This window comes from Aethalodelphis obliquidens, unplaced genomic scaffold, assembly GCF_003676395.1.
Source record: "Aethalodelphis obliquidens isolate GAN/ISIS:26980383/991018 unplaced genomic scaffold, ASM367639v1 scaffold3, whole genome shotgun sequence".
In the NCBI taxonomy this organism is placed as follows: domain Eukaryota; kingdom Metazoa; phylum Chordata; class Mammalia; order Artiodactyla; family Delphinidae; genus Aethalodelphis; species Aethalodelphis obliquidens.
Window position 1 is genome coordinate 38,194,423 of NW_020837947.1, and position 72,089 is coordinate 38,266,511.

Sequence of the window (72,089 nt, forward strand, 5' to 3'; positions counted from 1 at the left end):
TGCCTTGAAAACAAAGGAGTTGATAAATGACTCAGCCAAGGGCAGGAAGTTGAAACAGTTTGGTTAGAATCAGGACCTAAATCCCAGTTCTTTTGATTCCACATATTATGATCTCTAATCGAACAAAAACTTTTCCCCACACTTACTTCATTTAAAGATCTCTAAAATGAAGATAAAATACTTTATTTATTGAAAAAAATCCATGTGTCAGAGGACCTGTGTTGTTCAAAAGTCAACTGTATAACTCCAGGGAAAGGGTGAAAAGAAACTGATATTTATTGAGCTCCTAACACATTATCTTCAAAATAAACCTATGAAATTGTTATTATTACTCCCATTTTACAAATTAAAAAATCAGAAGGTCAGAAAGATTAGGAAATTTGTCCAATATCCCAGAATGAGAAGAAATAGAATCATTATTGAAAGTATTTAACACCATAATAATCCCCATATTATACTGGAGGAACAAAAGAAGTAGTCAATTCATCCTAACATAGGGGGAAATAGACAATTAACATATTGTGACAAAAAGGTTTGTGTATTTAAGAGATGGATAAATCACATCTGGTAAGGGAAACTGGAAAGGTTTCAGAAAGGAATTGTATTTAATAAAGGTCTTGGAGAGGGGAAAAGGGCGAGATGGGGTAGGAGATTAATAGGCACAAACTACTATGTATAAAATAAATAATGTACAAGGATATATTGTACAGCACAGGGAATATAACCAATATTTTATGATAACTTTAAATGGAGTATACTCTATAAAAATATTGAACCACTATGTTGTACACCTGAAACTAGTATAATACTGTAAATCAACCACAATAGAATATTTTGTACAAGAAAAAGAAGACAGGCCTTGGAGAAAGGTTAAGATTTCCAACAGGCTCATCTGGGGAAAAATGAAACAGGTCTGCAAACACATTTGTAAAACTAACAAGTGGCTTTAACATGAACACAGGATACACAGTAAACACACAGATACCAATGACATTTCTATATACTATCAAAGTATGTTTGAAATTGAATTTAGAAACAATGTCATTTACAGTACCTCTCCACAAAATGAAATAGGTATAAATCTAACAAATCTTCCAAAGCTATATACTGAAAAGTACAATATGCTAATGAAATAAATCAAATATCTAAATAAATGGAAGGACATGCCATGCTCAAGGATCTGAAGATTCAACATGGCAAACATGGCAATTCTCCCCAAATTTTTCTGCAGATTTAATGCATTCCAATAAAAATTCCAGCAGGATTTTTGTGTATATAGACGAGATAATTCTAAAACTTATATGGACAGACAAAGGAACTAGAACTGATAAAATAACTTTGAAAAAGAAGAGTGAATTTGGAGGAATCACTCTACCAGATTTTAAGATATACTATAAAAGTACAGTAATCAAAATAGTGCAAAATAGCAGAGAGACAGTGGACCAGAACAGAGAAGCCAGAAATTGACCCATATGGCCAATACATTTTTGAAAAACGTTCAAAAGCAATTCCATGATAGAAGGATATTCTTTTCAACAAATAAGGATCGTTGTTATTGGATATCCATATGCAAGAAAAAATTTTTACCTAAACTTCACGTCTTACACAAAAATTAATTCAAAACGTATCATATCTAAATGTAAATACATAAAAATACAATATTCTTAGAGGAAAACAGAAAATCTCCATAACCTAGGGCTAGGCAAAGAATTCTTAGACATGACACCAAAAAAAGATCCATGAAAGAAAGACCTTGATAGGGGCTTCCCTGGTGGTGCAGTGGTTGAGAGTCTGCCTGCCAATGCAGGGGACACGGGTTCGAGCCCTGGTCTGGGAAGATCCCACATGCTGCGGAGCAACTAGGCCTGTGAGCCACAACTACTGAGCCTGTGCGTCTGGAGCTTGTGCTCCGCAACAAGAGAGGCCGCAACAGTGAGAGGCCCGCGCACCGCGATGAAGAGTGGCCCCCGCTCGCTGCCAACTAGAGAAAGCCCACGCACAGAAAAGAAGACCCAGCACAGCCAAAAATAAATAAATAAATAAAAGAAATTTTAAAAAAGAAAAACCTTGATAAGTTGGAGTTCATTTAAAAAAAAAAAACAACTTTATTCTGTTAAAGACACTGTCAAGAAAATGAAAAAGACAAACTTCAGATAATATTTGCAAATCAAATATTTAGCAAAGGTCTTATATCCAGAAAATATAAAAACTCTCTAAACTCAACAATAGACTAGAAACAATTCAATTAGAAAATGGACAAAAGAATTGAACACTTTACCCAATAGAATATACAGATAGCAAATAAGCATATAAAAAGATGTTCAACATTATTAGCCATTAGGGAAAGCAAATTGAAGCCACATTGAGATACCACTAAACACTTCTCAGAATGGCTAAACTTAAAAACACTGACAATGCCAACTGCTGGTGAGGATGCAGAGCAAGAGGAACACTGATACATTGTTGGTGGGAATGCAAAATTATACAGCCACTCTGGAAAATAGTTTGTCAGTTTCTTATGACACGCTTACCATATGACCCAGCAATTCATTTTATGGGTTGTTATGGATTGGATGTGTTCCCCCCAAATTTTTATGTTGAAATCCTAACCCCCCAGTGTGATGGTATTAGAAAGTGGTGTCTTTGGGATATAATTAGGTCATGAAGGTAGAGCCCTCATGAATGGAATTAGTGTCCTTATGAAAAAGACCCCTGACAACTCCCTAGCTCTCTTTCTGCCATGGGAGGATACAGTGAGAAGTCAGCAGTCTGCAGTCTGCAGAGGGTCATCACCAGAGCCCAGCCATGCTGCAACACTGATCTCGGACTTCTAGCCTTTAGACTGTGAGACATAAATTTCTATTGCTGCTAAGCCACCCAGTCTACAGTGTTTTGTTATAGCAGCCTGAACTGACTAAAGACATTAGTATTTACCTTAGAGAAATGAAAATTTATGTTCTTACACAAACTTGTATAGGAATGTTTATAGCAGTTCTATTAATAATCTCCCAAAACTAAAAATAGGCTAAATGTCTTTCAGTAGGTGAATAGATAAACAAAACATGGTACATCATACCATAGAACACTACTCAGCAATAAAAAGAATAAAAATTGAACAACTTAGATGAATCTCAAAGGCATTTTGCTGAGTGAAAAAAGTCAGACACAAAGGTAGCATGCATATGATTCCTTTTATGTGCTATTCTTGAAATGATAAAACTATAATGATGAAGAATATATCAGATTGCTAGAGGCTATGGATGAGATAAGGATGTGACTTTATAGGAACAGCATGAGGGCATTTTAGGGGTGATGGAGCTTCTTTGTGTTCTGATTGTAGTGTGATTATATGCATCTATACATGTATTAAATTCATAGAACTGTATATCCACAAAGTTCATTTTTATATGATAATTTCAAAATAAAATTAAATAAGAAGGAGCAAGAGGAGAGAAAACTATGAGTTGTCGTCTTTTAGATGGAAAGTAGGTTAGATACGAGGGACTCGTGGAATATAGGGTAAGATGAAGCATTGGTGTCAGGTTCAAACTCTCAAAATTGGACACTGTTGTGGCCTTCATTGTGTCAGGGCTGCCTGATTTTCTTCTCTGCAGTAAGATTTCTTCCTGTCTCTCACTTCACCCTGGAAAGAGATATTCAGCCATCCCTGGGTCCCTTCCTCTCCCTAAAATCGCTGTATTGACAGGACTTTACACCTGACCTGCTGTGGTCAGGGAAAGACGAGAAGCATGTCCAGCAAAGAGATATTAACTGGTAGACCAGGCCTGAATGGAAGAACACAGGACATGTTTGGCAACAGAAAGTACTTCAGCAAGTTTGACAAATGCATGAGAACAGTGGGGAATTAAAACTAGGTAGACTGGGGTGGGGGGGACCTTCAAGATGGTGGAGGAGTAAGATGTGGAGATCACCTTCCTCTCCACAAATACATCAAAAATACATCTACATGTGGACAACTCCTACAGAACACCTACTGAACACTGGCAGAAGACCTCAGACCTCCCAAAAGGCAAGAAACTCCCCACGTACCTGGGTAGGGCAAAAGAAAAAAAGAAAAAACAGAGACAAAAGAATAGGGATGAGACCTGCACCTCTGGGAAGGAGCTGTGAAAGAGGAAAAGTTTCTACACAATAGGAAGCCCCTTCTCTGGCAGAGATGGAGGTTGGCGGGGGCGGGGGAACTTCGGAGCCACAAAGGAGAGCGCAGCAACAGGGGTGCGGAGGGCAAAGTGGAGAGATTCCCGCACAGAGGATCGGTGCGACCAGCACTCACCAGCCCGAGAGGCTTGTCTGCTCGCCCGCCGGGGCGGGCGTGGCTGGGAGCTGAGGCTCGGGCTTCAGAGGTCAGACCCGAGGGACAGAACAGGGGTTGGCTGCATGAACAAAGCCTGAAGGGTGCTAGTGCACCACAGCTCTCTAGGAAGGAGTCCGGGAAAAACTCTGGACCTGCCTAAGAGGCAAGAGACCATTGTTTTGGGGTGTGCGAGGAGAGGGGAGTCAGAGCACTGCCTAAACGAGCTCCAGAGACGGGCGCGAGCCGTGTCTATCAGCGCAGACACAAGAGACTGGCATGAAACGCTAAGGCTGCTGCCGCAGCCAGCAAGAAGCCTATGTGCAAGCACAGGACACTATCCACACCTTCCCTCCCGGGAGCCTGTGCAGCCCGCCATTGCCAGGGTCCCGTGATCCAGGGACAACTTCTCTGGGAGAACACACGGCACGCCTCAGGCTCACACGGTGCGTCTCAGTCTGGTGGAAAGTCACACTGCTCTCTGCTGCCACAGTCTCACCCCACAACTATACCCCTCCCTCCCCCCAGCCTGAGTGAGCCAGAGCCCCCTAATCAGCCGCTCCTTTAACCCCCTCCTGTCTGGGTGAAGAACAGAAGCCAAATATCAAACGGCAAGAGGTCTCCCAGAGATCTCCATCTCAATGCTAGACCCAGCTCCACTCAATGATCAGCAAGCTCCAGTGCTGGACACCCTATGCCAAACAACTAGCAAGACAGGAACACAACCCCACCCATTAGCAGAGAGGTTGCCTAAAGTCATAATAAGGTCACAGACACCCTAAAACACACCACCAGATGTGGACCTGCCCACCAGAAAGACGAGATCCAGCCTCATCTACCAGAACACAGGCACCAGTCCCCTCCACCAGGAAGCCTGCACAACACACTGAACCAACCTTACCCACTAGGGGCAGACACCAAAAACAATGGGAACTATGAACACGCAGCATGCAAAAAGGAGACCCCAAACATGGTAAGTTAAGTAAAATGAGAAAACAGAGAAATACACAGCAGATGAAGGAGCATCTACCCATTTACCCATTACTGGTGGGTAAAAACCCACTGGACAAAATGAATGAAGAGGAAAAGGGCCGTCTACCTGAAAAAGAATTCAGGTAATAACAGAAAAGATGATCGAAAATCTTGGAAATAGAATGGAGAAAATACAAGAAATGTTTAACAAGGACCTAGAAGAACTAAAGAGCAAACATACAATGATGAACAATACAATAAACAAAACCAAAAATTCTCTAGAAGGAATCAATAGCAGAAAAACTGAGGCAGAAGAACGGATAAGTGACCTAGAAGATAAAATAGTGGAAATAATTACCGTAGAGCACAATAAAGAAAAAAGAATGAAAAGAACTGAGGACAGCCTCAGAGACCTCTGGGACAACATTAAACACACCAATATTTGAATTATAGGGGTCCCAGAAGAAGAAGAGATAAAGAAAGGGACTGAGAAAATATTTGAAGAGATTATAGTTGAAAACTTCCCTAATATGGGAAAGGAAATAATCAGTCAAGTCCAGGAAGCACAGAGAGTCCCATACAGGATAAATTCAAGGAGAAACATGCCAAGACACATATTAATCAAACTATCAAAAATTAAATACAAAGAAAAAATATTAAAAACAGCAAGGGAAAAACAACAAATAACACACAAGGGGATCCCCATAAGGTTAACAGCTGATCTTTCAGCAGAAACTCTGCAAGCCAGAAGGGAGTGTCAGGACATATTTAAAGTGATGAAAAGAAAAAACTACAACCAAGATTACTCTACCCAGCAAGGAACTCATTCAGATTCGATGGAGAAATTAAAACCTTTACAGAGAAGCAAAAGTTAAGAGAATTTAGCACCACCAAACCAGCTTTACAACAAATGCTAAAGGATCTTCTCTATGCAGGAAACAGAAGAGAAGGAAAAGACCTACAATAACAAACCCAAAACAATTAAGAAAATGGTCATGGGAACATATATATCGACAATTACCTTAAATGCAAATGGATTAAATGCTCCAACCAAAAGACATAGACTGGCTGAATGGATACATAAACAAGACCTGTGTATATGCTGTCTACAAAGACCCACTTCAGACCTAGGGACACATACAGACTGAAAGTGAGGGGGTGGAAAAGATATTCCATGCAAATGGAAAACAAAAGAAAGCTGGAGTAGCAATTCTCATATCAGACAAAATAGACTTTAAAACAAAGACTACTACAAGAGACAAAGAAGGACAATATATAATGATCAAGGGATCAATCCAAGAAGAAGAAATAACTATTGTAAATATTTATGCACCCAACATAGGAGCACATCAATACATAAGGCAAATGCGAACAGCCATAAAAGGGGAAATCGACAGTAACACAATCATAGTAGGGAATTTTAACATCCCACTTTCACCAATGGACAGATCATCCAAAAAGAAAATAAATAAGGAAACACAAGCTTTAAATGATACATTAAACAAGATGGAGTTAATTGATATTTATAGGACAATCCATCCAAAAACAACAGAATACACTTTCTTCTCAAGTGCTCATGGAACATTCTCCAGGATAGATCATATCTTGGGTCACAAATCAAGCCTTGGTAAATTTAAGACAATTGAAATCGTATCAAGTATCTTTTCTGACCACAACACTATTAGAATAGATATCAATTACAGGAAAAAATCTGTAAAAAATACAAACACATGGAGGCTAAACAATACAATACTAAACCAAGAGATCACTGAAGAAATCAAAGAGGAAATCAAAAGATACCTAGAAACAAATGACAATGAAAATACAATGACCCAAAACTTATGGGATGAAGCAAAAGTAGTTAAGAAGGAAGTTTATAGCAATACAATCCTACCTCAAGAAACAAGAAAAATCTCAAATAAACAACCTAACCTGACACCTAAAACAATTAGAGAAAGAAGAACAAAAAAACCCAAAGTTAGCAGAAGGAAAGAAATCATAAAGATCAGAACAGAAATAAATGAAAAAGAAATGAAGGAAACGATAGCAAAGGTCAATAAAACTAAAAGCTCGTTCTTTGAGAAGATAAACAAAATTGATGAACCATTAGCCAGACTCATCAATTAAAAAAGGAAGAAGACTCAAATCAACAGAATTAGAAATGAAAAAGGAGAAATAACAACTGACCCTGCAGAAATACAAAGGATCATGAGATTACTACAAGCAACTATATGCCAATAAAATGGACAACCTGGAAGAAATGCATACATTCTTAGAAAACCACAACCTTCAGAGACTGAACCAGGAAGAAATAGAAAAATATAAACAGACCAATCACAAGCACTGAAATTGAAACTGTGATTAAAAATCTTCCAACAAACAAAAGCCCACCACCAGATGACTTCACAGGCGAATTCTATCAAACATTTAGAGAAGAGCTAACCCCTATCCTTCTCAGATTCTTCCAAAATATAGCAGAGGGAAGAACACTCCCAAATTCATTCTACAAGGCCACCATCACCCTGATACCAAAACCAGACAAAGGTGTCACAAAGAAAGAAAACTACAGGCCAATATCACTGATGAACATAGATGCAAAAATCCTCAACAAAATACTAGCAAACAGGGCTTCCCTGGTGGTGCAGTTGTAGGCAGTCCACCTGCTGATGCAGGGGACATGGGTTCGTGCCCCGGTCCAGGAGGATCCCACACGCCGCGGATCGGCTGGGTCCGTGAGCCATGGCCACTGGGCCTGCGCGTCCAGAGCCTGTGCTCCGCAACGGGAGAGGCCACAACAGTGAGAGGCCCGCGTACCGCAAAAAAAAAAAAAAAAAAAAAAAAAAGAAGTCCCACTCCTAACCCACCACCACCCACAATCAAGTTCTTTTTCTGTTTTTCCTCCCTGATAAGAGATTTGGTTTCCTCATTTGTGCCCCAAGTGACCAACGCAAATAACATGTAGTCATACTTTTCCCTCCTCATGGGGCACTGAGCGGCAGACATCCTCTGCTTTCTAATCAAGACAAATTAGCAAACAAGATGCAGAGCCAGATGTTAGGGCTGAAGAATGCCTCATTCCCTCCCCTTGTTGAAACTTCTGAAATAAGCCCAGCCTTGCTGTACATGCCTCTGTAAAAACAGTTTATCGAGTCCATCCATTCTCAAATGAAGGAAGCTGAGTCATACAGCAAATTGCTCAAACACCCAGCGTGAGTCCTAGGGTTGTCCAAGGGCACAAAGCGTAGTAGGTGCTTGGTATTTCTGTATCCATCACAATCATAGCTTCTAAAATTTTTTTTTTAAACTGCACTTACACGGCTCATGTCAGCAGAGCAGCTTTATGGTAATTTTAAAGATGGAAAAACTAGTGCTCAGATTGGTTATGAGCTTAGTCATAGAACTAGAAAATGGCAGGGTCTGGATTCAGATATTCTGATTCCTAATATTTTTTTCTTTTTCCTGATATAACCAAAGCATTCTTCTTTTTATCTATAGAAACTCCTGGTCTTTGAAAAGAGGTTAAAAACCAAGACTTTTAACCAGTTCCAAGGAACTGGTCCAGCTTCACCATCACATCATTCTCCCCTTAGCCCAGCAGATGGGCTATTCTTTGCTTCCACAGGTTAAATTAGGATACTCTGGGCTTTATTTTTCGTTTGCAAAGTTCATCAGTGAATTATAAACAAGAAGCACTCTTCACGAAGAGATAACCAGTGCAATCTCTGTTCAATTCAGCAACAGACTGAAAGATTTATTGAACCCCTGGGTTTTAAAAAAATTATTTTTAGCTTCTAGAAATTAAAAAATGTTATCTATGGGTTTATATCAGAGACACTATTCTCTGCGAGATTATTCAGAAATAAATTACTTTCTGAGGAAAGCTAATAAAAATCTTCTGCAGGTGTTTGTTTCACTCAAGAATTTTTAGAATGGAGATAATGGAGGAAGTAGAAGGACCTGATGTGAACTGTAGTTATGACGCTTAGAAATTTCAGTCTTGCCAAATAAAGAAACATTATGCTAATATAATGCTTTCATATGTATGCCTTGGCTACTTGATTTTTATATTGAAAATTGTGGAAATGTTTATTTTAGCATTATAAGCGTAATGTCGTGAATGCAAGCGTAAGTGCCTTCAAAGCAAACAGATACACTCATTTGTAGAAATCCAATCTAGAGCAGTAGATGTAATTTATTATCGGATGGTTTTATTAACTTTATGGGCTGAATCATTTCATCATTTGTCTGTCCAGCAGGGCAGGGCATCTGGAATGGCCAATTGTGCATGTTGGAAAGGAGCAGTTGATGTTACTCATACATCAGTGCTGACAAAGCACCTTCGAGAGCCAACCCCAGAGCCCAACCTCACCCCTCCACCCATCTCCCTTCCCCACATCTGCAGGATCTCCCTCCTGAAGGGATTGCCAAAGTGTGCTCACAGACAACCAGTATCAAGTTTTGTGGTGTTCAGTTAAAATATGACGCAGGCTCCTTACCAAAATACTCAGTGACCCTTCCCATATTGGACTTTCCCATCTCCAGCCCAAACAACCAATTATGTAACTCCTGCAGTGAGCTGTGATCAGCTGGCTATCCGATCATAGGACAGGATCTGATAAACGCTTACACAGAAATGCTAATAGATAATACTCTTATCCTTCCCAGGCTTATATGCTTTATTATGGAATATATATTATGGAATGAAGATATATAATAGATACATGTGTATGTAGTGTTCTGTTCCTAATGTGTTATTTCAAGTAACAGAAGTAAGCTGGAGGGATAGACACCATCAGCATCTTTCTTTCCAGTGTTATCCCTGAGAAACTTCAAATTATAATAAATTTAATAAAGAGGAAAAAAATCCCTTCCTGTGTTTTCATGGGCAGCTGCCCTAACTGGGCATGTCTCAATAAAGTCATGTCAGCAGCAAGAGGGAATATTCTAATCTCAGAGGCAATGGATAGAAGAAGGGGATGCCCAGGCACAAAAAGTCATGTTGGTTGAGCAACACACACAAAAAATTTTAAGCATATTTTCTGAATTAAAAGCTAACTAGGCGGGCTTCCCTGGTGGCACAGTGGTTGGGAATCTGCCTGCCAATGCAGGGGACACGGATTCGAGCCCTGGTCTGGGAAGATCCCACATGCCGTGGAGCAACTAAGCCCGTGAGCCACAACAACTGAGCCTGCGCGTCTGGAGCCTGTGCTCCGCAACGGGAGAGGCCCGCCCACTGCGATGTAGAGTGGCGCCCGCTCACCGCAACTGGAGAAAGCCCTCGCACAGAAACGAAGACCCAACACAGCCAAAAATAAATAAATAATAAATTAATTTTTTTAAAAAAGCTAACTAAGCTGTACATAGGATTTTTACACATGAAAATTTCATCTATAATAAAAAGCAGAATTGATTTTCTGTCACCCTTGTCTATTGTCTTTTTTCCTATTTAATAAATATTTTTGTTAAAGTTTAACATACATCGAGGACCCAGTTCATAAGCCTATAGTTTGATGAATTTTCACGAAATAAACACATTCATGAAACAAGCACTGAGATTGAGAAACAGAATATTCCCAGCACCTCAAGAGACTCCTCATGCCCTTTTCAAGTGACTAACTTCCTCTCAGATGTAATTGGTGTAACTGTTCTACCTTCTAATGCCATAGAACAGCTTTGCTAATGCACTTTTAAATGGAAATAACTCTGTCATTTTATTTTAGTCATGTTATTACCCATTTGGCGTTAAATCAAAGATAGTGATTAGAGACATTTGGTTTTTCTAAGGTATTCTTCAGGGTATCTGTTTTTCTGAAAGTACATCATCTTGAATTATCAGGATCTGAAAGAGCCAAGTTTGAAAAGATGACTTTTTAGCACAAGGTCCCAAGACAGAAGAATGATGCAGCTGAAAGAAGTCACTATGTCAGGTGAGTAAGAGAATCATTATTGTAACTTGAAATACAGGGTAGTTTCAGCCATAAATTCAGAGTAAACTTCCTTTATGTGTAACACTTTAATATTGCATTATTATCAAGGAGAAATATAACTTTGCCTTTAGCCATGTTCAAATCTTCTGAGGGAGAAATATTAAATATATAAACATGTGAGGAATGAACTTCAGCAATGTAATCCATTATGAATATATTTGAGGCATAAAATCTATAATAAATGGATAGAACCTGTACTAGTCCATTTCATATTTACAATGTGTCTAGTAACACTTCATTCCAGCTGAGCAATTTATAGATTGGGTAGTTGTTTTCCTTACTGTTTATTCAAATAGTAAATCAATTTTTGCGTTTTTTAGAAGTTGAATGATGAATTAATCAGAGCCTGAGTTTCATACTTTTTAAAAGTTAGGTGACGAGTTATTCAGATTTCCCTACTACCAATTCCACTTGTTTCGAAGCAGAGGGTGGGAAAAATAAACTGACTTATAAACCCTCCTTATCCGTTGTTAGTTTCCTCCATGAACCATCGACCCTGATAAGCATAATATGAGAAAAGGGGGAAAAGAAATAAAATTGCATATATTTATTAAGCAACTGTGTGGATATAGTACTTTATTCGTACTAATAAAATATAGCCCCACTTCTTATGAACTTAAAGTTCAAAACTAGAGCTTCCCTGGTGGCGCAGTGGTTAAGAGTCCGCCTGCTGATGCAGGGGACGCAGGTTCGTGCCCCGGTCTGAGAAGATCGCACATGCGGCGGAGTGGCTAGGCCCGTGAGCCATGGCCGCTGAGCCTGCGTGTCCGGAGCCTGTGCTCCGCAGCAGGAGAGGCCACAACAGTGAGAGGCCCACGTACTGCAAAAACAAAAAACAAAAAAACAAAAATGAAATACTGTTTCATGCCAAAAAAAAAAAAAAAAAAGTGGAGGAGATTAATCACCAACAGATGTGTATGAAAAGAAATATTAGAGGAAGTTCTCTGATAGAAGGAAAATTATACCAGACAAATGTTCATTTCACTGCACATAAGGGAATGAAGTACACCGCAAGTGGTAAATATGTAGGTAAATATAAAAATTGAGATACCCAAACTGAACTCTTGAATTTTTCCTCAACATCTGCTTCTTGCTTAGTCTTTCCTTATCTCGTTTAATGACAGCTCCATCCTTCCATCCTAAGGTCAAAATTTTGTGGTCAACATCGACTTGTCTTTTTTGCGCACATCCTACATCAAAGCATCAGCACGTGCTCGTAGCTTTAACTTCAGAACATGTTCAGAATCTCACCTCCGTGGCTATCTCTTAGGTGCTTAGCTCCATCATTTTGCTTCAGCCTTCTAATTGGCTTCTCTGCTACCACAGCAGTGTATTCACAACGCAGCAGTCATAGTAATCCTGCAAAAACATATGACACTTCCCGGCACACCTCTACTCACCAAGCTCCAGTAGCTCCCATCTCCCCAGAGAAAAGCCAAGCTCTTGTTACAGCCGACAGGCCCCATCGGGCCTTCCTGTCTCCATCTTTGCGCCTCTCTGGCCCTCCACCATATACTGACGTGGTTTATTCTCTCTCACTTCCTTCAAGTCTTTTCTAAAATGTCATCTATTCCCTGCGGCCTTCCCTGAACACACTATTTAAAATTGCAACTTCCTGCCCACACAGAGCTACCCCCTTCCCTGATATCTTGATCTCTATAGTCTTCCTGTTTTATATAATGTGTTCACTGTCGTGTCTCCACTAGAACATAAGTTCCACGAAGGCGGGAATATTGTCGTTCATTTTTACTGCTGGAAGTCCAGTGTCTAGAGAAATGGCAGGCATTTAGTAGACCTCCATAAATATTTGTTGAATTAATGAGTAAAGAGGGGTGTGCTTGACCAAGCCCGGCAGCTGTAGTACATATCCCTTGTCACCAGAGGGCAGCACAAGAGCATTAAGGTTTTAATGATGGACGCTAAAGAGACGCTAAAACCTAGGTTCACACATGGGAGATGAGGAGAGGTTTTTCCAAACCCGATCCTGTGGTGGAGGTTGCATAGAAGAGGAAATCAGGGGTAGTTGAATAAACCTCTGTTTTTTTTATGTGTGACTTTGAGAATCACTTCACTCTCTGGGCCTCAGTTTCCTCATACTTTAATTCAATTCACTAGATTTGTTTAACTCTGATTCACTTCTGGCCCTAGCGGTCCACCATTCGAAATCAAACAAGCCCCCATGTGTCCACCTCACCTTTTTAAATTTCACATTCAGGCTAGAATATAGTGCAATGCATTTTGCGTCAAGTTGTATTCAAGCTACTGGGATTCAGTAATTACCCACAAGTTCAATAGAAAAACTATATCAAAGAGTAAGCTTGACTCGATTTCTTTATTCCCACCTCTAGTTTTTGAATGAGAGGGAGTAATACTGAAATGAAAGAAGTTAGCACCACTCTGGAGATCCCAGGGCTTTGAGATAGTGTCAATTAAAAGCTATGGTTTCTTTTCTGGTTATTACTTTTGGGAATATGCTAATGTAGAGAAATTTGAGACTGGAAGATATTGTCTCCTGGAAAAGAGGCCATTTAAACTTATCCATTGGAGGAAATGACTAAATTTATTTTCTTAATGGTGGAAGAGTTTAATTTTCTTTGAAAGAATCAACATTTCTAAAACTGATCAGGGGAGGGCAGTAAAGAGTTACATACGGCTGCTAGTCAATAAAGTATTTATACAAGAGAAGAATTATATTTTAAACTAATTTATTTTTAAGTTTTACTGGCCCCTAATAAAATTCACTCACCATTTTCTTGGTTTGAAGAACTTAAAGTGTCATCAAAGGATTTGTGGAGATGAGTTCAGTCACTGAGTTAGCATAGCATCTCAGAACAAAAAACTCCCTGAATTGCATGTTACCATTGAATATGGAGCCCACTACCACAGGCAGGAGAAATCATCTTTTCATGATCTGGTATTTAAGTGGCTTTAATGAAAGCCATCCCTTTTATGGGATTAAATGCATTAAATTCTATTTTAGCGTAATTGTTCTCTTAGTCCTGGCATTTGACTTATTTCAGAATGTCTAATCTACATTTATGCTTCACAGAAGTTTATTTTCTCATCCAAAAAATAAGAGGACATAAAGAGACACACAGGTTGGACTTCTTAGCGCCGGTTATTATGTTAAAGCAAAATCAACATAGAGCTTGATTTCTTTGGCCTAACTCCATTGACTTACGTGGGTGGCTTTGGTTGGAAATATACTGGGCTGCTAAAGAAATGAGGAGAAAAAAAAAATCCATGCCACAAGAGTGCTAAATAAACACATCTGATTTTCTGTCTAATTTTCTGACAGAATGGTTAATAAGGTTATCTGGAAAGAATCAAACAATCCACGCTAAATCCTGGCTATGTTCTCTACTTTCCTATGTAGCATTTATCAAAAATGTAATTATCTAATGGCTTGTAATTATCTAGTGGTTTTTATTTTCTATCTTCACCACCTAGACCGGTACCACTCCCCAACCTCACCCCAGCAAATCTCTCTTCATTCAGGGCTGTGTTCCTGGCAATGTGCATAGGCCTGTTCATATGGCAGGGGTTCCATAAATTCTTCTAGATTATAAGCCCCAAGGACAAGGATGGTCTCATAGTCAGCTTCAGATTCCTAGTATTTAGCCCATAGCATGGTAGAGCATGTAAATTTAGTAAATATTTCTTAGATAAACTGTTGTCTAATGTATTTATTCTCTTTACCAGGTACCATAGTGAACAAAACAAGTTTCATGCCCTCATGGAAACATTCTAGTAGGAGGTGGGACAACAGAGGTAACAGATACATATGCATGAATAATTCAAATATCAGACAGTGATCAGTGTAGGTAGACTCCTGTAGCACCACAGGAAAGTCACTGACAGCCAAATGCAGAGCCAAAATTGCTGGCCGTCCTCTGAAAAGCACAGAAGAGTCTCCTAGGCAAGGGAATCGCTTGTGCAAAGACCCTGCACAGGAATTTGGTAGGTTCAAAAGGTCAGTGAGGCCAGGAGTTGCAGAAGGAAGGCATAGCCATCCACCTATACCATTCTCTGTGCTGGAGACTGAAGAAAAGCAGCTTGAAAAGAGTGACACAAGGAACGCAGTAATGATGCTGAAAACTCGGCCTCCATGCACCAGTGCCGAATCGAATCTCAGAGACAGAGTTTTTGGTGAAATAGAAAAGAATAGCTTTATTGCTTTGCCAGGCAAAGGCAGACACAGCAGGGTCATGCCTCAAAAACTGTGTGCCTCAACCCGGGGAGATTTGATGAGGAGTTTTATAGGATGGTTCAAGGGCAGGGTTCTGATAAGGATCAGGGTGTATGTAGGGCCTGCACTCCTTTAATCTGGCCTCAGGTGGTTTCCTGATGAGCTTCGAGGTTTTCAAACTGTTACCTTCTCTCTGGAACATCTTCCATTTGGCGGGGCTTTTAATTCTGCAGAAGACCTTAAAGATATCATTATGTGTATCCCTTGAGGTGGACCCAGGACCCTGCCCCAAGGCTGCACTATTGTTTCTTGGCGGCTTCTCCCTTGTCTCTGCATCCCCTCCCTTCCCTGTTTAGCAACTGGTTGAAAGTCTTCTGTGCTTGGTTTCAGTAACAGAACAACCATCTAAGAATGAATGCAAAGAAATCCTGTCCTACTCACTCAAAGTCTTGATGTTCAACACTCAGCATCCAATTTTGCAGCATTACGAGAAGATTCCCTCATAAAAGCTTGGGGAGAGACTATGTATATAACGTTAATTTAAATATCAAGATTCCAAATTGCTTAGACAGGATAAATTCAACTAAGCAAGGACTATTCAAGGGAATAAGACAATATTCGTGTTCATTCATGAAGGCATTATTTAACAAATAATAAGTGAGTGCCTCGAATGTCAGGCATCATTCTTGGTGGTGGGGATACAACCGTGAACAAAACAGAAAAAGCACCTGTCTTCATGGAGTTCATCTATATTATTGAGGGGGAGATAGCCAAACACTAAAAATTACACAAAGGACAAGATCATTTCAGCTGTGACAAGTGCAACAAAGGAAAAGTGCCAAGATCAACTTGGGTGGTCAGATGTCTTCCCAGGTCCCCTTCACAAATCATGTCAGCCAAGGAGTATAGCAAACATTAGGAGAGGTTTCCTTTAAGTCATGGAATGATGAAATGGTTTTCTCCTTTATGTTTTCTACATTTTCTAATTTTTTGCAATGAGGATGTTATTTGATTTACGTAATCAAATTGACAAAATTTATTAAATAATACATAAAAACATTCTCATTAAAGTTTCAGCTGCTAAAGATAAAATTAGGAGTTTCCTTTGCCAAGGGAAAGGAGACAGGCCTAAAGTAATATTATAAATGAACTTTATTAAAAGTGACAGAAATGAACTTTATTAAAAGTGACCTTTATTAAAAGGTCCGTGTTTGGTGCCTCTGCTGCATAACTGGAACAAGTTTTCTCGGAAAGAGTAATCTCTATTCCCAGAAGTATAAGACAGCATACTTCACTATTTTTAACACAAATGCTTCCTCCTTTAATTTATGAAGAGTGTTATCAGCAGGGATACCATTGTTAGTTCCATGTGATCGTAGAGAGAATTCTGTGATTTTTATCGTAGATAAGGAACAAGAAGCACTTTTCGGGAGTTTGGTTCACATATTATGGGGACGTTAGTAAACCTCAGCAGAACCAAGCTCTTTTTTTAAAAAAAACCTTCTTGGTCAAATGTTCAAACTCAGGTTGAAAACGTTGTTGATTGCCACAAAACCAACTGTGGACATGAGTCATCAACATTGACTACAATTCAGCAGGACATAAGGCATATTCTTGCTGCACGTATCTGGGAAGGAGGAACTACCATGAATGTTACAGTCCTCGGATGACAGGATCGGTAACCAGTGCGTCACAGGACTTTCATGTGCCGTGCCTCCCCTGACCAGTACTTGACATTGATGAGAAATGACACAGGTGAGGGAATGGGGACTAGCTCACTTTTTATTTAAAGCATACAGTCCGCTGTAAGCAATGTAATACAATCCAGAACAGTACGAAACAGGAAGAAACAATCTACTTAATTTGATCAAAACCAAAACAAACAGAAGTGTTATTTTCTTTGTCTCTGCTCTGCTAATGCACATACAAGTTTCTAGATAAACATTAATATAACCACTAGAAAAATGGGGAGGGAGTTATAGGGGAAGGTTCAATAAAGTGCCCAAACAGATAAAGCTGATATACTGGACCCAAGTCTCGTTAAACTGTAATTTTTTTCCCTCCGTCTTCTGTGTCCCTTTGCTTCCCCCCTCCTGTTATAGAACATCAATTAAAATTTTTTTTCCTTGGTGTTACAGTGAAGAGCATTCAGTGATTCTCAAGGAAAAACAGGCATCTATTTCTCTTTTCCCAGGCTTTCTTCTCTTTCCTTGAAAGAAAAAAAAAAAAAAAAAGAGGCAACAAGGAGACTGCTTGGCGCTGCCCAGTTCCCCATCATACGATGCTGATGTAACGAGCTGGGGGCGCCCTGACGGGCTGACTGAGAACTGGTCATGCTTTCTTCACACATGGAGCGGCAATCAGCTTACAAGTAAATCACCTCTGAGCACAAGCTGTCTCCACAAAGGCAGCCAAAGAGGCAGCATTCAAAGGCTGACAAAACATGCCTAAAGCGTGAAAGAAAAGGAGACACTGAGGCTGCTGGAGGGAGAGGCTTCCAACATTAATCCCCACCCTGTCAGGCATTGTGCGCACTCCAGAGGGAGCTTGACCGATGGAATACCATCTGAAGTTCACACTTGGAAAAAGCCACAAGTTCAACATCAGGAATGAGGGGAAAGTGTCAAGATATAGGATAAACAAATAAATAAGAAGGGGGGGAGAAAAGAATAAGAAGGGAATGCAGTGTTGTGTGGTGACACCCAGAGCTGATGATGTCTGTTGCATCTTAAGCTTCCAGTGAACTCCATTAATTATTCATAAGCGGACATTTTGTGAATTGCATACACTTTGCATGTCATTTACTTTCTAATGTAAACATTGAGAAGAGAGTCATTTCTTGAAAGTGCAAATGTTTTTTGCAAGAAACACTTTGAAAAATCGTAACACTGACCAAAGATCAACAAATGACATCTAAAACAGTCTAAATATAGTAAGTCTGTTCTTCCTGAGCAGAGACTGTTAGTTAATACTCTATAAATTATTTACAATCATGGTACTGGTGAGCTTAGAAATGAGTTGGACCAGAAGAAATGCACCAGCTCTCACTTACTCTGGTCCTGAGATCTGCACTACTTCTGCTTACGGGATACGTCATCTACTTATCTATCTACGTTACCTACACATTTGTCTGCCTATCCCTACCTATGCATACTTTCATGCATCCAGCACTCACCAAGCAGCTCACATATTGCTTGTGGCTGTATTTACATCTTTGTCATATCATCACTCTCCTCTTCTAAAGAGACTTCCACAGTAACAAGTTACATTTTTTTTTTTTTTTGGCCGCATCACACTGCCAGGGAAGTCCCCCGTAAGTCCCCTACATAAGAACAAGTTCCATTCTGAGAGCACGTTTGTAAGCCTAGTTTGTTTGTAAGTCCAACAAAGTTAGCCTAGGTACCCAACTAGCACAACTGGCTATATAGTACTGTACTATAATAGATTTATAATACTTTTCACACAAAGAATACATAGAAAAAAAACACAAAAAATAAAGAAAACATTTTAAATCTTACAGTACAGTACCTTGAAAAGTACAGTAGTACCAGCTACATCACCACTGCTTTTACTCTTGCTTCTGGACATCTTGGGCTTGAAATAAAGATACTGTACTACTGTACTCTATACAGTGCTATACAGTAAAGTGCACAAAAGCACAACCACTTGTAGAGGATGCACGCACGTGACAATGTATGCCAGACACGTGAACTAACTTACGTGATTGGACATGTGAATGCACATTCACATCTTTGAAAATTCGCAATTTGAAGGTTCGTATGTACATCCTTTTTTTTTTTTTTTTTTTTTTTTTTGCGGTACACGGGTCTCTCACTGTTGTGGCCTCTCCCGTTGCAGAGCACAGGCTCCGGACGCGCAGGCTCAGCGGCCATGGCTCACGGGCCCAGTCACTCCGCGGCATGTGGGATCTTCCCGGACCGGGGCACGAACCCGTGTCCCCTGCATCGGCAGGCGGACTCTCAACCACTGCGTCACCAGGGGAGCTCCATAGATAAAATTTTAATGTAAGAATGGAGGTAAGATGAACCCAAATACTACTGCATGTGGGAAAATATGGGTTTTGCCGTGATTCTGATGGTTTAGCATCTCAGAGTACCAAACAGTAGAGACAAAATAAGATATCAGCTCAAGTCAAGCAGATCCCCTCATTTATTGTGTCTGGCATTTACTTACATTAGCCTATGAGGTAAACAGCAATACACATCCAACTTGAGGTCTAAGAACATAATGACTAAAACTCAGTGTTTCACTGTCTGTGACTTACTTAAAAATACCCCGTCAGAGATAACTGTTTTATGTATGTGCGAGTGTAAGCTTCAGCTCCCTGGCCAGTCCATTGTTATACTTAAAAGTTCATGTGCTGGGTGTTCAACTCACTTACTATCGAGAATGAAAGGCCTGAGAGTGGTCAATGCAAGTTCTAATCAGGAAGCTGTTACTCTTTGCTAATTAGAATACTGGATTTCAGAATTTTTTTTTATGTTTTAATTTAGCCAAGGGTTTTTTTTTTAATTGAAGTATAGTTGATTTACAAGGTTGTGTTTGTTTCAAGTGTACAGCAAAATGATTCAGAGATATATATTTATATTCTTTTTTTAAGGTTTTATTTTCTTTTGAATTTTTTTTATACAGCAGGTTCTTATTAGTTATCTATTTTACACATATTAGTGTATATATGTCAATCCCAATCTCCCAATTCATCCCACCACCACCACCACCCCGCTTTCCCCCGTTGGTGTCCATACGTTTGTTCTCTACATCTGTGTCTCTATTCCTGCCTTGCAAACTGATGCATCTGTACTATTTTTCTAGATTCCACATATATGCATTAATATACGATATTTTTCTCTTTCTGACTTACTTCACTCCGTACGATTGTCTCTAGGTCCATCTATGTCTCTACAAATGACCCAATTTCATTCCTTTTTATGGCTGAGTAATATTCCACTGTATATGTGTACCACATCTTCTTTATCCATTCATATGTTGATGGGCATTTAGGTTGCTTCCATGACCTGGCTATTGTAAATAGTGCTGCAATGAACATTGGGGTGCATGTGTCTTTTTGAATTATGGTTTTCTCTCAGTATATGGCCAGTAGTGGGATATATATATTCTTTTCTTCAGATTCTTTTCCATTATAGATTATTACAAGATATTGAATATAGTTCTCCATGCTATACAGTAGGTTCTTGTTGTTTATCTATTACATATATATAATAGTACTGTGTTATCTGTTAATCCCAAACTCCCAATTTATCCCCCTCTCTCCCCTTTCCCCTTTGGTAACCATAAGTTTGTTTTCTGTCTGTGAGTCTATTTCTATTTTGTAAATAAGTTCATTTGTATCATATTTTAGGTTCCACATATAAGTGACAATATATGATATTTGTCTTTCTCTAAATGACTTATTTCACTTAGTATGATAATCTCTAGGTCCACCCATGTTGCTGCAAATGGCATTATTTCATTCATTTTTATGGCTGAGTAATATTCCATTGTATATATGTACCACATCTTCTTTATCCATTCATCTGTCAAGGGACATTAAGGTTGCTTCCATGTCTTGGCTATTGTAAATAGTGCTGCAGTGAACACTGGGGTGCATGTATCTTTTCAAATTAGAGTTTCATCATTTCTAGATATATGCTTAGGAGTGGGATTGCAGGATCATACGGTAACTCTGTTTTTGGTTTTCTAAGGACCCTCCATACTGTTCTCCATAGTGACTGGACCAATTTACATTCCCACCAACAGGGTAGAAGGGTTGCCTTTTCTCCACACTCTCTTCAACACAGAAATGCATTTTTATTGGTGAAAATAATAGTCTGTGGACTAGCATGATGAATGTTGGAAATGGACTCTCAAAGGAGAAATTAAAGATATGCAAAGTATGTAGATTAGCTAAAATGGCATGGATAGATAGATGGATAGATAGACAGATATATAGACGATAGATGGATAGGCAGACATAGAAATATGTGCATGTATTTTTTTTTAAGAGACACTCACTCCTCCTATCATACATAAGCAAGGTAGAAGAGCCAGGAGGCCAGCAGCCTCACCTCTAAGGATGATATCTTAGACAATCCTCACCCTTTCTGCCTCTGAAGGTGAACTCCTGAGGGTTTTGAGCAGTGCCCCGTGAAGGCATATTGAAGCCTGAGTTCAGCAAAGAAACAACGTGTGCCCTTACATACTCTTACTAAAATATCCTCCCACATTTTGAACCAAATGTAAAAGTTAATAAAATCTCTACAATCAAAACCATGACCATAAAGCTCCATGTTGCCCAATGGGGTCAGATGCCACGGTAAACCTTCACGACCTGTTCTGGCAGTTCGGTAACCACTGGTTACTTGGAAATGACTTCTTGTTGCACAGCAATGCAGGAACATAAAACAATGACTGTCTCATTTAAAATTTTAACATTTTGTTCATGACAAATTATTTTGCATTCATTTTGAGTTTTTAAAATATTATTTCTCTTGATTACTAAGTGTTTCGGCACCTCTTTAAATTTTGCACCAGAGGCTAACGCCTCAACTGCCCTGATTTTGAGCATCTGAGGAGGCTACAAGACTGAAATATTGTATCTCTAGAATTTTAGTGTTTGACTCTAGCAAACCTCTAATCCGAGGTAGTGTTCAAAGAACCCCAATGGATGGAGAATGGGATCTTCTAGAGACTATAAAATGAGCATTGTAAATAAAATGTCTGTTGTTTGATTTTATATGTTATTTTACTATTAAATATTTAGTTAATATCTATATATGTGGTATAATCTGGATGAAACTTGTTTTCATTATTATCTGACAGGCCAGAATTTGGGAATGGCTACCATTATCTGCCAAAAAAGAAGCTGAGAATAAGTTAATTCACAACACTCAAGGAGACAATGAATGGGATCAAGCGTAATGTATATTTTATCTCATTTAACTACATTTTTGTCGCACTAATTATGTGTCAAAGGTTGTTTTATATGCTTTACAAAATTTGATTCATAACAATCGTCTTTGTGAAATACTATTATTATCTCTATTTTACAAATGAGAAAACTCTCTTCATTCTCTTGGGAAAATCCAGAACTAGGTGCACCTCGTTTGAAACTGCATGACAGAAAAAGTCCACCATAGATATTATACAAAACTAATGTATCAAAAGGAAAGAAAACATTGAGCCTTTAGACCCAGAGAGGGACTGTATTTTTTTTTTTTTTTTTTTTTTTGCGATACACAGGCCTCTCAGTGTTGTGGCCTCTCCCGTTGCGGAGCACAGGCTCCAGACACGCAGGCTCAGTGGCCATGGCTCACGGGCCTAGCCGCTCCGCGGCATGTGGGATCTTCCCGGACCGGGGCACGAACCCGTGTCCCCTGCATCGGCAGGCGGACTCTCAATCACTGCACCACCAGGGAAGCCCAGAACTGTATCTTTAAAATAAGTCATCTCAAGAACCAAAATACGTTTAGAAAATTTGTTAAAATCCTCGATCAAATGCAAAAACCCAAGAACTCATAACTATAAAGGTTCAGGCAAAATAAGAGAGCAAATCAGTAAGATTTAATCTACTACAGTAATTTTTTTGGAGGGGGAGGAAGTTTTATTATCAAGTTAATGTAAATCCTCTTAAAAACTTTGTTAGAATGCTTCTGTCCCACTCTTGGCTCAAATCTACTTAAACATTGCAGCACTGATTGGCACAAAATTATCTGTGGTTCAGAGAAATGTCTCTAAAGACTAACGTTTAATTATGTCCATTCTAAGAGTTTGTGGTATGAATTTGAAGGGTGGATATAATTTCTTGACTTAGATCCTCGTATCCTGATAGCGCTTTTTCCCCCCAACTTTACTGAGATATAATTGACATATAACACTGTGTAAGTTTGTGTACAACACATTGATTTCATATACTTATATACTGCAATAGAGTTAATGCCTTAGCATTAGTTAACGCCTCCATCATGTCACATAATTACAATTTCTTTCTGTGGTGAGTATAATAATTTTTAATTGTCCACTTATGTATATGTCTTCTTTTTTGTTTCAGGTTTCAATTACAGGCCCTGCACGTAACAGGCATTAAGAAAATGTTTGATGAATAAATGTATGAATCTACTCCTCCCTTTTCCATAAAAATAATTACTGAACATATGAGTAACTTAAATAAACCCAGTATGGCTTCTAAACAAGGGAGGCCCCAATTTGATATTCTGTGGTCTGTCATGCTCAAATGTAGAAGATAAATAACATCTTAAATGTACTCTTATTGAAAAGATCTTGTTTTGCGTCTAAAGCATAAAGATTCCAAATGAAAGATTTTGGTTCTTTCTTCTGTAGCAAACATATCCATTAAAATATAATGATGAGTAGACGGTATTTAAAATTTTTAAGTGACTTCTTTTATTTTCAAAGGATTTTAATATCTTTATATATCTAAAATCAATGCTACCAACTCTTGGCAAAAAAATGAAGGGTTAAAAGAAACTACGGATATTTCAGCTAAAGATTCCAGCTAGATTTTAAGGGGACTGGTGGTTAATGAATTTTCAGGTGAATAAAAACTGCCTCAGGCTGTTGCTATGGTGCTTTGATATCACTTGGCAGTCATTTGCAGGCTTAACAGGAAAGAAGACTAGTGAAGACTATATCACAACATTCCCTGTAACTCCAGTCCTTGTTCCAAGCACAATCCCATTGCTGTCTGGGTGATCTGAGAATAAATGCTTTCAAGACACACACATAAAAAGGGATTTTGTAAGTAGTATCCGGCAGGAACCTCAGTATTAATCTGCAAAATAACAAAACCTGCCTGACAGACTGATCAGAACATAGGTTTATCTTCTATGTTGTGACAGCCATTTCCATGTTTTTGCGATTATATGGTTTTAGACAAAGCAATCATTTTAGCAACTTTTTATCATTCTTCCCAAATAGCAAAGGCTCAAGTGGACATCTTTGTAATACAGTTGTCAGTATTTCTGACCCTCTTGTTTTGTGACATGACAGTCACAACCCCTACTCAATAGTTTCTGGGAATGAAGTCCATTGTAATGAAGGTGATCCTGTTAAAAACATTTAAAATATTTTAATTGTTAAATCAGTTTTAGTTATGTGCAATGTGGTTCAAAGGCAATCAGTGTTCCCCATAAGCTGCGCCCACACGCGTGCGCGCGCGCACATACACACACTCATCACAGTAATGCGCACGCTAGAATGAGCTCCATAAAGGAAGGAATCTTCATCTGTTTTGTTCACTGCTGTTTACCTAGCACATAGAACAGCACCTGGAACACCACAGGAACCCTATATTTGTGGAGAGAATTGTGCCATACAAAACACAGTGCTTGTGGCTTTATGTGTGTATAAACTGAACGTTCCCCAGAACAACACTGAAAAGTATGAGGTTCTGTTTTTCTTGACTGTACTTCCAAGTCCCTGTCAAATCTACTCTGTTCTCTGTGGGCATCTAACAATGTCAAAAATCATATTAATATTTATAACTTTTACATAATGCTTACAATGTCCAGAAACTGAGCTATGCACTTTGCATTTTCACTTAGTTCCCACAATAATGTTATAAATCAGGTGATGCTGTAACTCTCATTTTAATTGACGAGACAAACTGAATTACAGAGAGGTAAGTACCTTGAACTACACAAACTAGAATCCCTGATCTCATCAACTTATCATATGGCCTCCCGATGACCTTCTACTCACTAAGCCCTTTTCCTTACCAGCATGTGAGAGGACAGGCTACCCTTCTTTTCTTATGTCTCAAAATCCCCACTTCGCTTCTCAGTTCTCTTTCCCCAACCCGCCAATGCCAATGCCAGAATCCATCCTCTCTGTCTCAACTGGAATCAGTATGCTCTCAGGCACGTAGGATGGCTGACTAAACTTGTTACCCATTAGTGTAAATGTTTCCATCAATGGATTGCCTAAGCCAAACATTTCTATCTTCAACCTTTAATCTCTGCTGCTTAATGATAATAATAGATGGCTTTATCTAGTCATTAAGGAATTTGGCCATCAGCAAGAAATGGAGAAAAATATCTCCCAACATAGATATAATTTCATTAATTTGATACTGTTCATTATAAAGCTTACTTACCTATTTGTCAAGCATTGTGTTAGGTGATGGGGATACAAAGTTGGGTAAAGCAGAGCCCTGTCCTCTCAGAACTAAAGGAAGAGAGGGAACAGAGAAAAATGGCATTGATGTTTCAAATAAGGTAACGATGGTGGCCCCAAGGAGAGAAGATTTAAGTGTGCCTGAAGAGGTCAGATAAGTTTTGACAACAAAGGTAGTTTTTATGTGAGGTCTTAAGAAAAACAATATTAGAGAGAGCAAGAAATGGGGGACTTTAGATTGGGAAAAGGAACAATGTGAGCAAAGGTGAAGAAATGGGTAATTGCATGGATGGACCTAGAGGGTATTATGCTAAGTGAAATAAGTCAGACAGAGAAAGACAAATACTGTATGATTTCACTTATATGTGCAGTCTAAAAAAGAAAACAAATGAACTAACATAATTCAACAGAAACAGAGTTATAGATACTGAGAACAAACAGGTGGTTGCCAGAGGGGAGGTGGATGGGGGTATGGGTGAAATAAAAGAGGGAGATTAAGAGGTACAAACTTCCAATTATAAAATAAATGAGTCCAGAGATGAAATGTACAACATGAGGAATATAGTCAATTATACTGTAATATCTGTGTATGGTGACACATGGTAACTAGACTTTTCATCGTGATGATTTTGTAATATAAAGAAATATCCAGTCACTATGTCATGCACCTGAAACTAACATAGTGTTGTAGGTCAATTATTCTTTAATTATTAAAAATATATGCATATATAGACACAGAGTAAATGCATCAAACTGCTCATGGTCATTACCTATGAGAGGTGGGGATTATGGGTGATTGTTACTTTTTACTTTATCCTTTTATGTATTTCTAGTTGAATGCAATGAACATGTATCACTTGTAAAATTAGAAAGAAAACAATAAATGTCATTAAAAATGAAAAATAAATAAATCCCAACCTTATAATAAATTAGGAAATTGAAATATATGCTACATCTGAAGCTAATAAAAGAATAGAAATTAATCCAACAAAGTGTACCACTTTAAAAAGGGGAGAAAAGAACACTATATAAGAGTTTCAGTTCTGTCTTCACCAGTTCTCGACACTGTCAATTTTTCAAAAAACAATTCAATTGGTGTGTAGTAGTAATTTATTTACTTTAAATTTTTTTTTTACTTTTTAGTTTACATTTTTTTAAATGACTAATGTTGTAGAGTATCTTTTTACATGCTTGTTTGCCATTCGTATTTCTTCACCGGTGAAGTATTTGGATCTTTTGACATTTTAAAAAATTGGGTTGTTTTCTTACTGTTGAGTTTTGAGTTACGTATTTTGAATTCAAGTAAGTTATCAAACATACATATTGAAAATCTTTTGAAATGTATAATTACATGTGTGTTTAGAAACTGACAATCTATGTTAATTAGAATATGGGGTGGTGATGGGAGCAAAGAGTCTTCACTGAGGCAGGAACAAAGGCTACAGAAACCAAAAGGACCACTGGGTCCCTAGTCCTGCATAAAGAACAGTCCTCCAAGCCTACAAGGCAATGGTCAGGGGACACTCACAGCCATCTTCCTAAAACCACCAGTTTGGGGACATAGAACTTTCATAAGGGAATGTACTATGTATAGCATAGAATGCAAAAGACCTGAAGTTTTACAATAAAAGAGAGGAGTTTTATACTGATTTGTTTAAAATTAAACAACAGATTGTAGAAAGAAATTTGTTTTACTAAAAATTAAGGATGATGAATCACACTAAATTTTAATGAGGAGAATTTTGTAAAACAGGAATTTCAGGTATGTTTTGAAAAACTAATTATAAAATAAACATGATCCTTACCTTATTATTTCTTTCTGTGCTCATGGAAAGGTTGCCTAATTATGCTTAACACACATAATTGCTCCAAGGAGAAGCAACTCAAGTAGGGGATGCTGTAGCTTGAGAAAATCCATTCTCTACCGAAAGAATAGATAGCTCATCAATAACTGAATTAATACTATTTTTCCTTTCCTTAAGTGTCCTTGATGTTTGTCTAGAATGATTTAGGCAGTACCAGTGGGGAGGCAGGCAGATGATACATTCCTATAAGTAAGTCATGTTTATTCCTAATAAATTTTAAATATTGTAGAAACAATCACAGTAGTAGAGTCTGAGTTGTTTGGCTGCTTTCTTAGGGTACAAATTTATTTTTTAAAAGAAATCCTTAAGTTCTCAATTTAGAGATGATTAGAATAGAAAAATGTTTAAAGAACTAGAGGAATTCTTGGGTAGCCTGTATCAGCTGTAATACACTATAGTACTCTTAATCTGTTGCTCTGTGCCCCTCACACTCCCTGCCAGCCCTCTCCTCTTCTAGTAATCCCAACTCCCTCATAACACAACCATCTACCAGTTTCTCCAGCCAAAAATCTAGCAGTCATCCTTTATTTCTCTCTGTACTTTAGCTCGTACATCCTTGCCATCAATAAATCCTGCTGCTTCTACTTACCAAATATATCACAAAAGGGCTACTTCTCTCCACTGCCAGCACCTCAGCACCCCCCACAGTCCCTTCTCTACTAGACTACTTCAAACCCTCCAAGCGTCTCCATGCTTTCATTATGAATCATTCTCCGTAGAAGAGCCAATATCATCAACTTTAAAGGCTGGATCTCTATAGTACTTAATATATTTAAAAATATATAAAGAAAAATAGAGCTAACATTAACATAGCCACTAGGAAATTGATTGAACTAGGAAATAAAACGTTACCAACACATTTAAATCCCCTTATATATCTCTCCCCAATCAACTTTCCCATTCATTAACCTCCAACATTCCTGTATTTGATGTTTACCAACACACCTCTTCTGGGGGAATCTATTACATGTATCTGTAAGCAACATATAAATACTATTTCTGCATTTTTAAAGTTTGATAAAATATTTAGCCATTCTCCCGTGACATCCTCTTCCTTAAAACTTAGTTCTAAAGAGGACTCCCCTTCACTCACAGAATGAAGACAGCTAGTGAGGTCATGTCCTATGATGTTTCATAGACTCAGAGATGGCCCTAATGTGACCTTGGTGTTTTCCCAAGAGTATAGATAGTGTATAAACAGTGTCAACCTCATGATACTTAAAACTGTCTGAACCTCAGTTTACACATGAAGTGTCCAGAAGAATGAATTAAAAGACTGAAAATTATCATATTAAAAATAATTCATCATACTTAGGGAAAAGTAATTTGTCTTATTGTATAAATGACAATTTCAACAAGAGTATAAATTAAATGCAATTATATAAACTGAAAGATAGGGTATTTACATCCAAATATCATTCTAGTAATGGGCAGTTTAGATACATTCGATATAATAAAAATTTAGGATGTTAAAAATATCTACATTTTGGGCATCATAAAAAAGCAAAGACAGGAATTCTTCCTGCCCACTCAGTAACTCACAAATTTTTGCATAACAATTCCACAAACTGATCTCAGAAACAGAGCAATGGTACATTTTCTATGAGTACAGACTGTGAAATACTATGGATTGTGCTTTATATAATACTGTTTGAGGCAATCTGTATAAGAAATAACATCAAGATTCATAATTGCACAAATCTGAAAGGCCTTACATTTCTCATCACAAATTACCCTACTGTCATAACTCACAAAGAAGTAATTGTAGTATTTTATAAACTGTTTACTGTCTAAGATTGCAAATTGTTTAGCTAATTCATACAAACTTTTTGGCTGCAAATCTTCAATGTCATAGGCCTGGGTCAGGGTATACTCCAGCTTCCAATTAGATTTTCCCTTTAGATTAGCATCCGTCAGGTTCAAGTAATACTGTAGCACATCCTATAGTTAAAAAGAGTAACAAAGCCTGGTTCGTTTTTTGGCATATGACGTACTGCATATCAAGAAGAGTTCTTATTAGGATTTATGTGACATTCTTAATTTAAAGTACAGTCATTTTAAGAAGTGTGCATTGCTTTTAAAGAAAAAGAGTCCTGATAGAAAAATCTATATATTTTTTCATTTAAAAAATAATGAGGGCTTCCCTGGTGGCGCAGTGGTTGAGAGTCCGCCTGCCGATGCAGGGAACCCGGGTTCGTGCCCCGGTCCGGGAAGATCCCACATGCCGCAGGGCAGCTGGGCCCATGAGCCATGGCCGCTGAGCCTGCGTGTCCGGAGCCTGTGCTCCGCAACAGGAGAGGCCACAACAGTGAGAGGCCCATGTACCGCAAAAAAAAAAAAAAAGAAAGAAAGAACATAATACAAAATAATCCAACTATACAGAGGGACTTACAAAATAAAAAGCGTTCAATTCACACACATCAGAAGTAACCACTGCTAACAGTTGTATATAAATCAGTCATATGCAGGAGGTGGCTTGTACCAGCCCACAAATGCTGACTGTCAAATTTTCAGGCATCTTGCAAGTTAGTTGGTATCACTTTGGCAGCTTGAAATTGGCCATGATGGGAGTATTTATTCCATGGAAATTGGCAAACACTACAAATCAAAGCACTTTGCCCCCTGCCCGGTGAACCAGCTGTTAAACATTTACCAGCACTCCAGTGTGCTGTTCTAGACTTTATGTACAAAGAAATATAAGTATTTAGAATATATATACCTATTTCCTAACTTTTTGGCTTTTTCAAAAAATGAAATTAAACTATACAAACTGTTTTGCACTTTTAAAAATGATATAGTATTATATCAGGTACATCTTTCTATGTCAGTATACACACACACACATGCACACACACGTGTGTGTGTATCTGAGATTCAGATCCAAAAATAGGCAACTAATAGTTGTAAAAGAATTCCTTTGGGGACTTCCCTGGTGGAGCAGTGGTTAAGAATCCGCCTGCCAATGCAGAGGACACAGGTTCAAGCCCTGGTCCAGGGACCAGGGGAGATCCAGGTCCAGGAAGATCCCACATGCCGTAGAACAACTAAGCCTGTGCGCCACAACTAATGAGCCTGCGAGCCACAACTACTGAGCCCACGTGCCACAACTACTAAAACCCATGCACCTAGAGACTGTGCTCCACAACAAGAGAAGCCACCACAATGAGAAGCCCCCACTTGCCGCAACTAGAGAAAGCCCACATGCAGCAACAAAGACCCAATGCAGCCAAAAATAAATTAATTAATTAATTAAAAAAATTTCCTTTGGACTATTTTCTCAATTGTTTTATCTCCTCATTTAATTTAATGTTTATGGATTAAACCAGATTTTTTCTGCCCTATCTTTTCTTGTAAAAACATGCTCTAGGGATTAACAAATCTATCTCCTACTAAATTTACCTAGGAGAAGAATACAGTCACATCAATAGAGACTTTAACTGAGAAATTCTTTTCAAATTATATTTGTTGAAAGGGGCAGTACCCATAAGCTAAATGCCTGGCCTTTTGAGGCTGAATTGATATATAGAGTCATGTACCAGCTCCAGAGAGCTTTTGTCTCAAAAGTTCCAACTCAATTTATTTTCCTTACAAAAAAAATTTTGCCAACATTTATTGAGTGCTTACTGTGAGCCAAGCATTTTTCCACGTGCTTTAAGAATAGTTGTTTGGGCTTCCCTGGTGGCGCAATGGTTGAGAATCTGCCTGCCAGTGCAGGGGACACGGGTTCGAGCCCTGGGAAGATCCCAGATGCTGTGGAGCAACTAGGCCCGTGAGCCACAGCTACTGAGCCTGCGCGTCTGGAGCCTGTGCTCCACAACAAGAGAGGCCGCAATAGTGAGAGGCCTGCGCACCGCGATGAAGAGTGGCCCCCGCTTGCCACAACTGGAGAAAGCCCTCGCACAGAAACGAAGACCCAACACAGCCATAAATAAATAAATAAATAAATAATTTTAAAAAAAAAAAGAATAGTTGTTCATGTAGTCCTCACAGCAACTCAGTGAAGTCAGTAATATTTTAATCCCAGTTTTAAGGGGAATAGACTAGGACACAGAGAAGTAGGGTAAGACCACTCATGAGACAGTATGGTTTCAGAGCCTACATTCTTCTTCATAGCTGTGTTCAGGAGAAGAGTAATTAATAACAAATATGGAGTAGTGAAAGGTTTCAAATGTATGTAAGTCCACAAACAAGGCGCTACCCAATGAAACCCTTATCTAAGTAAATGTGAAGACCTTAGAAGACAGAAACAGCTTCCCAAAGGCTAACCTCATAAACCCACACTTAGAAAGTGCTGACATTCCAAATATAAAAAAGAAGAAAAACATCCTGAGATTTTAACATAAAGTACGACTCACAATAGCTGTGCTGAAAACATTCAACTAAACTAATGAAAACTACAAAGATATGCATAAATATGGGGTCAATTCTAAAATTGTACCAACTTACCAGTAATTTATAATCACGAGGATCATATTGAAATAGTCTGACACCAGGATTGTTGGTCTGTTTTTCTAAAACACTCTTCACTGGAGTAACAGCAGGAGCCACAAACAAAGAATTTATCGGATTTCCTAGACAAAATATATGTACATAAACATACATTTTTTAATAATTGAGTTTAACTATATTAAAAATATGAACAAATTCCAGATTAAGAGGTTAACAGAAGTAACGGCCAAATGCTGTGTGATGCCTGATGGACCCTGATCTGAAACAACACTAAAGAGACACTTTTGAGAAAATAGGGGAAGTTTTACTATGAAGAGATTAAAAGAATTATTGTTGATTTTGTTAGGTAAGTTAATGGTATTATTATTATGTAAGTTATCCATATACTTAGCAATGAATACAGAAGCATGTAGGGCTGAAATACAGTTGATGTATGAGATTTATGTTCAAATACTTCAGAGAAAAAAGAATAAAGAATCATAGATAAAATAAATGTGGCAAAATCTTGACAGATATTGAATATAAGTGATGGTACATGGGGGTTTGTCTTATAATTCTCTCTACCTATATATATATTTGAAATTTTTCATAATAAAACTATCCAACTTATTACAAGTACACACACACAAAATAGACAAAGCTAGTTTTTTTTGTACTCTACCTATAACAATATTCCAATAATCATATAACAAGAATTTGATTTAAGTGTCACCATGTTTTACACATATCTGCTATAACAGCAGTCCCCAGCCATTTTGGCACCAGGGACCAGTTTTGTGGAAGGCAATTTTCCCATGGGTCGGGGGTGGGTGGGTGGGGAGTGGGTGATGCTTCAGGCGGTAATGGGAGCGATGGGGAGTGATGGGGAACAGCAGATGAAGCTTCGCTCTGGGCGGCCCCGTTCCTAACAGGCTGCAGACAGTGGTCCGCAGCCCAGGGGTTGGGGACCCCTGTATTATAGAACTAAATTTCTGAGTAAAAAAGCTACCAAATGCTGAAAATGGTCATTTTTACCAAGCCCACTCATTCTAGATGAGGAAGGTAAAGCATTTCAAAAATGTTCCCCAGGGCTTCCGTGGTGGCGCAGTGGTTGAGAGTCCGCCTGCCGATGCAGCGGACACGGGTTCGTGCCCTGGTCCGGGAAGATCCCACATGCCGCGGAGCGGCTGGGCCCGTGAGCCATGGCCGCTGAGCCTGCGCGTCCGGAGCCTGTGCTCCGCAACGGGAAAGGCCAAAACAGTGAGAGGCCCACGAAAACAAAAAAAAAAAAAAATGTTCCCCCAATTCTGAAAAAAAAAAAAAATACATATTGATTTTTCTCCTGGCTGACTACTAAAAAATCAGAACTCTTACTTTGTTAACTCTCAGTTTTCTTGCCCTTATACAGAAGTTATCTTTAAAAATAGATAATCGTTGTCTTATTTAATACTAGAGCTTCTTCTATTTTTTTTCTTTTAATGCTGAGTAGATGACAATGTCGATAAGCACTTAAAAGTAGGAGCTTAATTTATTTTAAACCAACAGTAAATTGTGCTTTGCTCTTTAAATTCTGAGAAGTAAATCTAATCATATCAAAGGAAACTTGAGTCTAGCAGGTAAATAAAAAAGAGTGATTGTCTAAACTTGAGGACCTAAAAGAACATTTGAGTGAACTGAGGGTTTCAGAGGCTTTTGTGTCAACAGCAGTCACATGATGACGGCCTTGTGGAGCTAAAAGGAAGAAACCCAGTGGCAGGACTAAATATGATTTGGACAGTTGCCGTCACTCACAGAAGGTAACTGAGAAAAAGCAGGTGCTGGCAGGTAGATTTAATAAAACTTTTAATTTACTGGATCAGTAAAAATTAATGGATTTTCACTATTTTGTTCTAGCATCTTGGACTGAGGAGATGCAAATAGAATGTTATATTACCTTTTTTATCTGAAAGAACCATAATACTATCTCTGTGAGTGTGTCCATAAAATTGTCCTGCAATGATGTTACTGTATTTTCTAAAAATATCTATCAATTTCTCATTATAGTATTCTCTCATTGCCGTGATGCTCCTTGAATAAGGCAGGTACCCCACTGGAACATGAGCTATGATGTACACCTGGAGAAAGAAACTCAAAGAGGACTGATGAGAATCTTTTCGCACATTTTTCACAACAAAATGATTTAGATACCCAAGATTGAAAGTATATTAATTAAATTTTAGAAAGCAAATATACCATTTCTCCTATTTATTTACCAAAAAAAAGATGAAATTATGAAACTATTAATGGCCCTATATTTGCACTTGTCTATTGGAACTACATGGTTTATGATATAAGGTAACTGTGACGTTGCTCAAATTTTTTTTAAAAATATCAACAGATGTCAATCAATCTCCAGAGCATTAAAAGCAGAATAAAACAAGCAACAACAGCAGAGGCAAATCACAAAGTGTTTCATGTAAGAACATCTTTAAATTTTAATACTTTTATTAATCCCTGACCCCACTCAAGTCTAATAAGTATACAAGTTTAACCCTCTGTTCATCCCATGATGATGTTGGTCTATGGCATCTACCTTCTCCTTATTTTGCTGAGAGATGTTCAGTGTATTTTCTAGCCATTCAAACTGATTTGCTGGGTCAGTCTTATTTAGGGTCACGATATTTGGGCCATAGTATAAGTTTGTGTTGAGACTGATGATCCTAAAGTTCAGATTAGTTGAAACTTTCTGTGAATAAAAGCCACCTATAAAAACAAATTTGAAACACATTCTGGAATAATACACACACAGATACATATACACTGTGAAAGCAAAATCTTAATTAAGGTTTTCAATCCATTTAGGCAAGTTATACTTATTTCTTATTCTTTAGTTTGCACATACATAGGCTGTCATTGGATAAGAATCAGATTTAACAAACATTTATTGAAAACCTACTATGTGTCAAGTCCAATGCTGCCACTTCCACAAATTGAGGTAACAACAGTTGTATCCAACATTCACTTGAAAACATAACTAAATGCTTTGGCACTAGGCAATGAGGTACTGAATTTTATAAAAGAAAGATTAATACATCAACTTCTACTTTTGTATGTTTGGGGAATTAAGATAAGAGATATTGTGAAATCTAAAATCCAAAGAATGGGAACACACATGGATCTTGCCAGAGAATACTGAGGAAGAAATGTCAGATAAACCAGAGCTGCTACAATCTCAGGTGAGATGAGGCTTAAAGGTATAACCCCACTCACACATGTGAACCAGTGATGACAGAACACCCTGCTCCCGTGGCACGTTCAGCCACTGGGACCCTGACCCTGCTTTCTTCGCCCTGGGCCCACTCACCATCCATGCCACTCCCCGGCTTTCAAACATGATAAGGCCTCCAGAGAAACTGGGCACAGGGACTCTGCAGAATTGGCACACCCAAGCAAACATTAAAGATCTAAGTCTAAACAACATGAACTGAGATAAAAAATAGAGATAAAATAGGGATGAGTAAATCTTTCACTTACCTTTCCTTAGAGTACTAATAGCTTCTTCATCCAGCCATGGCTTCCAGAGGCTTGCTACTGCATTGTACACCTTGCTGGTGAATACAGGCAGTTGATCCTGGCCACAAACAATATAATCCACCAGTGAAACTCTGAAGATATGTGGATGAATTAATGTAAATATCACTTGAGCAGTTACTACTATGTTAGGCATCTGGAGATGCAGGAATACTAGATAGACTTGATTTTCAAGGATTTACAACTTAACTGGGGAGATGGAGGACAAAATGCAACCAATCATCTGTAAGACAATATGCTAGGTACCACCACAAGGGTTCTGGGAGTGGAAAAGCAAGAACAATCAAGTCTAGCCCAGAAAGTCAGCAGGGAGAGTGAAAAGAGCATTTGAACCAGAACTTGAATAATGATTTCATCAAGTTGACAAGAAAGGGAATCAAAGCAAAAATAATGGCCCAGACACCAACACAGTGCCATATACAGAAACAAGCCCTTGTTTCAGCGTGACTGGGGTACAGAATGGACGTGAGAATATGCTTATTATAGAGACACTGAAGGCAGGTTTTAGCCTGAATATGTAGGACCTGGTGTAGCATGCCTAGGAGATGGATTTCAGAATTAAATGAAGTCCTCTGGAATGTTAATACTAGTATAAAGCTTTTTAACTTCTTGAATGAAGACTTATAACCACATGTTTTTGATTTTTTGTTTGTTTTATTGGAGTATATAGTTGCTTTACAGTGTTGTGTTAGTTTCTGTTGTACAGCAAAGTGAATCAGTTGTACGTATACATATATCCTCTCTTATTTAGATTTCCTTCTCATTCAGGTTACCACAGAGCACTGAGTAGAGTTCCCCGTGCTATAAGGGTGTGGTAAAAAGGGAACCCTCCTGCACTGTTGGTGGGAATGTAAACTGATACAACCACTATGGAAAACAGTATGGAGGCTCCTTAAAAAACTAAGAATAGAACTACCATGTGACTCAGCAATCCCACTACTGGGCATATACCCTGAGAAAACCATAATTCAAAAAGAGTCATGTACCACAATGTTCATTGCAGCTCTATTTACAATAGCCAGGACATGGAACCAACCTAAGTGTCCATCGACAGATGAATGGGTAAAGAATATGTGGTACATATATACAACGGACTATTACTCAGCCATAAAAAGAAACGAAATTGAGTTATTTGTAGTGAGGTGGATAGACCTAGAGTCTGTCATACAGAGTAAAGTAAGTTAGAAAGAGAAAAACATGTTTTTGATTTGAAGTCTCTTTATGTCAGCCTAAATCATATCGTTCTGATTTTTTAAATAATATATGTATAATACATTATACCGTATTTTTATCATCCTATTTTATCATATTATAATAAAGTATCTTTATGGTGACATAAGCGCAGGGGAAGAAAAAAAACTTCAAGAAAGTACATACTGAATAAAAACCCAGAAATCATTTGTGAAATTGGGTAATTATTCCTATTTTTCATTTCAAAAAATTATGGTAAAAAACTGAAGCCATTTTCTTCACTCTCTTCATTTCCTTCTCTATATTGGTGACACAGACCTATTTCTTAAAGGAGTTTCCCTGTCATCAGTAATTAAAATTCTTAGTTTATTTTTTTTTTTAAAGATGACACCCAAGTCACATTAGTTCCTAATACATGTGCCTAATACATAATGAAAATACAAATATATTCAGGGCAAGTAATAAGCAAATGACTTCTTTTAACTGAAACTGATTATCCAAAGGATATTTTCAATTTGTGTCAGCGATCAGAGTCATCTGTCTGAAAATTACACAATGGCTTAGGCCAATCTAAATTCTGATTAAAAATTGGTAATTATCATCATCATCATCAAAAACCTAATATCTTAGCCATTTGTTTACATTGGGATGGATGCCAAGATACTGGTATGGTCATGTAGAATCAAAATTATATAAACATTGCTCTAGATTTTTCTGTCTATTTTAAGTATGAAAAACATGAGCACCAGAGAAGTTAAGTGATTTATCCAGGGAGAGCTGGTCAGTCCCAGAGCTGGGTCTAAATCGCAGGTCTTTCTACCATCACTCTTACATCCAGTTATCTATTGCACAATGGGAAGTGACCCACTCACCAGTTTGGTAGCACCAGCCTTGCCATTGTAGGAGTACCTGAGGACCCTGGCCCAGACTGCTTCCTTGCATGGCAATGGGAAGAAATCCCTGGATTGTCCACACAAATATCTACTTCTGATGTAGTGGGTTGGAATTTGCGTCTGTATTTGTATGTTGATGTAGCTATGTTTAAATACATGTTTATGGGGTTTTAGTGGAGAAATAACACATCCGATTTATTTGTTACTAACATTCACTGGAATTTGATCTCAGATATGAGAAGTCTCCAGGAGAATTTGTTGTAGGGCTTTCGTGTTACATCTGACCTTCCTGAAACTGGGATGGAAGGACGGCAGTAGAATAATAGAAGGTTTTCAGGTATAAGGTCATAAGCTAGGAAGAGAAAAAAATTAACTGTTTAAGGTATAAAGGCTGCCAGTTTATCCTAGCTGGACATATAATCGGATATATTTTAGAAGTTGGATAGCATCTATATCTTTGAATTATTATAAGATTTGGCTTTGCAGAAAGAAGGCAGAGATAAAAGTAAAATAAAACCAGTCCTCAGGGGAGTTAGGAAACATGTGTCCCATGTCACTGCTTCATGCTACAAAACCACCACTTCACTTACTGAGGGCTTATTATGTGCCAGGTAGGAAACTATGCCCTTTCCACATAGTGTCGCTAATTCTCCCCAAAACTTTGCAAAGTAGGTATTACTGCTCTTGTTTACAAATGATCAGGGATAATTATGTGCATTACCCAAGTTGCTCAAGCTATTAGAAGCAGGACAGAACAGGTTTTTAACTTCCAGTGAATGTGACTCTAAACCCCACACGTTTTCTATTACAACAGTCTGCCTGTCACCTAAAGCATATAAAAGCAATGTGTGTAACCTCTGATTCCTGGAGACTGCCCATTCCCAAGCCTCTGCCCTGTGTGGTCTAACATCTCAACAGTAACAAAAGCTGACCACTGGTTGAAAGGCCAACTCGCAAAGACTCACATATTGTTCATCTCAAGACAGGAGGCCGGGCTCGAGAAGTCACTTGAAACTTAAGCTCATCATAGAGTGTAACTTTTCAAAGTCACATTATTCACATTAATTAACTATTATAATCAAAACCTTCATTAAGCAGCCTTTGGACATGAGATGGAAAAGATATGCTAAACCAAAAGAAAAATGTAGACAAAGAAATGCATGAAAGTAGATATAATGTTTAGGAAATATTGATATGTTAGTCTGGCAAGAGTAAAGGATGTGTGAAAGGATGTTTGTTTAACTGAACACAAAAGATCCAGGATGTGGGCTCTCCCACTAAGTGATTGCGAGCACCGGAACAAGCAACTTAACATTTCTGGGCCTCAGTTTTCTCTTCTGTAAAATGAAGAGTTCATCTAGACAAGGGGTCAGCAAACTTTTTCTATGAAGGGTCAAAAAATAAATATTACTTTAGGCTTCTGGGCCACATAGTCAATGCAGCAACTATTCTACTCTGCTGTTACAGTACACAAGCAGCCACTGGCAAAACAGAAAGCACAGCCATGGCTGTGTTCCAGCAAAACTTTATTTACAAAAACAAGTGTCACACTGCATTCGGACCACAGGCCCTAGTTTGCCAAGCCCTGAACTAAACAACAATCTCTAAGATCTCTTGAATCTGAACAAATCTAAGATTCTACACTGCTATAGCAGATGGCTGTAACCAGCGCTGCTATCCTATTGTTACGCACAGGCTGTTTCATAAACAGCCACCCTACTAGGTTGAAGCCTGGGCCGTATCAGGCATAAAAAATATTCTGAACATGCTCTCTACCTTGAATCACATCTTGAACATGGACCTCCCTTTTGGGTTCTTATGATGATTTGCTATGCTTTTGTTTTTAATCACAATCCAGCTTAGATCAGAGTATGGGTAGTTTAGTAGGCCTAATAGAAATTCTGAAAAATGTAAACATTTGTCAACATTAACCGTTTTTGCTAACCTGAACGTGGAAATTCAGATGAACAAAATTATTCAAAAGCAAGGAGAAACTGAGGAAGAATACAAAAGAAATCAAGAATTAATAACTCACAAACTAGGTAATTTGATTCCAAAATCTCGCTATGGATGTAAGTTTGTTTGTTTGTTTGTTTGTTTTTGCGGTACGCGGGCCTCTCACTGCTGTGGCCTCTCCCGTTGCGGAGCACAGGCTCCGGACGCGTAGGCTCAGCGGCCATGGCTCACGGACCCAGCTGCTCCGCGGCACACGGGATCCTCCCGGACCGGGGCACGAACCCGTGTCCCCTGCATCGGCAGGCGGACTCTCAACCACTGCGCCACCAGGGAAGCCCTGGATATAACTTTTTATGAACTATTAGGAGTCCCTTTCAAGTCCCCAAAGCACTTGTCTTGCCTTCCTCGATGGTTAGCATTCAGAGCAAACTCCACCTCCAGGAGCGCCCCTCCCACGCCCTATCATCGGCTAGTTATCAGCATAATTTTGACACTATTGATGGAAAAAATCCTTTAAGCATTTCTAGAAGTTGTGGTCAAGTTTACCTGTGGCCAATAGTCATGATTACCCAGTGCAGGGAAAACCTGGAGATTTGGAAAGAGACTCTGGACTGTGGTGGTCATATTAGCAATCACATTTATGACCGTGTCTGTTGAGAGTTCACGCACTGGAACATGAGGTGGGCTATCCCTGAAAAGGAGACAGAATCATAGAGAACAAAATCAGTTGCTATAAAAAGTCACTAGACTCCTGTGTAATGCCTTGCTGTATTGTCATCGTCAAATTCCACTATAAATCAACAGATGATAAAGAGTTGATAAACTACTCTTCATTTACCTTTGTCCCACAGGGAAGCCTATACAAAAGAACATTTGTGAAATACAAAAGATAAACTGGAAATCTCAGTCTATTTCACTGCCTGACTGAAGATTTATAAGAGGCAAAAATTTTTAGCAATTAAAAGCACAGATTCCAGGGCCAAAAGTGCCAGGTTTGCCATTTATTAGCTGTGTGCACTTGGGCAAGTTACTTAGATACTCAGTGCCTTCATTTCCTTATCTGTAAAATGGGAATAATAATATCCATTGTGAAGATTAAATGAGTTACAATGTATAAATTAAAACAGTGCCACGGTCATTACTTCAGGTCCAGGAAATATTAGGCCTCTTCACTCTGTCATGATGGATGGAATTTGTTAATTACACCACCAGACGATGATGTTTGCAAAATCGCTATCACAGGTTAACTCCCATTGTTGCCTTTTGTTTTTGGATTATTTAATCAAGACCTATTATCACATTAATAAACACCTCAAGACACTGACACAAATACGCTGTTTATGGATTCATCTCTTAGTTAACATGGACATATTTCTAGAGCCTGTATTCTAAACAAACAAACAGAGAAACAAAACTGGGTCTTTTAAAGTTTTTCTTATCCCTAATAATGTTGATTAATTTGATCTAGTATTTTTTTAAACCCCAAGAATTCTTAAAACGTAATATATATTCTTATGAAATTCGGCATTCTAATGAAGTTTAGGACACTGTAGATACATACTGAGTAACTAAGGGTATTTATATAATCACTCACCCTGTCCATATCATAAAAGATGCTTCCTGTCCTGAATTTTTAATAAAATCAAATGCTGACAAAATGAGGTGATAAGGAGAATCACATAGAACATCTCCAAAAGGGCCAGGATTGGAGGCGCTTGCACCTTTCGAGGAAGCGCACACTTTTGTGTGGTCATCTGTGATGTGGTAAGTAGGGTCTAAGTGTAAGTCAGTCACGTGCCAAAACTGTCCTGGTGATGAGAAAATAAATGCGGTTAAACCTACTTCTCTTTTGGAATTCCCATACCAATATTTACAGTATGACGAGACAGTTGCTCCACCCTGTGATAGAGGAAGCTCCACCCTGTGATAGAGGAAAGCCTTAGTCATTTAAATATTCATATGCCCTGAAGTTAAATACACTCCCTGTCAGAAATAAGGATTCTAAAGACAATAGGAAGACTTTACTAGAATTTACTATTTACACACATCAGAACTGATGAAGTCCCTCAAAGCATGACTACTTAATAAAGACTACAGGACAAACATAAGTTTGCATAGTGATATATATGGAGACATCCTTCTGGCAAGTCAATAATAATCCCATATTGTATCTTAATAGCATGTCTCCTTCCTTGTAGAATTTAAGGTTTTAGAATTTATTTATTTTCTTGTAGAAAAATGGACAAAAATATGTGTTTTATTAGGGTCACACAGTGAATAGATTGCAGAACTTGTAACTAATAAATCTCACTCCTAATTTCTTGTAAAATCTTGCCTCTCAATATTAATGAAAAAAAGAGTCTTCAGTTTAGCTTTCAGCCCAAAATAGCCAACTGCCAGAGGTTCTTAAAAGCTATTTAACAGAGGAACATCTTCTATCACACACTTGTATAAGATGTTTATAATATTAAGGGAAGCATTTGTTAAAGAAGATGCTTCCACTGGGTTTTCAGGGAGAAGCCCAAGACTCACTTGATAGCACCCCTGATTGGAAATCATCTTGAGAAAGATTCTTTCATTGAAGGAAACACAGGTTAATCATAGTAGTATCTCTCTTTATTAAGTATTTACTATGTGCCAGACATTGTAATAAGCAATTTAAATATACTGTGTCATTTCATTCTCAAAACTACTCTCTGAAGTAGGAATCACTGTTCTCATTTTAGAGTTGAGAAATTAATGCTGGATCAGTTAGAAAATTTGCTCTAGTATATACAGCTTAATAAATGGCAGAGACAAAATCTGACCCCTCATTTTGAAGGGCCCTCAAGTGTGCTTATACTTAATTCACATATATCTTCAGTGATTTTGCTGCCTTCTCATATGCGACCAATAAACTGTTTTAATATTGAGACTTTTTCACACTTTGAATTTGGAGCTCACTCTGATTAGGACCAATTTACAATAGGAAACATCAGAAGTGACATAGCAGCAGGACTACACCAGAAGCATGGAGCAAATAAGTAGAATGCAAACTTTTATCTATACAAATGATGAAAGCTAAGTATGATAAAAGCTAAGTATGCACCTTGGATAAAACCCAAAGCTGGATAATAAAGTAGAAAACTGAAAGCAGTTTACTGAAGGTGGAAAAGGTGTACTATATTTAGGATGTTATTTCTTTGCAAAGTTGTTGTAATTTTATAACACATTTAAGTTCACAGCTAAGAAGTGGTAGACAGAAGATCCAGAACAAAGTAGTCATTAAATAGTCTTTACGGTCAATTACTTGGTATTCAGCCCCCATTTGAAAACATTTGCCAAGAGTTATTTCCTTCCATAATGCAGAAAGTACTGCAACTCTTTTTCCAGCTTGGACATACTTTACCCAGCACATAAAGTGGTTTGGCAGATAGCTCAGAATCATCCTGGTGGCTGCCCTTCCTTGGGGTATAAATATATACTGCATCTCTATTTTACGTAAATATGTACATTATTATTCATAGAATGTTAAGGTATGTAGTAAACTACACACAGAACAGCACAGTGTTATGGTTAAGGATGGGGGCTCTGGAATCAGACCGCCTTACTTCAAATCCAAGCTCTTCTTCCTAATCTAGTTGTATGATCTCGGCCTGTTTCATCTGTAAAATGGGAATAATATTATTGTCTACTGAATGAGGGTTAAGTGACTTAGTAGCAGAAAGAGCCTGGCATCTGGTCAGCTCAACATTAGTTGTATTGTTATTCATTTGTAATGTCAAGCTTGCATCTGAGATTGAATTTCCTCATTTCCAAGTAGTAGCTGAAATGTACTGAGTACTTACTGTAAGTTTAATACTGTTTCTTATGCTTTACGTGTATTGACTGACCATTATTTCCATTTTACAGGTAAGGAACTGCAGCACTCAGAAATTAAGTGCAAGTCACATATGTCATATGCAGCAGAACCAAGACAGCAATTCAGGAAATCTGACTCCAGAGTCCACACGGCTCTTAACCACTGCACACAGTACCTCTCTGTGCATGCTCACATTCAAATGTCCTTCCAGAAAACAGAAGTCCTTCCGTCTCACTTGCCTGGTGTAAGATAGATAACAGCTACACCTATAGGGGATACTGTGACAAGTAAGGGACATGAAATTATTAATATATTAAACTTTGTAAAACAAAACTGGAAACACATTAAGGACACATTACATTCCTCTGATGTAACCTATTACCTGGATTTATATATCCCCAGCATCCAGAATACGTCTGACCTATAGTAGGTCCTCAACAAACATTCTTTAATTAGGCACAGGCAGATTCAGAATTTCCTCAATATCACATGGTGACTCAGTGATGAAAGCTGAAATGGAACCTGTCTCTCCAGACTTGCAGTCTAGCGCCCTTTCCACTACATTGGATTGCTAGACAGATAAGTGAGGAATAATTATGTAGGTGCACTGAAGGGTGTCTTTAAATAGAAGCCAAGAATGGAGCCCTGACAGGTTCTTAACCTGGGATTTATGAATAATGAACCTCTGGAGGCCTCACGTCCCACCTCTAATGAAATTTATACAAAATACTGTGTGTGTGTGTGTGTGTGTGTGTGTGTGTGTGTGTCCAAGGCCAGAGACCTGGCCTGTGGCAGAGCCCACACTTCAATTGATTCTCTGGTTCGCAGTCCAGTGTTCTTTTCACTACACAACAATTGTTTTCTTGTTCTGCAGATAATCTTTAAAAAGATTCCCACATATGTATATGTGTATGTGTGTGTGTGTTGTAAACATATCTGGATAAATGCTCAAAACAATCTTATTTTATCTTTGGGATAATGTATCCCAAAGAAGCTAGTATATCATAATTCAGATGTTTGGACATATGGTTGTTGTTTAAAATAGGTGTTTTTGTTTATTTCTTTATAATGTCAGTTCCTACCAAATATTCCATCAGGTCCTGACTTACTAAATCTAAAAAATTGTGGCAAACACAATCAGGTGAAGTCTCCCTGGGCTATTGTCCTCTGACCACTGGGACTTGACAGTACAGAAAGTTGAGACCGGGAATTGGCACACACACACACACACACACACACACACACACACACACACACACACAACGGTGTAAAGAAGTCCTAGCATTTGGGGTGGGAACAGGGGGAGAGAGAAGGTCACATCAAGCAGAAAGCATATGAATTAATATATCCAATGTGAACCTGCTGAATGGACACTTCAGCAGGTCTTTGAACCTTGGTTCCCCCTCTCCCTCTCTCTTCCCCAGGTGTAGCTTCCCTACAGAAACAGGGCGGTGTGAAGTGGAGACTCACTAGACCCCAGAAAGCTGTCATTGAGGCCTTCAGCAATCGGATCCTTAAAACCAAAAGGTGCATTTGCCATGGGTGGGCCTCCTGCATCCTAGGACATTTTATCTCAAAATCCTAGACAGCCACATAATTAAAGAAAAACAGCTTTAATGAAGGCAGAAGCCAGCAGCATGCATAAGTATTTGAGGACAATTTCTTGTTACCACTGACAGTTGGGAAATAAGATTGACAGTTCTTGCTTTCAACTGCCTGACAGCTGAGTCATGAGGACTTGGCTCCTGAACAAACAGGAGGCATTTTTTGCCCAGAGCATTTCCGAAATCATGTGAGAGTCAAGTGATGGAGAAGAGAGGAGGTTTCAGAGCCAAGTACTAAGCTGTTTCAGAGACAGCTATGACCAAACCACAGAACACAACCCCACCCATCCCATTTCGCCCCCTCTAGATAACAAAGCAATTATGTTTTAAGTTGAGTCAGGGAGGTGAGGGTGGGCACCTTGACCTTTAGCACTGAAGGCTCAGGTGGCATCACAAAATCTCTCATCCAACGTTTATCCATTCTGGACCAGTGGTTCTCAGACTCTAGCATCTATCACAATCACCTGGACGATTTGTTAAACAGATCGTTGGGGCTCAATTCTCCGAGAGTTTCGGGTTTGGCAGGTCTGGGATGGGGCTAAAAACTTGCATTTTTAACGCGTTTAAGCGATGCTGGTGCTACTGGTGCCGGACCCCATTTTGAGAACCACTTCTGTACAGGCGCTGGGCTAAGCGTTGGGAATGAATTAACATCGGCCCTGCCGGCGGGGAGCCCAGGGGCGTCCAGGTAAAGTGAAGGCCCCGTGCGTTCTAACGTAGACTAACCAGCGCGGAGCGCCAGGGCCGCAACCGCGCTGGGGTTGGAGGGGTGGGAAGAAAAGGCCACCAAATTTGACGCGCAGAACAGAAGAAACTCAGTCCCACTGAAATTTATGCTGCTGAGAAGCTGAAACCCCGCAGCTCCCCCTCTGCTCTGGGCAGATTCGGGGCCTCTGGAAATGCGGGACACCCAGCCCCCAGCTTCTTTTTTCCTTGAGACACCCAGTTTTTCCTTCCTTTCCTCCGGGCACAAAACACACCTGGAGACGCAAAGCGAAAACAACTGCACGGGAGGAGCAGCGGCCCCCACTGTCCGCAGCCAGTCCCGGCCTCCCCGCCGAGCCGAGCTGGCGCTCGTGTCCTTCCGTCGCCCTCGCCCTCCCCGCGCCCCGAAGGGGGAGTCGCAGCCCAGAGCCTTGGCTGGGGCCACTGCTGCCCACACGCACTTTTCTCGGCTTTGCGCAGGCGCTCTGGCCGCCGCTCCCGGGCAGCTCCCAGCAGGATAAGGGTACAGACGACTCACCCACCGCCGGACTGGGACTCGGGCCGCCAGTGGGAGCCAGAGGCAGTCCGAGGCCGGGGCGGCAGTGCCAAGCAGCCAGCAGGCAGCAGACGAGCGCGCCCAGCCGCGCCATCGCGGGTCGCGGCCACGGGCCTGGGAGACCTATTACAGTCCCGGGGCTCCACACGACCGTAGGGTCCGGGGCTGGGGAGGAGGAAGACCTCTGCTGGGGTTGACGCCCAGTGGTCACGTGAGAGGGCAGAGTCCTTAATGAGTAGGTTCGGTTGACTTTCAACAGCTGTCTAGCTATAATCCGGCTTTTCCCGTTGCTGTTTGTGTCTCAACGTCAGTAACTGGCCTGGGAAGGAATGTGCTTGGAGCAACCCCTCGCAGATCATCTTCCCTAAGTGCCACCTGACCCTGAGCGCATGGGACTCCTCTGCAGAAGTGATGCAGAGAACCTCGAAGTGTCTCAACTTGAACTAGGTCAGCAGAGATTTGGGATACAGTGGATCTGAGTGTGGGCCCTCGACCAGCCGTGTTAGCACTACCTGGGAAGTCTAGTTAGAAGGGAAAATTCCCAGGCCGGGCAGGGACCTACTGAGCCACAAACTCTGAGGGTGAAGCCTAGTCGTTTGTGTGTACAAGTCCTCTACGTGACGCTAAAGTGATGGTGATGTTTGAGAACCACTGCTCAGAAAACACTAGGTTTCAGTTTTTTATTCGTTTGGCTTTTTTTCTTTGTTTTTGAAACTGAGAACAATGTCTCAGAACCATATTCTATGCATTCCAGCGATATACAAAAATCATAGAACTGGTTGATTTTACTCTTCAAGGAATTTTTGAAGATACTCAGTCTGACAAAGGAGCCAAGATCTCCAAACTTCGTTGGGTTCTGTGGTCCTTCTATTACCATTTATGAGGATGCTGACTTCTTTAAGATAAGGGAACATGTAGTTTAAATTTGTAGGGCGTAGAATTCCTCTGAAGAAGAAAAAACCCTCCAGAATTACTAACCTCATAAAAGATGTTGTAAAGTGTATTTGTTTCCCAACAGAGAAAACCTTATTTTGTATGCTGCGTAATTTAATGGGAAAGTGTCTCATGAAACGGGCTTTGAAATGGGAGTTAGGGTGCCTCTATTTTATGCTTCATATGCTGCCAGAGCTGTTCAAGTTCTGCTTCAGCTGCTTCTGCTTCTGCATCAAAAGCCTTTGGAGAACCAAAGTGCTTTCCTATTGTGGAAAAAATTGTCCTTGGAGTTTCTCAGTCAACAACCTCAAGAGTGTGGAGGAAAATGGAGCAAGATTTAAAAAAAAAAGGAAAATGGATGTGAGAGAACAACTCTAAGGACAGCAATATAACTTGCATGTTTCTAGGACAAGCATTTTGAAAGATAGAAAAAGGATTTTAAAAAATTGTAAAAATAGCAATTCTCACTCTTCTTTTGCCAATTTTCAGTCAGCTTTACTGGAAGTAAATTGGTTGTGAAATAATTCTTCTTAAGTAAGCATAAAATATGGCGTACACATTTTGAAACCTAAGAAGTGCTTGCAGTTTTAAAAAGGCAACATATTGAGTTAATGGGTAGAAACACTATCCTGCCTTTGACTCCCTCTGCTTTCTTTTGTTTTCCTTTATACCCTCTCTCTGAGGAGCACAAAGCTACAGTGCCTTACCATCTCTGGGTGTATACCTCACACCTGGGCACGTATTTGTAGGTCCCCATGTTCCAGGTGTAGGTGTAATTTGTTGTGAGCGTGTGTATCTGGGTGAGAGACTGCACCAGTGACAAAGTGGTTCGTGACTAGATTTCACAAGACAACCTTTAGCATAGTCAGTATCTGAGATCTTGGAATTTCAGAGATGTTCTTCCAGGGCCAGTTGGTCAAATTGCCTTTGGGCTTAGTAGTTTTTCCTTTTCAAATGCGTTGAAAAAATTTTAAAGAGGCAAACCAGAAAAGTACCTTGGCAGGTTACTGTATGAGATAGAATATAGCTTGAAGGAAAATGATTTGTAACTACCTTGTAAACATTTAGGAAGTAAATATCCTTGTTATTTGTCTTCCAGAAAACTGCATTTGATCTACCGCTGCAACTCTTGAGATTTTAACCCAGTGTAACTTTGCTTCCCACTAGGCCATCCCAAAACTTTTCCATTTTTCAGACAGTTGTTACGGAAATGAATGCCAGGATGTTATTTGACCTAATTATAATGAGACGAAGCTAAATCCCTATCCTTGCCCTTGTATCTTTAAGAATAGAGAGGCCAGAAGCCGTGCTTCTATCAGAGCATAGGCTGAAATGACCAAGAGAAAGCAGTCTTCCTCCAGAAGCAGAGATGAAGGTTTTCAGAGCTATTGGAGCAAACACCCTCTCTATGTTCTGTTTCATGCTTTTAAAGACAAAGGTAGACTCTAGTTTTAGTAATGGTAACTTGAGCTAGACCATCATATCCTGACATTCAGTAATAATTGTACATTCACGTGTTAAATCCTATAGCTGCACTTTAGATTTTTTCTACTCTTTACTGCAGTAGTTATAAGTAATACAATAGTCAGGTACTAGTATCTTTGTGTTGAACTGTGTAAGTTAAGGGAAGTTTCCTCAAACTTATATCTGTAAGTTAATTGGACTTTGAATTAACTTATAGAAACTTATTGAAAATATTGGGTTGATTAAAAATGAATACTGAATGTTTGTCCTGAAAAATATTTACCCTTTCCCTGCCCCATGCACCAGCCTTCACAGAGGCTAACGGGAAAGTTTTCCTAAGGAGTAATTCAGGGAAAATAAAATCTTACATTTTTGTTTCAAAAGAAAATTTAGCTGAAATATTAATTTTTGAGAAGAAATAAGCAGGAAGATTGCAAGGTTTGCATTTCTCAGTATTATTCACTAGTCAAGAGAACTTGGACATGTTAATCGAATCTTCAGTTTCCTCATCGGTAAAGTAAAAATAATAATATCTGCCTTACCTGCTTCACATTGTGGGTTTGAAAACATGTACAAAAATCGTCTTATAAACAGTGAAATACGAAATAATATTTGTACTTTACAAATGCAAATCTTAGCCAGTCATAAACAGATATTTACTTTCCTTTGGTCAACTCAGTTCCACCAACCTCGCACACCCCTGCTTCCCCACCACCACACAGACACACTGGCACACACACACACAATGCCCTCTGCACACTCCATTTTATCCGTTTTAGCACTTATAGACTTTGTTCAGCTCAGTGTCCTTGTCTGGAGATGCATCTTTATAGTGTTAGCACAAGTTCGTGTGCCCAATGCACAATGAGGCCAAACAAACTGAAACGTCAGAGTCTGGAGCAGAGAAAGGTTTATTGCAGGGCCATGCGAGGAGACAGGTGGCTTCTGCCCTAAAAGCCCTGAGCTCCCCGAATTGTTTGGCCAAACATTTTTAAAAGCCAGGTGAGGGAGGTGGGGTTGCAGGGTATGTGATCAACTCATGCACAATTCTCTGACTGACTGATGGTGAGGTAACAGGGTTGTGTCACAAGCGTTCACATGATCAGTCCTTAGGCTCCAGGAGGCCTGGGGGCTATGTGCTCATGGTCATCAAGTAGTTAACATCTTCCATTTGGTGGGGGGTTTTCACATCTGGAAAACAACTCAGGAAATGTGCATCAAATACTGTTATCTAGGTACTTCAGAGAGGAGCTAAAGCAGAGGATATGGAGGGAGGCCTGTCCCAGGAAGGCCCCATAGGGTCCTACTTGGTTACAATAGTCTCGGATAAAATTCACTCCCTGGTCCTATTTACCTTTCAATAAGAAGCTTGAATTACGTGCCATTTTGATTATATGAGATTTTGATTATATTTACTCTTTAATAAGACATTTTCATGTATATCAGCTTGCTTCTTCAGACTGCCTGTTTCTAGTAGCAAGAGGTCATTCGTGCAGTCCAGCCCACCATAACAAAGCTCCTTTGGATCCTGGACATCCCCAATTCTCTACAGAAGTACCAATCCAAATTTTTCCACGTTTTCCTGGGCTTCTGCTTATTTTTTAAATTAGTATTTTAAACAAAGTGCTAACTTCCCCAGCCTGACTTTATGCCATAAAAAAAGGCTATTTAAAACTCTCTAATATATAGTTCCCAGCCAGATTAGTGATATTAACAACAACAACAAATTTCTCATGGGTGTAAGATTTTTATTCCAATTTGATTTGCATTCCATTGGAAATTAAAGAATGTATTCCCTTCTTTATTTTAAAAAAAAGTAGTTTACAATTTTAATAGGAATTATAAAATGTGATAAATCTGCAGATCAAAAATGGCTTTGATTGCTTGCAGTAACAAGTCTTTAAAACAAGTTTTGAAGTCATCATTTTCCACCTCCACACCAAGGATAACCTTCTAATAAGTGATCGGCCGTGCTGTAACAGCAGTAGAGCACTGAGACTTGGGTAAACAGAAAGATTGTAGAACTTCTCCAGCCCCAGATCAGGATGTTTTCTATGCCTTCTCATAGTGGCGAATGGCAACCACATCACCAAAAGTAAGAGTCTGAAAGATTCAAAAGATAACCAAATCCTTTTACACAGGTACATCAGTAGCTGGAAATTTTAAAGATTATCATGTTATGTTATTTTAAAGATTATCATATATATGATTTAAGTATTATACAAAAGAATAATGGCATTTACAAACATTAAATGTTGCGTAAGTCTTCATTTTTTGAAAAGAAACCCTTATATTTATCTCGTGAATGACATGTATACACAGTTCATGTCTCTAAAAGAAATATGAGGCAAAAACTGAGATTATCTAGATTCAGGTCAAAAGAATTCCTTTTGCCTTAAATTATCAGGGTAATTGGAGCAGATTAGCCATCTGCTTTAAAAAGTATATAAAATTTATAGTAGGTTTTCATGATACTTTACAATTCATGACCTAGATAAATTTTGAAGAGTTTTTTGAAAACCCAAATTCTTTGGACAAATGGTATTTGCAATGATCTGTTCCACAATCAGCAGGAAAAGGCAAATGTACAAACGTTCTCGTTGCTTTGGCTGTCATGTTGTAGCCTATGTGAACCTTGGTGGTTGTGTGGCTATAATGTGCAACATGGGCTCTTGTATCTAAGCCAACTTGAAGAATTGCTATAAATCGTCTTTACAAAATTTAGTGTTTTTTAGTGTTCATCATTTTCATGTAGTCCTGTGATTTCCAAGAGTATAGTGTGCCCTTGTCATCCATCACTTTCATTTCCTTGTTTGAACTCAGGCTTGCCTGATCACCGTCATACATGCCAAAGCTGAGCTATCCACTTGTCTGTATTCAGGAAAAAAATAAAGAAAAAATCATAAAGGAGAACTTCAGATTGAATCCTTTATAAATGAATTTGTTTGTTTGTTTGTTTGTTTGATGATGGTGATGGTCACTGCAGGAAAACGTGGGCAAATGTTCATCAACATGAAAGGAAAACTGTCCCTCTGCTCCCCACACCCACTTCCACCCAGGAAATGAAGAATGAATATGTAAGGCCTCTATCTCAACCTAGAACAGCTAGCTGGTAGTCAAGGGAAGGAGAAGAAAACTAATCAATAGTCTTAAATAACAAAACCAAAAGACCCTTCCTGCTATTATCTTAAAAGCAACCCCCCGCCAAAAAAACCCCACAAATGATGTATTGACTACTTCAATGTCATCAAAATTCCATTTTAGAGAAATTATTTTTAAATTATTTTTTATTTTATAATTTTTACATGACTATCCAGTATTGAATAGACATGTTTTTAAAGCTATCTGATGCATTTAAAAGAAAGACTGGAAGGAAGTAATACCAAAATGGTTCTAAGGGGACATTAAAAAGGATTTTCATATTTTTGTTACACTTTCCTGTTATATTCCAAATTATCTGCACTGAACTTGTGAAACCTTTATAAACTAAAATATAAAATGTTTAAAGCTCTCATTTATTACAGAAGCTATAAGGTAATTTTTCTGAGTTTCAGCAAATGATAATATAATATCATCTCTATATTTTCATGATGATTGGTTTTATATTCAGATTTCATTGGAGGATTAGACATTACGGTAATCCAACAACTGTTTTTTTGACACAGTTTTAGCTAAATCAATGGCAACTTTTTAAAACTACACTTAAGTAGAACTTTTCTCTTTTTCTGTAATTAAAAAAGCAGAGTGGAGGAAACAATTAGCTAAGATATTTTTATTTCTCCTGTTTTACACATGATTAAAGAACCTTGCTAGTGATTTAATGTTGTTTAAGAAGGAAAGACAGGAGAAAAGGAGGGAGGGAGGGACAGGGAAGGAGATGGGAAATGAGGGGGTGAGGGGTGGGCAATGAAGCAGGAAGGGGAAATTGCTCCTACTTACCATGATCATTTTGCCATTCTTAATCTCTCTTACAAAATTTGTCGCTTTGCCATCCCATTTCTGTACATGGACAAGTTTGTCTCCCTCCAGGCTAACAACAGACTGAAACCAACAACAAAATGCAGAATATATCAATAGGTACACATCAGATTTCTGATATGGAAGCCAAATGAATTGATTTTTATCTATTTACATTTATTTATTTATTTTTGACTGCATTGGGTCTTTGTTGCTGAGAGTGGGCTTTCTCTAGTTGCAGCGAGCAGGGGCTAAACTTCGTTGCGGTGCGCGGCCTTCTCATTGCAGTGGCTTCTCTTGTTGCGGAGCACGGGCTCCAGGTGCGGACTTCAGTAGTTGTGGCACACGGGCTCAGTAGTTGTGGCACACGGGCTCAGTAGCTGTGGTACACGGGCTTAGTTGCTCTGTGGCATGTGGGATCTTCCTGTACCAGGGATTGAACCCATGTCCCTTGCATTGGCAGGTGGATTCTTAACCAGTGTGCCACCAGGGAAGTCCCTGAGTTGATTTTTAAAAGAGTGATAATTGAATAAATAGTGATCAACTAATTATCAAAGTAGTACAATTTCCTCTGTTGCTTCCAGAGTCATTATTATAAAATCTCTAGTAATTCATAATTTGATTGAAATGTGTACATCTAAATGCAAAAATTTACCTATTAGAAATAAAAATCCTGAACTAGTGCTTTCTGACTAATCATCCTACTCTTTTAAACAGAGTCTTAGAATGAGGCAAGCTATTGATTGAGTCAACCTGAGGCAAAAGAAAGATTAAACAAAATGCAGTCTTTCAAATGAACACTATTAAATACTTTCTGAAATACAGGTTTAATATAAAATGAGAAAAACACATGGTAAAGAAACAGATTCAGGGCTTCCCTGGTGGCACAGTGGTTGAGAGTCCGCCTGCCGATGCAGGGGACATGGGTTCGTGCCCCAGTCCGGAAGATCCCACATGCCGCGGTGCGGCTGGGCCCGTGAGCCATGGCCGCTGAGCCTGCGTGTCCGGAGCCTGTGCTCCGCAACGGGAGAGGCCACAACGGTGAGAGGCCCGCGTACCGCAAAAAAAAAAAAAAAAAGAAAGAAAGAAAGAAACAGATTCAAGATTTGAGCTATAGTAGGTGCCCATTATTCAGAATATAAGCTATGAACACTAGGATGCAAAATTACTCTTGGTCCTTCTCTCTGAAGTGAAATACTGAGAATATTTTTCACTTCCCATCATCTAGAAAAAAAGAAATATTGGGACTTTCTCTCTTTTATTCTCTCCTTCCCATCCCCACCCTCAGAGAAGGAGCAGCTCCTCACCTTACAGTTTCTGTCATCTGGAGTGGTTTCATCAAACTCTTCTCCCAGATGGAAACTAATCTCCGTGTTCTTGAATGTGCTTTGAGTCCTGATCACCACTTTGTCCCCCTCCTGACTGATGATCACTGTTGGTTTAGTCACATTTCCCACCTGCCTAGTGGCAAAGCCCACACCTAAAATAGCAAAAGGAAGCAGTACAGTTGGCTGCAACTTCCAAAATAGCTCACAAAGCAGGAATCTACCTTCCTATTCTGGAATCTATGTCCTAAAGTGGAAGTTTCATTAGAGTATGTTTAGCCCATCAATTATGCAGGACAACTACTGAGCCGTAATAATAAGCAGATGCTTATTTGGAAGCATAAGTAGTAAAAGGATGCTGAAGAAAAAGCGGAAAAGGCGCGGAAGCTTCGTGTCCTCCCCAGAATGCTAAATGCTCTGTTATTTGGCCCTAGGCAAGAAAGCAGGCAAATGCTACATTTAAATATCCATTCTGTGAGAAACACACAGCCTAGCACCCTGATTACGACAATGTGATCTGTCTTTGTCTCTTGCTAACCTGATGGGTGAAGAAGGAATCTGCAAGTATCTGAAGCTGCAGGTTAAGATGAGAAAGCACATCTTATTTTTACCTACCTAGAGCCTTCATGTACTCGTCAAAATTCTGACTGTCCGTCAACTTCCACGTAGCACAGAAAGCCTCCACCATCCTTACCCTTTTCCCGTTAGCTTCAGAATCAGATAAAAGAGGCAGAGGCAAGGATCTTCGGATCTTAGGGCCACTGCAATTCGGAAGACCCCTTTGCACCTCACAGCAGCTCCTGCCTTCTTATTAAGAAAAGAGGCAGGCAGAAAGCCAAGGATTTGAATTGCAAACACATCCCTCCAGTGTCCCTCTTTCCAGGAGGCTGTTGCAGGGGGAGGAGATGGGAAGGGGGGCATTCAGCGAGGTTCCAATCCTCTTTGTGATTGGCTCAGGCCACTGGGTTAGCGGAGTAGGTCGAGTTCCTCCCAAACCTCACACTGCAGCCCTTCTGCCTGAGAAATCTCTGCAAAGATTCAGTGAGGCTGGAGGCAGGGAGCGTATAATGAGAGAAGGTCTTTCAGGTTCAGCCCGAAAACTTGGCAAAGGCCATTTCAGACTGTGAGGAAAGAAAAAAACGCACAGTAGGACATTCAGATTGATTTCCGTTAATGGCAAAGCTGGTTGCAAATGAGGACCCCGCCTTAACGAAAACCACTGAAACGCCAGACTTTTCAGACAAAAGAGACTGAATAGTGCCTTTTATTTTCTCTCGTATTTATAGGGAGAGCAAAACATGAGCTAGAATTTGCCAGACTCGGGAAAGAGGAGGGGGAGGGGGTGTAAATACCTTCCCTAGATTGTACTGCTAGAAGACCACTCCGGCTGAGTACTAATGGGACACTAATTTTGGCCTCTTCCCAGCACAAACTGAGTGAATTTAAAGATCCCATTTTTCTTTCTAAAGCTATGAGAACGAGACTAAGATGGAAAAGGGACCTAAGGGCGAGTATGGTTAGGATTCACTAATGAGCTACAAAAATAAAGCAGAACACACTCTTTTTCCCCACTCTTTCAACAGATTATAGAATCGAAGTGGAAAAACTGGACAGAAGTTCATTTGGTAAGATTTTAAATGACCTGCACTATAGAACCTTTTGATTTCCTGAGGCCACATCTACATCTGTATACTAGTTGTGAGTTAGCAATGGAGGGGGGGCAAGAATTGGAGCAGAGGTGGGAATCGGAAGACTTTGGCTTCAGTTCGCCCTGGCTTAGGGCATCTCAAGGATGGCAAGCTACCTCCAGGGTTCTAAGTAATAACATATTTAAAGGGGGACTCAGACTCCCCTTTACCCAGAGTTTCTTCCTGCTTTATTAGTGCAGACCGCTGATGAAAAGCAGGTTCCCCCCCTTTCATGGGGACAGATCAGGGGACTCTGACTTGGCAGTCTCTGCTCTTCCCTCTCTCTCTCCTCCCATTTCAATCTCAGCCCACTGCCTTTCAGCTTCTGTCCACATCAAATACAAGAGACAAGGCTCAGAATGCATCTTACTCCAACTGTCAGCTCTGTGGTTCTACTTTGGTGTCTCAAAGGTACCTCAAAACATAAACTCAATCTTTCCCCTCACCTGGTCCTCCTCCAGTTTTCACCATGTTTGTGAATGGCAGCATCATCTACCCAACTGCACAAGCCAGAAAACTTGAAATCCTTTCTAACCTTTACTCTCTACATCAAAGTCAATGTCAGAGCCCATCTATTTTCCTTCCTGAATATGTCTCTAACTTCTCACTTTCCCCCTATCCCCACAACCACCTTCTTAATTCAAGTAACCATTGTCTTTTACTAGTCCTATGGCAATAGCCTCTTAACGGTTCTCCCTGCAGCCATGCCTGATCTCCAGCAGTTCACTAGGCTGAAGCCAGAGTGACCTTTTAAAATACAAATCTGCATCTTCCTAGTGACTAATGGTGCTGAGCACACTTTTCGTATGCTTCTCTGCTGTTAATCTATCTTCTTTGGTGAAGTAACTGTTCAAATCTATTGTCCATTTTCAATTGGATTGTTTCTTTCTACTGAATTGTAAGAGTCCTTTATATAGTCTAGATAAGTCATTAGTTGAATGTGTTCTTCAAAACTTTGTTCTGTTCAGTTATAGATACAGAGAACAAACAGATGGTTGCCAGAGGGGAGGGGGACTGGAGGGAGGAAAGAAATAGGCGAGGAAGATTAAGAGGTACTAACATTGCAAAATAAATGTCACAAGTATGAAATGTACAGTGTGGGGAATACAGTCAATAATTATGTAATATCTTTCTATGTGACATATCATAACTAGACCTAACATCGTGATTGTTTGGAAATGTATAGAAATACCGAATCACTGTGTTGTATAATAGCAACTAACACAGTGTTATAGGTCAAATGTACTTCAAAAACAAACTCATAGGAAAAGAGGTCAGATTTGTTGTCACCAGAGGCAGAGGGTAGGAGGAGAGGGGATTGGATGAAGGCTGGTCAAAATGAACAAACTTCCAGTTATAAGACGAATAAGTACTAGGGATGTGATGTACAACATGATGACTATAATGAACACTGCTGTGTGTTATACAGGAAAGTTGTTGAGAAGGGAAATCCTAAGAGTTCTCATTGCAAGGGAAAAATATTTTTTCTATGTCTTTAATTTTGTATCCAGATGAGGTGATGGATGTTAACTAAACTTATTGTGATAATCATTTAATCTTGTATGTAGGTCAAATCATTATGCTGCACACCTTAAACTTATACAGTGCTGTATGTTAATTATATCTCAATAAAACTGGAAGAAAAAATGTTGTTTAATTTTTTTGCTTTTCATTTTCTCGATTGTGATAATGGATACATTGGTGTGTCAAAATTTATCAGTTGTACATGTTAAATGTGTGCAATTGATCTTATGTCAAATATACGATGGTAAAACTATTTTTTAAAAGCTAAATCTTATCTTGTCCCTCTCCTGATTAAACTCCAAATGGCTTTTTCCTGCTCTCAGGTTAAAGACCAAAATTCCTATCATTGCCTGTACCAGATCTGTTTCTAACTTTTGAAGGACTCGGAGTAAGAATCCAAACAGGGCTTCCCTGGTGGCACAGTGGTTGAGAGTCCTCCTGCCGATGCGGGGGACACGGGTTCGTGCCCCGGTCCGGGAGGATCCCACATGCCGCGGAGCGGCTGGGCCCGTAAGCCATGGCCGCTGAGCCTGCGCGTCTGGAGCCTGTGCTCCGCAGCGGGAGAGGCCACAACAGTGAGAGCCCACGTACCGAAAAAAAAAAGAATCCAAACAGAGGTTCACATGCCATATGCCTAAACAGTAAAAGTTATGGATCAAACGATGCCCACAGCCTGGCCCAGCATCGAGTCAGGACTCATAGCCACCCTGCCACCCTTTCCTGACAGGCTGCCCCGTGGCTGCCCACAGGCACTGGCACAGATCTGGTGGGGCAGGCAAGTGGAAGCTTGTCTGGAGCTCAGGGTTTCCAGTCAGTGACTAGAGTACCCTAAACCTGGAATGCGGACTAACATGGACTTGCTGTTGTGCTGACGTGAGCCTGAAGCTGCCTAAGGCTACAGTGAAAAGTCTGAAATGAAACAAGCCCAGAGGAAGCAAAGCTTATACATCAGACACATCCGACATCATTTGAGCCTTTGAACCAAGTCCCTGAAGATAGCCCCACCTATGAATTTTTCATACATTCTCTTTTTTGCTAAATCTAGGCGACTAATTAATCCATTTACACAAATCATCCTTAGGGTAGAAGTTCTCAGACCAATTTATTTTGTTATGTCAAAATATTCTTATATGTTCCCCTTAATAAAACATATTTAAACTGGTAGAATATTTAATTATTATTCTAAAATGTAATAAACCATTTCTTTTTCATGGTCCAAGAATATAAGATCAGGATTGTTGAGAGCAGGGTGCACGTATTAGACATCTTCATCTTACCTCCTATCTGATCATGATGCTGAAATATTCATCTGTCTCATTTATTTCTTCCACTCTTTAGATAAGGAAAGGAACTAATGATATATTTATTTTAACTTAAAGCATATATTTCTGTAATTCAGATATTTTTACACCTTATATAAAACATAAAAGCTCAGCAATTTAGAGATAGGTTTTTTGGAATTGTATATTAACTTAGTAATAAGCAGGAGAGAATATTGTTATCCAGATGTCTATAGTAGAAATTTTAGGAAAAGCCCCTTGACTATTTTGTAATTCCCTAAACTGACACATTTAATCTTACTATTTTTAATTGCTCAGGATATAATAGATTTACAGCCAAGAATAGCTGCTTTCAACTAATAGGTAATAATAAGTCATTTGCTCTATTTATTGAGGACTTTATTAGAAGAGAAAGTGAAAGAACAGAGAAAAGATTGTGCTGTGCTAAGGAGGATTCAACTAATAGATATTTTTGGTAACCTAAATGGGAGGGAAGTCCAAAAGGGAGAAGATATCTGTATGTGTATGGCTGATTCATTTTGTTGTGCAGTGGAGGCTAACACAGCATTGTAAGGCAGCCATACTCTAATAAAAATTAATTAAAAAAATAGTAGATATTAATTTTAAAAAACTAATAGATTTTTTTTTCAATTTTCCTAAACCTAGGAACAGTTTATAATCTTGCTATGGCTTCTATAATATAAATGCATCCACAGACTTAAAAAAGGAAAGAATGTGACAGATTGACCCCTCTCTCAAGGCTATGACCTTTATGTATGGGAATTTGGACTCTAAAGAATCCATTATAAAGATTATTTTTAATAGTGAAATAAAAGGAACAAAGAAAAATTGCTTTGGGAAATCTTGGCAAAATCTCCACGTGGGACTGAATTTCCTGGCACCTGCTTTATGGAAATTTTTCCTTCTCAAGAAAATAAAAAGTTTTAATAAAACGTTAACACTGTTCTTGAGCCAAGTAAGCCAACTGGGGTCATGACACTATTTCCGATAAAATATCCAAGGATCTCCACCAAAAGAGATTAAGTAACATTCAAAGTACTTGCTTGAGGTTCTTTTTGTTACCAAATGGCACAAAATAAAATAGTAATGGAAGATCTCTATAGTTGGAAATAAAATGTGATTACACCATGAAGGCACTCTTGGCCCACAATCTCTCCCATGATAGGTAATATCTTCAGACAACACCCCTTGCTGAACCAGTGGTCTGTCTGTCATGTGCATCACACTCTCTCCACCCAAACAATTAAACAGCTAAACCAGCTCTAGGCTTCAGGAGTGATGAAGATTCCAACATTCAAGCAGGAGTTAATGTGCTATGGGTAATGGAATTCAATGGGAGGAGGTGTGTGGGAAAAGACCTGTGAATTGTCGCCCCTTGGTGTTGTGAAATTTTTATATTATTATACTTTTTAAAATGTGGACTAAACCAGAGAGGAGATGCACCTCCAGGTGTGGCACAATCTTGAAAAGAAGGGCTATATTCTTCTACTGGAGAATGAAAAGCTAATAAAGACAAGCTGTTGAGGTTTGGACTATCTTTCCAATGTCCTTCTCATTCTTTTCGATTTTCTGCAGGTTTTTTTTCTCCTTTTACCTCTCATTACCTGAGTATTCCACTCTTCACATTTTCTTGGGTATAAAATGTAGAAGAAGTCCTTCACCTGCCTCTAGATATGACAAATCTACTCAGGAGAGAAATTTATTCCAGGTTTGTTATGAAAGAGTTATGGACCTTCCCTCTCTGGCCATTTATATGCCACAACTCTGCTGAGAAAACTCCACTCTCCAGTCCCCTAGGTACTTTCCTCTTGTCTTTTAGAGGTTAGCTCAAATATTATTCACTCAAGGAAGACTGGATCAGAACCCCAATTATGTCATCCCATGGTTTTATGTCTTTTAAACATATAAATTTAATTTAAAACTTTTGTAGTCAATTGTTTAATATCTTTCTCTCCCATTAGAACATGAGTTCCCTGAAGCATTTATTTTAGCATCTATGTCTTTTATCCTCCATTGTGCTCTATCCTCATTGTCTATCACAGTATCAAGTTCACAGTGTTTGTTCAACAAATGTTAAAGGCATGAACAAATATAGAGCATGGACATAGAGAAGCATAGAACTTCAAAAAAGTAAGATTGTAAACTATTGTACAACTGATCTTTTCCAAGTTTCTATTCAAACTTTTCCTCTCTTTGCAACCTGTATAATCTCCAGAGAAGGATACCTAAACCTCTTCCTCATTCCTGTCATGTCAATTTGGGAAGAAATTAAGGCTCAATTTTTCTAGAGTTCTTTTCTTTGAAGTAAAAGCACATAGACTAGTCTGAGCAAACCTCTAAATGTATGATGGATTTATTAAATGCAAAAGGAGGAGAGTTTTGTGCCATCTCATACGTGGAAACCTGGTGCCAATTAATATGCACAGAATTTGTCCTTTCAGTGGATCTGTTTGATGTGAGTTGTTGATGTGTAAATAAAAAATTTAGAAGGTTTTTTTTTTCCTGGTTCATATACTCCTGGAAGATCTCTATTGCTAATTCTGCACATGAAATGTCGAAGTAAGCTTTGAGTAATGATTATCAGACCGGTGGCTATAAAAGGAAGGTATTAAGGTATTAATCAGTTTAAGATTAAAGAAACCACTCTAGCTATTTTTAACAGAAACAGGATGAAATACAGGGAATTATACACTTATAAAATTCTTAAAAGTGTTGGAGGACAAGGTTTTAGGCTGAGCTGAGCTTTCAGTAATAATTCCAGAACATACCACCACATCATAGAAACTGGTCTGCTAAGGAAAACATTTTCTCTACTAAAATCAGAACGCTGGGGACTCAGGAAGCTGCTTTCCTACCCTCTGGCTCCAGAAATCTCTTGCCTTAGCTGTCATCCAGGAATGAGGGAGCGTCACCCAGAAATAGTGATTCCAGAGGCATGCCACATGGGCCAGATCTCAGGAGCAAAATGGTTGTCTTGGGTTCATTCTCTCTCACCATTTACCTGAGTTTTGAATTCAAGTCCTACTCAAGCATGTATGATAAGCAGGGCCTAAATCAAGTGTAGATAGAGAGGAGATTGGGAAATGTTGTTTTGCTCTCTGGGGCCTCTGCAGAGCAGAGAAGACCACAGAAGGCAGTCGGAGCAAAGGTCAGGTGAGTCAATCTACCACACCCTATACACAACTCAGAGATAACTGGATATATTTTTTAAATGTTTGTTAAAAGGGGAGAATAAATAAAAAATAGAGATCCTGTATGTCTGGAAATATTTTAGAGTAGTGAAATGGGTAATCATTAGAATCACCTGGGGAGATTTATAATAACGCAGAATCTAAAGTTACCCAGAGAGATTTTGATACAGGTGGTCTGGGGTAAGGCTGAACTTTGTACTGAAAAACAAAATTTTAAGTTGAAATCCTATGTATGCTGATGCATTTAATACCTTATGATTTATAAAATAAATAGTATACTCCAGTCTGTCAGAATCACATTAATAAATTTGGATTGTAATACTTCTTCAATGCAAAATACAGGGTAAGACTAGGATAGTGATACTACTAGTTTCTTGACACTACCATTTCAGAAATGGTGTGTAACTTATACCAAGGATGGCTCCACATTTAAAATTATGTGTGTTACACAATAAACTTGTACTACGCTTTAGGTCAATTATATCTCAATGAAACTGGAAGGAAACAAATTTAAAAATAATGTGTCATGTGATAATCAGCAAGAAAGAAACATGATCCAACTATCCTAAGGATGAAACATATTAAATCAATGTTAACAAGTAAAATTCTGAGTTGTAATGGAGAGTGTAATCTATCATAATCAAATTATCAGGATTCATAAAATTAAGGAGCTCTCTATAAATTTAAATGGAGACATTTCTGAAGACATTGAGAAGTCTTATCCCAAGAGAGCATCTGGTCTACCTGGGCCTTCTTGTGAATAAGATATTTTCATACTCATTTTCTAGAAGAAACAGAATCCTTGAATAGTACTTTTCATCTAAAATTTAAGTCTCTACAACATGCAATTTTCAAGACAATTTATTGGAACAGCTCTTGATATAGTTTGACCAGTAACATAATTAAAAATTATAAATGGGCCATTGAGATTCATGGTATTTTTCACCCAATCACTAATTGGAAAGCACAGGAGTATAAGCATATCTTTGAATGCTAGTGATATCAAAATAAAATAAAAATAAAATAGGGTATTAATTAATTTATTTTTTATTTCCAAAGCAACTTATTAAGTTGAAACCATTATTATGATTGCATTATTTTTGTTATTGTTTTTAAGCACATAGGAATAACTTTACAAATGTTAGTACCCATCGATTTGTTGAAGGGTGAGCCTCCATTTTGAAACTGTTAAGAAAATGCCAGAATATCATAAATTTTCTGCTCTTCATATTAATTTACTATGTTTGGAAATAGTTAATATCCTGAAGAGGAGACAGTAATAAATAGAATTATATTGTTTGAAGAGAATTTCTAGAATGCAGGGAGATATTATGAATAGTGGAAATAATAGACACGAAGAGAATGAAAATACAGCCTAATTACGGGTATTACTAAGAAAGACATCTAAACAACTGGAATAAGATATGTAATAAAGAAAATCATAATTGAGAAAAAGGTTCTGTAGCTAAAAATAGGCATCAGTATATAGATAAAAATGTTCATCATTTGACATAATTAATGAAAATAGAACACAAGCTCTTTAATTCTAGTAATATATTTGAATCAAATATAATTCAAATAAATATATATAAATATAAGGAAAAATCCAATAAATATTCAATCAGAGGAAAAGATGCATAAAATGTTATAAGAAGTGTGGCTGACCATAGTCTTTTCATTGTAGCATTTAGATACCAAATAAATATAGAGCAATGTTACAGAGTTATTGAAAACAGTGGTGGCTCAAATTTTTTTTCATCATATTGTGAATGTAGAAGACATTTTCTCTTTGAAAATCAATCGATGGTCATTTTCATTATACCATTTTCATGTGCTACTTGTCTGCAGGAAGAGAATATATTAGTCAATGGGCTTGAGAACACAATTTACTCTGCAATTATATTTCTCTTGCAAATCAATAAATTCTGATTGCATATATCAGTCATGGCAGCCTAGTTGACTCGTGTCTGTCCCTGAGACAAGATCAAGGTTTGCTGTCAAATTGTGTTTCCAGATCCTCAGGATCAAAGTCCAGTTTCTGAACAATGACAAACACTTTTCTGTTTTTGTTGTTGAAATATAGTTGATGTGCAATATTATGTTAGTTTCAGGTGTATTACATAGTGATTTGGCACGTGCATAAATTATGAAATGATCACCACAATAAGTCTACAAAAACTTATTTTTGTCCCTATACAAAGTTACTACAATATTATTGACCATGTTGCTTATGCTGTATATTACATCCTCACGGCATATTTATTTTATGAATGGAGATTCATACCTCTTAATCCCCTTCACCTATTTCTTCCCTCCCACTACCTTATGAGTCTGTTTTCATGTCTTTTTGTCTGCCTGTTTGTTTCATTTTTCAGATTCCACATATAAGTGAGATCAAACAGTGTTTGTCTTTCTCTGACATTTCATTTAGCATAATGTCCTCTAGATCCATCCTTGTTGTCACAATGGCAAGATTTCATTTTTTTATAACTAAAATTCCCTTGTCTGTGTGTGTATATATATATCACAGCTTCTTTATACATTTATCTATCATTGCACACTGAGGTTGCTTCCATATCTTGGCTGTTGTAAATAATGCTGCAATAAACATTGGTGTGCAGATAACTTTTTGAATTACTATTTTTATTTTTTTTCCGAATAAATAACCAGAAGTGAAATTGCTGGATTATATGGTCATTCTATTTTCAGTCTTTTGAGGAACCTCATACTGTCTTCCCTAGTTTCTGCACCAATTTCCAATTCCACCAACAGTGCAAGAGGATTCCCTTTATTCCACATCCTCGCCAACACTTGTTATTTGTTGTTTTTTTGATGATAGTGCTTATGACAGGTGTGAGTTGGTAGCTTATTGTGGTTTTGATTTGCATTTCCCTGATAATCAGTGATATAGAGCATCTTTTCATGTGTCTTTTGGCCATTTGTATCTCTTCCTGGGAAAAATGTCTGCTTAAGTCTTCTGCCCATTTAAAAATTTATTTTTATTTGAGTTGTATGAATTGTTTGCATATTTTGGATAACTACTTATCAGACATATCATTGGCAAATATCTTCCCTCATTCAATAGGCAGCCTTTTTGTTTGGTTGGTAGTTTCCTTCGCTGTGCAAAAGCTTTTTAATTTGACATAGTCCTATTTGTTTAGTTTTGCTTTCTCTTGCCCGAGGAGACAGATCCAAAAAACTGTTGCTGAGACTGATGTCAAAGAGCATACTGCCAATGTTTTCTTCTAGGAGTTTTATGGTTTCAGGTCTTACATTTAAGTCTTTAATCAATTTTCAGTTTATTTTTGTATGTGGTGTGAGAAAGTAGTCCAGTTTGATTCCTTTGCATGTATCTATCCAATTTTCCCAACATCATTTATTGAAGAAGCTGTCTTTCCTGCAGCTTTGTATAGTCTTGCCTTCTTTGTTGTAGATTAATTGACCATATAAGTGTGAGTTTATTACTGGGCTCTCTATTCTGTTCCATTGATGTGTCTGTTTTTGTGCCAGTACCATATTATTTTGATTAACGTAACGTTGTAGTATAGTTTAAAATAAGTGAGCATGATACCTCCAGCTCTGTTCTTTCTCAAGATTGTTTTAGCTATATGGATTTTTTTGTGTTTCCATACAAATTTTAGAATTGTTTGTTCTAGTTCTGAGAAATATCCCCTTGGTATTTTGGTAGGGATTTCACTGTATCTGTCCATTGTCTTGGGTAGTATGGCCATTTTAACAATATTAATTCTTCCAGTCCATGAAGTTGGTATATTTTTCCATTTTTTTGTATTGTCTTCAATTTCTTTCATCAGTGTCTTATAGTTTTCAGAGTACAAGTCTTTTACCTCTTTGGTTAGATTTATTTCTACGTATTTTATTCTTTTTGATGCAATTGTAAATGGAATTGCTTTTTAAATTTCTCTTTCTGACTGTTCATTGCTAGTGTATAGAAATGAACACATTTCTGTAGGTAACTTTGTATACTGCAACTTTACTGAATTCATTTATTAGTTCTAATAGTTTTTGGTAGCATCTTTCAGATTTTCTATATATAGTTGTCATCTGCAAAGAATGACAGTTTTACTTCTTCCTTTCCAATTTGCATTCCTTTTAATTTTTTTTCTTGTTTGATTTCTGTGGCTCGGACTCTCAATTCTGTGTTAAATGGAAGTGGTGAGAGTGGGCATCCTTGTCCTGTTTCCGATCTTAGAGGAAATGCTTTCAGCTTTTCACCCTTGAGTATGTTGTTGGCTGTGAGTTTGTAATATATGGCCTTTATTATGTTGAGGTATGCTCCCTCTGTACTGACTTTGTTGAGGGTTTTTATCATAAATGGATTGTGGATTTTGTTGAAAGCTTTTTCTGCATCTATTGAGATAATCATACAATTTTTATTCTTCAATTTGTTAATGTGGTATATCACGTTGATTGATTTGTGGTTATTGAACCATCCCTGCAATGACTTTCAACTCATAGGAGAGATACACATACATACACCCACACACATCCCTTCCCTGAGGGAGAGGATACTGAGCGTGGAAAGAGAGGATGTGTTCTCTTTAAGAAACCATGTTCAAAATTGCCATTGTTTTGACTTAAAAATCAAGAGAAAGCATACAGTTTTTATCAAAGAGAAGATGGGTCATAAAATATTGAAGTAATGCTTCAGTTCAAGATCTTGGGGATCCTTCAGGAGAGAATAGTCATTCTGTCTCTTTAAACATCTTCTCAAAATTTTAACAGGTCAGAATTGAGTTAAAATTTATAAATTTTTCAGAAAAGATTGAATCACTATTACATGCAGTCTTTCCATTTAGAAACCATAAGGTTTTAGCTCTACTTATTCAAAAGTGTGATACTTCTTTCAGCAATGTGTTTATCTTCCATGTATAAGTTTGTGTTCCCAATCCTTTTACTCTCTTCAAGATAGCCTTTGGCTGCAAAAATAATTTAAAACAAAATGAAGCAAAACTGCATACTCCAGGGATTATCACTTTTAATCTTAAAGCTGTGCAAATCCAGCATTTGGATAAATTAATATAATAATCCTTGGATGCCCTATATGAAAAGCCTATTAAGAGAGGATTTTCTTGTTTTGACTACTGTCTAGGTTCAAAACACAGGGTTTCTTCCACTATCTATCTGTATATTTACCCTTAGATAAATTATCTAAACACTTTAGCATTTGTATCTTTGTCTCGAAATGATGATGTTGTTTTGGATCATCAATTAGTCTTCTTCTTTCTCTAATGTCCCGGGATTCTTCCATACTTCTACATTATGTTGGTCCATTTTCAAATTTAACTTCATGGAAACTCTGGCAGAGAAGTTAAGAGAACTTTGACCTATTTATGTTAACAGTCACCTTGTAGGAGCTTCATACTTCATACTTCCTGCACTCATCCAGATGCACTCAGCATTTAACAATCACCCAAATGCACTCAAGATTCTAAATCAAGGCAAACAAAACCATTCTATTGATGTAAAATTTTGAGATTAAAAAAAAAAGTAATCTCTTTAGGAAGATGGAATTGGGGAAAAGAGAAAGAACTAAATAGCTATGTTTGAGTTTCCCAAGTAAATAAAGCTAAATTTAACCTGGAAATATCACAAAATTCTCTTCAACATGACTTTTATTAAAATTTTGATTATTTACTTAATGAGGAACTGTATACTAATCATTGGCAAAAACTTTCACTTAAAATTGATATAGTAATACATGTGCAATTAACTAGAATTAGCTTGCATGTCTAGATTTTCAGCTTGAGCAATGACAAAGGTCTTTCTGTAATTGATTTGCATAGCTGGCACACACCCTATGGGGAAAGACAGCAGCCAAATACAGTTCAGAATTGTTGCCAAGAACTCTTGTTACTTGATTTGGAAACTCTTAGGAGGAACCTCTGGGCTCTATCCTGTCGCACTTTACACATAGGAGATACTTAATAAGCATATTTGAATAAATTAATGAATGGGGCGTTGTGGGACTCATTCTGAGTTTGTGACACTAGTGGCCCTGCTTTATAACTTCACAAAAGAAAAACCCAAGAAGAGAACAAAATATGATGCTGGTCCTAAAGGAACTTGTTTCTTTAAGAAACTTTTTAAAGTACCATGTAGCTCTACTATTTCCACTCTAAGATTTAGAAGTAGCCTTGCTGATTGCTGTCCTAATGAGCAATGATCTCTAAATATTTTTCATTTTGCATCCCATCAATAAAATATATTTATCTACCTCATATTTGTGTATTTATTTATTCATAACTTATGTACATATAAATGAACACAGTATGCATATTACAACATATAAAATATAAATTGAAGAGAATGAGATGAAGACAAAATAAATAAATTTTTATATATTATTTTGCTAATTGTAGATGGCTTCATATTACTGTTAACTACTATTTCGAGGCCAAAATACACTCAGGGTTGAAATAGGATGAAAAATGGGGACTCACTGTCATACATTCTTTCCTCAGGATCCTGCAGGACAAGTGACTGATGTGTGCCCAAGTGAAGGACCAATGTCAATATATATATATATATCTCAGTAAAGATTTAGATCTAATCTTATATAAAATTAAATATGAATGAGGGCATTAATATTTTCTTCTGGCTTCTTAATAGATCATCGTGCTGACTCACAGGGACTCCTGTATCCTCCCCTCCTTGAGCAGCCCGTCAGGAAAGAAGGCCCACAAGCCACATAAAGAGGACAGAAACCCCAAGGACAGTGGGTATGAATTTGCAGCCCAGAACCTATATATAATAACATATATCTTTGCTCTTCTGTAATTGAACTTGATTACTAACTTCACTTCCCATGTTTACCTCAACGCAGAAAACTTTATATGGTCACTTTTTTGCACATTTAGTAAAATTTGTGATTATTGAGACATTTTAGGTTTTCCCCAAGTCGATTCAAGGATTCCATCCTCCTTCTCCATGAGGTTGCATCTAAGGTCTAAAGACAGGGAATGAGATGAAAGGGCAAGGGGCCAGGGGCCAGGGGCCATGAAGGAAGTGCTTGTTGTGGTGGCATCACAATATCTAGTCCTCAGTCATCTTCTTTGGACACTGGCCGCGCTCACCCTGCAGCGTATACAATGCTGAGGTTTCCTGTCCCACGTGAGAGAAAGGGCAGCATCAAGAAAGATTCCAAGATTTTGGCAGGAGCAACTTATTGAATTGTAATTCCATTCAGAGCATTTAAAAAACCTAGAGAAAAACTGGTTTTGGAGGGATAAATCATTTTTCATTTGGAAATGATAAGCTTAAGATGTCTATTATGGGGCTTCCCTGGTGGCACAGTGGTTGAGAGTCCGCCTGCCGATGCAGGGGACGCGGGTTTGTGCCCCGGTCCGGGAGGATCCCACATGCCGCAGAGCGGCTGGCCCCGTGAGCCATGGCCGCTGAGCCGGTGCGTCCAGAGACTGTTGCTCCTCAACGGGAGAGGCCACATCAGTGAGAGGCCCGCGTACAGAAAAAAAAAAAAAAAAAAAAGATGTCTATTATGTATGCAAGGCAGATATCAAGTAGCCTTTTGCATATGGCAGTCTAGAGCTCAGGGGAGAGATTTAAGGATAGGATATACATTTTGGAGCCACCAAATCATATACTTGATCTTTAAAGCCATGGGACTGGATTAGATCATCAAACTCTTACGTTCCGAAGAGTGAATGTGGACAGTACAGAGAAGCGATTCAAAGACTGAGCCTTAGGAACTCTTCATTAATAAATCAGGAAAAGTAGGAGGTTCCAGACAAGGAAGCTAAAAAGAAGTTGTCAGTGGAGTGGGAGGCAAACAAGGATGGTGTTATGTACCAGAAGCCAAAGGAAGAAGAACTTCAAGGGGAGGGACTGATGAACTTTGTCAAATATGGATGAGAAATTGGGAGAGATGAAGACAGAGCTGATCTTCAGACTGGGTCATCTGGAGGCCACTGACGCCTCTGATAGTAGTGATGAGAGTGGGTTCCAGAGAAACTAAGAGAGAAATTGGACGTAGTGGGTACAGACAAGCCTTTTGAAAAGTTTTTCAAAGACAAGAACACATAAATTGGGGAAGTGGCTGGAAGGTTATGGTAAGTCATGGAAACTGGTTTTGTTTTGCTTTTTCCCGCTGCACCAAGCCTCATGCAGAATCTTAGTTCCCGACCAGGGATGGGACCTGTGCCCCCTGCAGTGAAAGGGCGGAGTCCTAATCACTGGACCACCAGGGAATTCCCAGTTCATTTGGTTTTTAAAGGGGAGTATTACAGCATGCTGGTATGCCAGTGAGAATCATGCAGTGGATTGGGAATGATGACCAGAGAGGCTTGGACAACAGGGACAGTAAGGCTATTCCTAATGATAGCCTCCTAGGGGCAGTCAGTGTCAGCCCTCTTTACAGCCTTCACAGTGAAGGTATCATTGACTGTCTGTGGTCGTAAAAAGTGAGAGTGGTGGGGAGAAGTGGTGGTCTCAGCAGAGGCATGGAGCGCTCTACAGTGTGCCTTAGAGCTTGCTATGGGCAAAGTCAATGTTTGACATTGTAAAACTTTGTACAAAGTGACACTATACACCAAAGTGCAATAGGATAATAGACTTTGTACTGTTTAACCATTGTGTTTTTCACCCTGGGAATGCTCTTTTGTTCCATTACTCTTTCAAACCAGACTTCAAGGCACCTATTGTCACCACTGAAGACAGGGAAGGAGAAAGGCAAAAAGAAAGTTTGGGAAGCTAACACTTTGGAGTGAAAAAGTCTGACCTTTTAAATTACTTGAAGTTCTCATGCTAATTAAGAAAAAGGGTATAATTTCAGGAGAGAAATCCTTGAGAAGGTGGAAAGGTTTGAGAACTACAGGGCAGTGAAGGAGTTGTCTTAGGAGCAGGGATATTTCTTCCATTGAAACAGGAGGGATGGCAAGCACATGGGCACAGAAGCAGGGAAACTGGTGGATTTAATGCGAGAAAATAAGAAAACACCTGCCTGATTTTCTTGTATGAAATACAATACCTTCATCAGCTGAAAACAAAGTTTAAATGAATTGAGATTATCTAGAATTGACAGAGATTAGGTAGAAACCACTTTGCGGAACTCCTATTTGAAACCAAATTTGAATTTAGAAAAATAAAGTTACATTTCTTATACAACTGAGTCTTGTGGGCTAAAGCACTACCCACTGTATGCAGAAGCCTGTCTATAACAAATACATGCACTACAGAACCAGATCATATTGAGGTGATACATGGGAGAGAATTGGCATGTGGGGATGAGGCAGACTCCAAAGTCAATACCAATTTCAGAAAAACTGCTGGATTGAGTGTAAGCAGACTACTGACTGCTTTGCATTTTCTAGGGAGATGCAGGGGAACCTACATAAGGAAAGAAACAAGGGTCAACAGTCTTATAAATTGCCACAGAGATTCAATTCTCTGAATCCCTGGAGAACACCTAGGAAGGAGTGAAGGTTTTATTTAGAGCCCATTCCTTAGGCTCTGAATTTCTTTTCAAAGCTGTCTACAAAAGCACAGCAAGACAGAGCTCCAGTTACCTTGCAGAGCTGTCATCAAGCAGCCTGGTGACAGATCGCGCTTTGGGAGAGAGGTTTAGACTCCATGGTAAAGCCAGAGAGAACCGCTTAGTCCCCAAGAGAAAATTGTTTCAGACAGCTGTTAAGCTTTAAGCCTGGAATAAGCATTTTTCTCTTTCTTTGCCTTTATGGAAGCAGCATTTTATTCTTGGCTGAGACTTAAAAAGAGACTATAGCTAAAACAACAGAGACCATGCAGGCTTAGGCAGACCCAACAAACCAGAGAGGGGCCCCCAACCCTATGCAGCCCAAACTCAGCCAGCGTTTTCTTGATGGCAAAAGAATAGGCCATCGCTATGTGGAAGGAGTGGATACAGCTTTCTTTGTTGTGTATAAACTCTAAGTGCCATAAAGTTTGGTTTGCTGGGTGGAAGAGAGACTATTCCGATTCACACCTATTGCCCTGGCACAATTATCCCTTTCAAAGGTGTCAGAAGCTTAGACAAAGGGTACAAAGCACCCTGTGTATAAGCGAAGCCAACTCTACACCTCTTATGCAAGAGCTTTCACTGGAGCTTATTCCTGAAGAACGGCTTCCACCTGCATCACAGCCAATGTCCCCAGAGACGGGGAAGAAAGGATGGGAGTTTAGGCCAGCACGTGAAGGTGGAAAACCTCTATAAAGTGACTGTCAATGCTAGTGAAGGGCATTGCATATGAAACCCACTACTTAGGCTTAACCCTGGAGCGAGGGGAGGAAATGTCACCTAGAGAAGCACAGGCTGCATTGTGTCATGAGGAAGTTACTATTCTCATGAAATAGATTCTGTATAAAAAACTGGTTTTCACCCTTTTGGAGACTGCAGACAGGGACAAACATACCTCCAGAAGAAGTCAGTTTTCTTCCCAGAACACAAAGACTTATTAGAACAAAATAATATTTTGCAATATAAATCATTGATTC

At 38.7% G+C, this 72,089-nt stretch overlaps 2 protein-coding genes across 6 annotated transcripts; both read right to left on the minus strand.

Annotated features, from left to right (window-relative positions):
* Window positions 1–24,382: 24,382 nt before the first annotated feature.
* On the minus strand, window positions 24,383–46,442 carry SMPDL3A (sphingomyelin phosphodiesterase acid like 3A). Of its 5 annotated transcripts, none has more exons than XM_027087286.1 (8): window positions 46,204–46,442; window positions 41,110–41,323; window positions 40,062–40,206; window positions 35,419–35,515; window positions 34,478–34,647; window positions 33,839–34,019; window positions 31,924–32,048; window positions 24,383–29,418 (listed from the first exon to the last, which is right to left on the minus strand). In XM_027087286.1, exons 1-8 carry the CDS (start codon window positions 46,313–46,315, stop codon window positions 29,101–29,103), a joined length of 1,362 nt encoding a protein of 453 aa, XP_026943087.1. In that variant the 5' UTR covers window positions 46,316–46,442; the 3' UTR covers window positions 24,383–29,100. The 5 variants fall into 5 exon arrangements, with proteins under 5 accessions (XP_026943087.1, XP_026943094.1, XP_026943103.1 ...); XM_027087293.1 differs by having other exon boundaries at window positions 46,127–46,222; XM_027087302.1 differs by lacking the exon at window positions 46,204–46,442 and adding an exon at window positions 43,532–43,628.
* Window positions 46,443–50,349: 3,907 nt separating this feature from the next.
* FABP7 (fatty acid binding protein 7) lies at window positions 50,350–54,856 on the minus strand. Its single transcript, XM_027087335.1, has 4 exons — window positions 54,516–54,856; window positions 53,883–54,055; window positions 52,558–52,659; window positions 50,350–50,721 (listed from the first exon to the last, which is right to left on the minus strand). Exons 1-4 carry the CDS (start codon window positions 54,586–54,588, stop codon window positions 50,671–50,673), a joined length of 399 nt encoding a protein of 132 aa, XP_026943136.1. The 5' UTR covers window positions 54,589–54,856; the 3' UTR covers window positions 50,350–50,670.
* Between the last annotated feature and the right edge of the window lie 17,233 nt (window positions 54,857–72,089).

What these genes read in the sequence shown, in the direction of transcription:
- FABP7 (XM_027087335.1), bottom strand. Translation starts at nt 54,588, where the DNA reads ATGGTGGAGGCTTTCTGTGCTACGTGGAAGTTGACGGACAGTCAGAAT. An exon ending in CGAGTACATGAAGGCTCTAG is followed by an intron (nt 54,056 to 54,515) that starts GTAGGTAAAAAT and finishes TTGCTATTTTAG; the next exon opens with GTGTGGGCTTTGCCACTAGG. An exon ending in CAGATGACAGAAACTGTAAG is followed by an intron (nt 52,660 to 53,882) that starts GTGAGGAGCTGC and finishes TGTTGGTTTCAG; the next exon opens with TCTGTTGTTAGCCTGGAGGG.
- SMPDL3A (XM_027087286.1), bottom strand. Translation starts at nt 46,315, where the DNA reads ATGGCGCGGCTGGGCGCGCTCGTCTGCTGCCTGCTGGCTGCTTGGCAC. An exon ending in GAGTCCCAGTCCGGCGGTGG is followed by an intron (nt 41,324 to 46,203) that starts GTGAGTCGTCTG and finishes TCTCATCACCAG; the next exon opens with GACAGTTTTGGCACGTGACT. An exon ending in TCTTTTATGATATGGACAGG is followed by an intron (nt 40,207 to 41,109) that starts GTGAGTGATTAT and finishes TCTCCTTTTCAG; the next exon opens with GGATAGCCCACCTCATGTTC.